The 64,912-nt window shown below is 32.1% G+C and overlaps 3 protein-coding genes across 4 annotated transcripts; all 3 read right to left on the bottom strand.

The window, feature by feature from the left end:
- Positions 1–10,878: 10,878 nt before the first annotated feature.
- Positions 10,879–16,883, bottom strand: LOC107632015 (putative ABC transporter C family member 15). 2 transcript variants are annotated; one of them, XM_016335637.3, is made up of 11 exons: positions 16,723–16,883; positions 15,718–16,572; positions 14,199–15,628; positions 14,005–14,091; positions 13,322–13,915; positions 13,066–13,230; positions 12,673–12,967; positions 11,873–12,393; positions 11,732–11,795; positions 11,339–11,578; positions 10,879–11,236 (listed from the first exon to the last, which is right to left on the bottom strand). In XM_016335637.3, exons 2-11 carry the CDS (start codon positions 16,550–16,552, stop codon positions 11,133–11,135), a joined length of 4,335 nt encoding a protein of 1,444 aa, XP_016191123.1. In that variant the 5' UTR covers positions 16,553–16,572; positions 16,723–16,883; the 3' UTR covers positions 10,879–11,132. The 2 variants fall into 2 exon arrangements, with proteins under 2 accessions (XP_016191123.1, XP_088366116.1); XM_088509990.1 differs by lacking the exon at positions 16,723–16,883 and having other exon boundaries at positions 15,718–16,624.
- A 15,709-nt stretch (positions 16,884–32,592) lies between these two features.
- Positions 32,593–36,507, bottom strand: LOC107632016 (trihelix transcription factor GT-4). Its single transcript, XM_088509234.1, has 5 exons — positions 35,362–36,507; positions 34,523–34,561; positions 33,698–33,829; positions 33,326–33,550; positions 32,593–33,118 (listed from the first exon to the last, which is right to left on the bottom strand). The coding sequence occupies exons 1-5, from the start codon at positions 35,948–35,950 to the stop codon at positions 32,916–32,918; spliced, it is 1,188 nt and encodes a 395-aa protein (XP_088365360.1). The 5' UTR covers positions 35,951–36,507; the 3' UTR covers positions 32,593–32,915.
- A 13,007-nt stretch (positions 36,508–49,514) lies between these two features.
- Positions 49,515–53,320, bottom strand: LOC107632017 (Ribonuclease inhibitor). The gene is made up of 2 exons (XM_088508806.1): positions 51,537–53,320; positions 49,515–50,703 (listed from the first exon to the last, which is right to left on the bottom strand). The coding sequence occupies exons 1-2, from the start codon at positions 52,443–52,445 to the stop codon at positions 50,173–50,175; spliced, it is 1,440 nt and encodes a 479-aa protein (XP_088364932.1). The 5' UTR covers positions 52,446–53,320; the 3' UTR covers positions 49,515–50,172.
- Between the last annotated feature and the right edge of the window lie 11,592 nt (positions 53,321–64,912).

Here is a 64,912-nt window from a genome sequence, read left to right as displayed (position 1 = left end):
ATAAAACATTCAAAATTAAAAATAATAAAATATTTAAACTTAAAAGAATTTGAAAATAAGACTAAATTAGGACATAGAATTTATAATTTATGATTTATGATTTTAAATCTAAGTTTAAGATTTAGGATATAGAATTTAGAGTAATCAATAATAATAACAGGTGACTGACGATAATGAAAAAAATCACGGTGTTGAAAAATAGAAAAAAAAAGTGTGATTTTTATTGTTGTTTTATTGGTTCTTTTGATACCCAGATGAGCATCTCTTCTCTTTACCTTATCCTCTTTATGCGTAAGAAAACACATTATGCAATAGAAAATAACTACTTTTGTGTCTGTATGGTTTATAATATGATTGTATTTCATTGAGTTATTCTTATATTACGAGGGAAGCTTCAAGGATTGGTGTTGTTTTTTCAGATTTGTTGGAGGGTGTTAGTTTTTTCATTTTGAATCATTGTTATTATTGTTATTATGTTTAAATAGATATTCAATAAACTTTCTCGTAATTGTTGGTGGTCCCTAATTAAATGGGATCGACAAATTTAAAACAAAAAAATAAAACAAAATAAAGAAAGAAGTGGTTAAAGCTATGAAGGAAGGGAGAGAGAACGAGAGCAAGACTCTCTCATTTTGAAACAAAAAGAAAAAGGGAATAGAAAATGAGCGCCGTAGTCAAAGAGAAGAAGAAAATTTGGGGGAAAATAGCAAGCCATTTTTTATCCGATTGAACTGATAAATTTGTTTTATTTTTTATAAAATTTTAGTGTTATTCTTGGTGTAGAGATCATGAATATTAGGATATAACTTGCTAGTTGTATTCCCTTCTCTTTTGTCTGATTTGAGATACCTATTTTATGGAGGGATTATGTTGATTCCATCAGTTTTGATAATGTATTTTGTTGAGATGCCATAATACTACTAGGAAGACTGTTTGTGTACCCATTATTTTGATAGTGGAAGATTTTTCTGGACTAGGTCACATGGGTTTTTTTCCGATTTTGGGGGTTTTTTCATGTTAAAATTCTACTGTCTGATTATTTAATATCTACTATTATATTTGTTGCTTGGAGTATCTTTGGAATTGCCTATTTAATTGCACAGATTATTGAAAAATTATTTTGGTGCTTCTGCTATTAGACAGATTCTTATTTGAACTTTAGTTGAGTTTTTCCAACAAAGTGGTATCTAGAGCTTTGGTTGTTTATCTTTGTGCTGATTAAATGGAGGAAAATACTCATTGACCAAATATGGTCAAATTGAATTCCCAAAAATACTAGATTTGGAAGACTCTCATAGAAGATATGTTGTATAGCAATGACTTGTATGATCCTGTGGAGGGGGATAAATCCAAAGGAACCAAATTCGATGCTGAATGAAAGAAGTTGAATCGGAAGGCAGTTGCTTTGATTAGGCAATAGCTTGATTTTAGTGTGTATCCACATGTTGATACCGAAACGAATGCCGATAATATGTGGAAGAAATTGAAGGAGTTATATGAGAGGAAGAATGTGCAAAACAAAGTATTCTTGATTAGGATGCTTATCAATATGAAGTATATTGAAGATAAATCAATACCGGAGCACTTGAGCATTTTTCAGGAGACGGTGAACCAACTGACAAATAATGAAATCACTTTGAATGATGAGTTGTAAGCCTTGTTGTTGTTGAGCTCTATGCCTGATAGTTGGAAAGTTCTGGTTGTGGCACTAACTAACTCAGCTCCAAAAGAAAAGTTGACGTTAGCGATGGTTAAAGAGAGCATGTTGAATGAAGAAGTCAGAAGAAGAGAGTAAAGTTTGACTAATGCCTCCTCCCAGTCAGAAGCACTTGTTTCAAAGTCACGAGGGAGAAGTCAAAGTAGAAAACCTCACAGTTTCGACAAGTCAGAGAGTCGAAGCAAGTCAAGAGAAAAGTACAAGCAAGAAATGAGTTCATTTGTCACCATTGTGGCAAGTCGGGGGCATATCAAGAAATATTGTAGGTTCTTGAAAAGAGAACAATCAAGTAAAAGAAACGAAGACAAAGGTAAAGATAGTGATAAAGAAACTGCTGCTATTGTTTATGATGTTCTTATCACATATGATGAAAATTATGTGAATCTTGTCTATGATGATTCCACTTGGATTATGGACTCTGGTGCCTCATGTCATGTTACTCCGAAGCGTGAATTTTTCACTTCCTATACTACTGAAAATTTTGGCAAGATCAAATTGGGAGATAAAGGAGTGTGTGATATCATTGGTATGGGTGATATGTGACTTAAAACCAACATGGGATGCAAGTTATAGTTGAAGAATGTTAGGCATTCGCCAGATATGCGGTTCAATCTTATTTTAGTAAAGGCATTGGATCAAGAGGGGTATTGCACTTTCTTTGGTAGTGGAAAATGCAAGATTACCAAAGAGGCTCTCATTGTTACTAAAGAAGACAATAGTCTCACTACTCTCTACCGATTGCAAGCAAAAGTTGTGCAAAGAAAAGGTGAATGTAGCTGATGATTCCTCTTCTGACTTGTGGCATATACGTCTTGGTCACTTGAGCGGGAAAGGGATAAACGTCTTAGCCAAGAAGCACTCACTTCCCGTGAAAAGTACAACTTTAAATACTTGTACTCATTGTTTTGTTAGAAAGCATGCTAGAGTATCATTTCATAGTTCTGGACCTCATAGGAGATCACATGTTCTAGATTTAGTTCACACTGATGTTTGCACTATGGATGCTAAGACACTAGGTGGTGCATCATACTTTGTTACTTTTATTAATGATTATTCTCAAAAAGTGTGGACTTTTATTTTTAAATCTAAAGACCAAGTGCTCGATATCTTCAAACACTTTCATGCAAGTGTTAAAAGAGAAATAGGAAGGAAATTGAAATATATTCGAGAAGATAATGGTGGTGAATACAGGGGCCCGTTTGAAGAGTATTGTAAAGAACATGGGATTAAAGTTGAGAAGACAGTTCCTAAGACTTCTCAACATAATGGAGTTGCAGAGAGAATGAATTGCACTATCAATGATAAAGTCAGGTGCATGCTCTCTCATGTAAAGTTGCTTAAATCCTTTAGGGGTGAAGCGATGAAGACTGCGGTAGATTTGATCAACCTTTCTCCTTCAGTTTCACTAAATGGTGATGTTCCAGAAAAAGTTTGGAGAGGAAAATATATCTCCTATAGTCACTTGCGAGTGTTTGGCTGTAGGGCTTTTGTTCACATTTCAAGAGATGAAAATTCCAAACTTGATGGAAAATCAAAGCAGTGTATCTTCATGGGTTATGGTCACGAAGACTTTGGTTACAGATTATAGGATCCGGTGAGCAAGAAAATAATTATAAGTCGAGATGTGATTTTTCTTGAAGACCAAACTATTAAAGACCTTGAGAAGACAGATAAGCCAACAATAACTGTTAGACGTTCTGTTGATGATGAACCAGGTCCTTCTACTAGACCTCCTATTGATGGGGGAGATGTACAAGTTGATAATGATGGTGATAATTTGCATGATGAACCTACACCTCAACCTGAGGTGCCAGATGCAGAAGTTCTACCATATACTGAAGTTCCACCTGAACCACCAGTTGTGCCTGAATTGAGAAGATCTACTAGAAAGCGTCATCCTTCTCAGAAATAGTCTCCTCATGAGGGGAATAAATCCTCTCAATTGTTAAAAAAATTGAGAGTGTAAAGTGTGATCTGTAACCCTTCATTGCTTTCTCTTTCATATTTATTCTTGGTCCCACTTATAAAATTAATGGTGAGAGATCACACTTTACTTCCTCAATTGTTAAAAAAATTGAGAGGATTCATTTTCCCTCATGAGTATGTGATGAACACTGAGACTGGGGAGCCAAAGAGCTACCAGGAAGCTATGTCTGATGAGCATAAGGAAAATTGGTTGAAGGCCATGCAAGAAGAAATGAAATCCTTGCATGAGAATCATACGTTTGAATTGGTGAAGTTGCCAAAGGGTAAGAGAGCATTCAAGAATAAATGGGTGTTCAAATTGAAAGCGGATGAAAATGTCTCATGGCCAAGGTATAAAAGCTCGATTGGTTGTAAAAGGCTTTGAGCAAAAGAAAGGTATTGATTTTGAGGATATTTTCTCTCCAGTTATGAAGATGTCCTCTATTCGACTTGTGCTTGGGTTGGCGGCTAGTTTGAATTTAGAGGTTGAGCAACTTGATATGAAGACAGCATTCTTTCATGGTTGGCTTGCCCTTTTCCCCCAAATTCTTCTCCTCTTCGGCGCTGAAGCTTTCTTGCGTGCTTCGTTTTTGCTTTCTTTCAAAAATTGAAAGAAGCCCTCCGTCTCTCTCTCTTGTGGCTTTATGCCACTTTCTTTTATTTTAATTTTTTTTGTTTTAAAAAGTTGTGGGTCCCACTTAAGGTTAGGGACCACCAACATGTTGCATCGCCTGGATGAAAAGTTGGCTAAGAGGCACATTAATCAGTCCCTCATTTTGAAGCTGTTGGAGCAAGATTCTAAAAACCGGACCGAACCAGCCAGTTGAACCGGTCCAACCGTGAACGGGCTCTAATACGGTTCGGTCCACTGCATATTTTTTCTTTTGTTAATCTCCTTATATGTTGTATTGAGTTGTGTTCTTTTTTACTGGCATAAAGTCACTCTTGTTATATGGTGGAAATGTCTAGAATGAGGTAATTGTTAAGAATGTAGTTTAGAGGATTTTTTTATTTTTATTGGTACTATTTACATCTAAATAATAGAGGAACTTTGTATTAATTACTATGAATAAATTATCTCTATTAGTATTTTTATTGAGCATGATTTAGAAATTATTAAATTTAAATATTTAAAATTGTATATTAAATTTTAGTAATTTTATTTAATATTTAATTAAACCGGTTGAACCCTAGTTGAACCCCGGTCGAATCAATGAACCAGTGAACCAGTCACTTCACCGGTTCATTGACCGGTCCGATTCTCGCAACCTTGTTGCTATTTTGAGAATCAGAGTGATCGGAGCTTTGCCATGATGGAAGTATTAATCAAGAAGCAGTTGCTGATAACAATGTATCTGTGAGTAATAATTCACCTGCCAAGAAGCTCTTTGTAATTTCAGTTATGTTTTTAACTTTGTAATTGTTGTTTTGTAATTTCTGGTTGTTGGTTGCTGGTTGCTGTTTTATAATTTCTGTAATTGCTAATGCTAATGTTCTTCTTTTGTAGTGTTTTGTAATTGCTGTTTTATAATTTAGTGTCACCCTTTTAGTCTGATTATTGGTTAATATTCTGTAATGTTTGTTGCTGAATGCTGATTGTTGAGTTCAGATATGGTGTTGTTGGTGGTTAATTTAGTCTCACCCTTTAAATGTTTGTTGCTGAATGCTGCTTTTTTAACATTCCATACATGTTGGATACACTCAAATATATAGCAGAGGCTATGCCTATTTGTGTATTATAGGGTTATATTATCATGTTGTATATGTGGCTTTCCATGGATGAGAAGACAAATAACTTTGTGTTTGATGTGAATTTGTAGGGCTACAAGGATGTGAAGGACATGGAGTGGGTCAAAAACAAGTTTCCAGTGAAATCATCATTAGGGAAAGAAGATCTCTAAAGGTAGTTGATAATAGGAACATGTTCTTCATCTTTGAGTTGTACAATTGAAATATATAGTTCTTGTTAATTGTTTGTATCCAAAGTGTTTGGCACACACAATACTCGTTAATTACTCGGGGAAGCCATCTGAATCAGGGTTATAATTTTGAGTTTGGATTTTGATAAGATCATATGTATTTGGTTGATGATATTTTATATAGTGTTTTAAATTTTGAAGATATTTTAAGATTTATATTAGACTATAATTATATTTTAGAATGTGTATTTATAATTTATTTATTATTCTATTCTAAAACAGTTTTTCCGGTTGAACCATCGGTTGAACCGGTTAGACCAATAAACTAGTGAACCAGTGACTAAAACGGTTTGATGACCGGTCCGGTTTTCTGAACCTTGATTATTACTCTTTACTCTGTTTTTAGGTCTCACCTGTTGCCCTCTTCCCCAAACGCCACAAGATAGCGCCCCGCTGCCACCATCATCACCCCGATCCCTCTATGCTGTTGTGGAAACGAGTCCATTTCCACAATGCTTCCGGACTGCTCACAAGGTTCCTCCCTCGCCGATTCATACGGTTTATCGGGAGGCTCAAAAACCCAGCCGATTCATACGGTTTACCGGTTCGTCCGGTTTTTCCACTGGTTTTTTGCAGGCCGATTTTTGACATCAACCGGACTGGCTAAATGACCGATTTCCGGTTAATCCGGTCAAACCGGTCGGTCCAGTCCGGTTTTCAGAACCATGAATAGCAATAGCAATAGCAATAGCAACAAGCAACAACATCAGATCCCGCAATCAATCATCCAAAAACTAAATCAAATTAATCGCACAGTAAATTAATTGCAAGAACCCTCCGTATGGAAAATCAAATTCGATCAAATACCACACAAATTAAAACAACCAACAAATAAGTGCACCCAAGCAGCTTGCAAAACAACGCACAAAAATCGAAGTACTATATGAAATGAGAGAGTACGGAACTCACAGGAGACGCAGTAGACAAGCCAGCCAAGCGCCAAAACATCTTGAATTCTCAGAGGAGGAGGAAGAAAGAATCGGATCTGGCAGGGCGCAGAAACCCTAGCGCCTCGGGTTCCCAAATCGAATCAGGAACAGGGAAAACCCTAAAATCGGGAACAGGGGCGACAAGATGACGGTGCGCAGGACGAAGACGATGGAGGATGGACACCGAGCGAGGAAGAAGAGAGCGAAGTGCGAACAGGGGGTTGAGAAGAAAAACAATTGAGAAGAAGAAAAACAATGTACCACAGTCCACGGAGCCACCACGGGAAGCTATATGAAGTGGGGATGAGTAGAAGAAGACAACGTCGGACACCGATCTCGAAGAAGAAGCTGCGATTGGTGAGACTGTGAGAGTGAACAGGGGGAGACTTGGAGCACGACCACAACGCAGCGAACGATGGCAGTTTCTCACTCCCTACAGCGGTGGCCCTTGAGCACAATGGACGGCGGCGGCGCTGAGTCTCTTCTTACGGCGGTGGCGGAGGCTATAACCTAGGGTTGAGAGTTGAGAGACAAGAGAGTCTGAGGAATTGAAAAAATCAGAAATGGCTTGAGGAGGAGGATGATTTTTTGATCCCTGGGCAGAGAACCTTAAACGACGACGTTTCATTAGAACCGGCCGAATTCCGATTCGGTCTGACCGACCGATTTTTGACCGGTTCAACGGTTCAAAAACTGTTTTAAAGAGAACGGTTTTTGACAATAGACCGAACCGTATTAGAATCCAGTTCACGGTTTGACCAGTTCATCCGACCGGTCCGGTCCGATTTTCAGAACCTTGTGTTGGAGTTGTTTGACTCCGAAGATCCCAGAGAAAGGGAGTACTTAAAGATGACTTTGCATCGCATCTATGGCAAGTTCATGGTTCATCGCCCTTTCATTAGGAAAGCCATCAATAATGTCTTCTTCAGTTTGATTTTTGAGACGGAGAAACATAATGGGATTGCTGAGCTCCTTGAAATACTGGGCAGCATCATTAATGGTTTCGCTTTGCCATTGAAAGAAGAGCATAAACTGTTCCTAGTTCGTGCATTGATTCCGTTGCACAAACCAAAATTCTTAGCAATGTACCATCAGTAATTATCTTACTGCATTACTCAATTTGTAGAGAAAGATTTGTAAGAAAGGAAGGTGTTCTTTCCGTGATACTAACAGAGAAATATAAAAAAATGTTAAACCAAACTTGTAAAACCATGTTTAATAATATGCATTGATATCATGAGATTAAAAGTTAAACATACAAAAAAAATATTGTTAAAATTTTTTTTATAAAACTAAAATTATTGAAGGATATCTTAGTAAAAAATCATGTAATCATTAAAAGATATTTCAAAAGATATATATTTTGATAAAAACACAATTTACTCACTAGAAAAATAATTTGTTAAAGGATATTTTGGTAAATAAAAATTAATTATAAAAAATTAAATTTTTAGTAAAGAGTATTTTTGTACAAAAATAATTTATTTTTTTAATTTTTACTAAAGGATATTTTTATACAAAAATAATTTATTTTGTTTTAAAAATGAATAAAATTGATGATAATTAACACAAAAAGTTGGAGTAAAATTTTTTCTTATATTTACTTACTAGATTCTGCTAGGGAGACAATGGACTATTCCTCATACTATCTAAAATAACCATCCGAGTATTAGGGATAATAAACATCTTCCTAAAAAGTTAAATTAATTTTGGAGTTTACCAAGGATTGAACTCTTAACCTTTTGGATCTAACATTCTAATACCATATCATGATACCACTCATCCCAAAAGCTTCAACTGATGGGAAAATGTAGCACTAATAATTATATCTCTAATACTCCTTAAACCTCCATTATACACATTATATAAATATTCCATTCGCTCCTCATACTTTCCCTTACTCCAATTTATGTGTTGTGGTTGTGATAGTTTCCGTCACCGAAAGAAAATTCACAAGCAATTTTAATAGCAATAATTATATATCTGAAGTTCTCAAGAGATCATTTGTTACTAAAAAAATATAAAATAAAATAAAAAGCGTGGATGATTCGATAGGAGAAGTAATAACAACATCAACAACAACTTACATAATAAGACCATCTTCCAATATCTTCTGTTCATCGTAAGACCACTTTTCATGAAACGGGTTACTACCATCCATGGCATTAGAGCAGGAGCTCCCTGAAAACATGATCAATTGATCATGTTGCCCAACAAATTCAGAGTTGCTCATCATTGGAACATTTCCAGAAGTACTACCATTCACACTATAATTAACACAAATAGGATTTAACCTTTCTGCAATCATCCAAATCACTGGATTCTCAAATGTTATAATAATAATCTCGGTAACAAAATAAAAAAGTTTTATATATATCCTTGAAAAAATAATATTGATTTAAATTCAATATCACGAATTCTTTAAATAATGTGACTCGGTTCAATTTTAGTGACAAAATATAATAATGCATACATAATTATATGATGCAATTAGCTTGCATTGATTTAGAAAATATTTTATTCAGTAATATTTTATTTTAATTTTTGAAATAAAGGATAGATTGCCCTATACTTTGAACATACATGCTAAACACTGATTTTATTTTATAAATAAATAAAATAATTATTTGATAAAATATATTTTTTAAATTTTTTTTATTATTATGCATATCTTGTTGTCATTACTAATGAGATAAGACCATGTCTGCAATCTGATTGGATTGATTTAAGAGATAAAATCAATATAATTTATTATAATTTGGATAATATTAATTTGTTTTTTATTTTTTCAATATAATCCAATTTCTTCAAAAAATTGTGATTTTTATTATATCAGTGTAAAGTTATTTGTCAATCAAATTTATTCAAATTATCGTTATTTAGATTGAAAAATAACAATACAAAAAAAATTTGTCTTTTGCGACGTTTGAAAAGTGTGCTAAAAAGCTGAAAAAACGTGACAATAGAAACTAGCCACATTTTTTGAGCTACTGCCACGATTTTCAAAGGATCATATGTTCAATCGTGGCCAATTCTCTATGGCCACGGTTTTTGAGATCAATTGCCGCGCTTACTTTTTAGCCATTATTTTTTGGTGGAAAATGTGACTATTGTTAGAGATTTATTGCCACGCTTTTAAAGCATGACAAATTATAATAAATTAACGTTTATAATAAATTATCCTATTTGTATCCTTAACGTTTACAAAAGTGATTCAATGTTATCCTACTATCAATTATACTAACAAATCAGATTATATTTTTCAATTATTCTCACTTGGATGTATTCATTCTCAATTAGGTCTCACTTGGATGTGTTCGATTTTAATATTATACCCACTATTTGTGTTTAGATTCAATTATATCCCTAAAAAAGTGAATTATGTAAATGTTGTAGGAATTAGTTTCAACATTTGATGAGCTATTTTTCGGAGTAGATCATCGATTCTATTCCAGACATTTATATTTTAACTTCAAGAAGAGATTTTTAAAACTCAAACTAAAGCGCTCATGATGTGTAATTGATAGCAGGATAACATTGAATCACTTTTACAAACGTTAGGGATACAAATAGGATTTACCCCAAATGTTGGGGACAAAAACGATACTTTACTCTTATATAAATTACAGAACCTCATAATAATATACTTTCGGACGTATCCATATTCCTTAGGTTATGTATATATGGCTATTTTTGTTGTTTAGATCTACATCCCTCTTAGAAACAAGACAAATATGTTGAATTAAGCTTAGCATAAGCACGGTTAAATTTTGCTTTTGGGTTTGATTCAGGGTAAGCAAATAGAAGAGAGTGCTTGAGAATTATGAAGAGGGAGAGGCATATGCTGAACATTGTGTCAGGTTAAATTGTGGATTTAACTTTATTTTCTTCTCTTACTCTTATATTTCCATGGTTAAAAGCTGAAATTGAAATGGCATAGTAGTTAATTCCAAGAATGAGATAAGTTTAGGACCAGGTAAATTTCGTAGCTATGAGTAAATTTTTTTTTTTGCAAATTCTCTCAATTTACATTAACTAATGGTGGTGTATAGTAATTTTACACTAAAAAAATATTAGAAGCATCTTTCATTATTGTAGGGATGAAGTATTCAAGGCTTGGGATCTGAATTATGTGAAGGATGAAGCTATTTATCAGTATCACTTGGTTAAATCCTGAAAAATTAAGATGCCGGTGGAGGTACAAGAATAAATATCCAGTGATAGGTTTTCTCTGCAAACAGGAGCATTCCCATTTTAAGAACAATCACGAATAGAAGAGACACTGCAATAAGTAACAACTGTGTAAAATGCACCTGTCTCGTTGAATTAGTGAACAAGGTATCGGATTAGGATTATGAACATAATAAAAAAGACACTAGGTAGAAACTATTGTCTAAGCTTGTGGAATCTGGAATCTGTATTTGTATTAACCTTCATAAAGTTGACAAAGTAATCAACCAACATTTCTTGAGCTCCTTGTCAATTGCTGTTTAAGCTTTCAAATATGTACAAGTGTCTGGTTTCTGTGTCCTTTTTTGGCAACTACTTGGGGGATGATCTCCTCAAAAATTCTGAAACCAACTTTGAGAAAGATGAAGTATTGTTCTGCAGCAACTGATCTGGTTCATCATACTCTGCAATTGTCCCTGTAAACATCATCAATGTTATGAGATATATGCTTTCCTAGGTTTGATTATCATTGATATTATGATCTAATATATTGAGTTGCATAATGAATGTTCATGTACCTTCATCAAGGACCAAAACCAAGTCATTATCAATAACTGTAGGGATTCTATGTGCTACAGTAATCACTGTGCATTCACTAGTTTCTTCTCTAATAGTCTTTTGAATTAAATTGTCAGTTGCAGTGTCAATAGATGCTGTTGCCTCATCTAGAACCAAAATCCTTCTCTTTTTCAATAGCAGCCTAGCAAGACAAACGAGTTGCCTTTGTCCAACGCTCCAATTTTCTCCATTCTCAGCCACTAACATTGAACAAATTCAACCAATGTCAAATAGGTAGAACTAAACATAATAAGCACAAAAATACTTTTAAGGCTTGTCATAGTTATACTCCTGAATGGTGTAATGTATTCTTTTTGTTTTCTTAAAAAAAAAAAAAAAAAAGAGTATTTTACCTGGTGCATCAAGAAGTCTTGGATCCTGCCTTACAATTTCAGCAAGATGGCACTTCTTGAGAACCTGAAGAGCAAAGTTTTCTTTATCAGTTCCATATAAATATCGAATATTTTCTAGCAAAAGAGTTCTATAATGCTAACCTCCCAGAGTTCTTTATCCGCATGTTGTTCTAGAGGATCCAAGTTAGTCCTAACAGTACCTAGAAACAAGGTTGGGTCTTGAGGAATTATACCAAGCTTAGATCTTAAATCCTGCAGACCAATCTTGGAAATATGTACTCCATCTATTAGTATCTTTCCTTCCAAAGGCTCCACCACTCGAAAAAGGGCTTGCACCAGAGTTGATTTTCCACTCCCTGTCCTCCCTACTACTCCGATCTTCTTTCGCCCCGGGAATGTGCAAGTGACACCTTTGAGAACCATAGGACCAGCCGGATCATACCGAATATGAATATTCTGAAGCTCAATTTTCCCTTCCATAGGCCACTCTGGTTCAGGCCTACAATCTTGGATTATCAGTGGTGCTTCACTTGGTATGCTAGAGAATTGCAATATTCTCTCAACAGATATCATCTTGTTCTCAACATTGCAAAGGTTCCATATGACCCAAGCCTGAAGTACATTCAAGTTCAAACCATAAGTAGCTACCAGACCTGCCAAGCCTGCAAACCAGAGGAAGCAATCAATTGTTTAGGGCATAAATGCAGTGAAATCAACTTCATTGATTGTTACTTCTTTTGTGATTTGTCAAGTATTGTATATCATCCAAAATATCAAATCTAGAAAGATCAAATACAGATTAGGGACTAATCTAGAAAATTAATTTTCTTTTCTTAAGTTAGTTATGAACTAGTAACTCTCAAAGAAGACTGGTTCTCACATTCATGTATGATGTTTGTAATTGCTAACGTTAAAGATTAAATGGGAAAGGAGGAACTTACTGGGATCAATGGCAGACCTTGGCAGAGTAACCAAGATGATGAGAACAAAGTAGAAGACTAGATTGAAGAGAAAATTGATCCGGACTGACAACCATTCCATGGTGGCATAATTATGAAAGGCTACTCTAGAGTATTCATCAACAAGATCCTTGATTTTGGTCATGAATATTTGTTCTTGATTGAAACAACGAATCGTGGCGGCCCCAGCAATAGATTCTGAGAAATGATGCAAGATTGGGGCTTTTCTGATCCCTACCATCCTGGCTAATTCCCTGGCAGTAGTAATGTAATAAGCCTGCAAAGAACATTACTTGCTTTATTACTATTATTATTATTATTATTATTATTATTATTTACATATAAGATTGAGAACCCATTATGAAATGAACTTACCTGATACCATATGGAGATAGCAAACACCACAAGAAACACAAGGATGACTTGCCACGCGACCTGCGACATTAGCATGATAATACTCAACAACTGAATTAGTGCAAACACTAGCCCTGCTAATCTGTATGGTATGTCTGTGTCAATTGTACTTTGATCTGTTGATGACTGTAACATCAAAATTCAGAAGGAAAAATGGTTAAAACATGAATAGAAATTATAACAATAATTACATATAAAGAATAGTAGATGAACTGACCCTACTGAGGATTCTGCTTGAAGGTGTGGTATCAAAAAATGAAACAGGTGCTCTGAAAACAGATGTAATCATTCCATGAAAAAGACGCTGAGCTGTCTCAACAGCCACCACTGCCATCAAAACAGTCCTTCCAAGTATAAAGATAGAGCTTCCACCAGAAAGAAGAACAAATGTTCCCATAAGCATCCTTTTGGTTACCCTCCCAGTTTGTTCTGCAGCCCAAGAAATCCAATAATTGCTTCCCATTTGCATCACTTGAAACAGAATCTGGCAGAGAAGAATGACCGGAACAAGTGATCCTCTATATGCAGATGTGACAAAGGTTGAGTAAACACTCCATTTCACTCGACCGGTCTCCGCTTCTTCTTCTTTGTTTCTCTTCCAATTGCTTATGCTTTCTTGAAGATTCTCTTCAGCAACTTCAATTTGATTCTTTTGAAGGGGCCTGCAGCTAATTGAGTTCTCTTCATGCCATGGATTTATTTGGTTTATTGTTTCTTCATGAGCAGCCATTTGTCGAACAAATTCACAGTTGGGACATGCTATGAGTTCTTTATACCTTCCTGACTCCACTATTTTTCCATCTTTCATTACCTAAAGGAGTAATGGAATTAAATAATGGTGACAAGGCAAACACTTATTAGTAGTTTCACTACTGAAAGACAAGTTTTGTATAAGCTTACCAGAATTAAATCTGCAGCTTCCAAAAATTCTAGTTGATGAGTAGCATAAACAACTGTCTTCTCAGACAAAAGTTGCATAAGGCATTTCTGTACAGCATGTCCAGTTCTTAGTGAAGAACTTTGAAAGAAATGAAGCTGAAATAACAGATAATTAAAAAAGAAAAACAAGAAGCTCAATAATAATTAACACTAACTTTAAATAAATGAGTTCCGGTATGAGCATCAACTGCACTGAAAGGATCATCAAGGAAGTAAATATCTGAATCATTGTAAACAGCTCTTGCGAGTTGAATCCGTTGTTTCTGGCCTCCACTTAAGTTTATGCCCCTCTCCTCCACAAGATTCAAATCTCCATCACCCCACATGTTGATATCTTGATGCAAAGCACAGCCATCCAAAACACTTTCATAGAAGTCCTTGTTCATTTCCTTTCCAAACAGGATATTTTCTCTTATTGTTCCTGATTGAATCCAGGGACTCTGTGGCACATAACTTCTTGTTCCATAGACTTTGATCAATGTCCCGGAAACCAATGGAATCTCACCAAGCATACAACAAAGTAAGCTTGATTTTCCAGACCCCACTGAACCACAAACTGCTACCTTCTGACCTTTCTTTATCTTCAAGTTTTCTGTGATTTGAATTGTTGGTTTCTTGTTGGTTCCATCACTTGTTTCCCATGCATATTCACTTGGCTTGATTTCAATAACAATTGATGAATCTTTCGAAGTGTGCTTGTTCATAAACTGGTTCTGGTCCTCTTCATTGATCAACTCTTGGATTCGATCAAGAGAGACTTTTGTTTGAGCTATCATAGAAATCAGCTCTGGAAGATTGTAGATTGGTTCCTGCAGAATCCGAAAAGTTGCCAAGGCTGAGAGGACAGTAGCCGCAGTCAGTTCTGTGTTCACCAGTATGCATATGCCGAAAGTAACAACAGAAACCAAAGTTGGAGAAGTCCAGAAAAGAGTGGCTACTGCTGAGCAAGTGTAGAGGTACTTCTGCAGCCAACTCTTCTCAGTGTCTCTCAATTGGAGAAGTTTCTGTAAGAATGTTGATTCCCATGAATGCAATTTCAGTATCCTCATGTTCTTCATTATCTCTGAAGTCATCTTGATTCTTGTATCCTTAGCTTCCATGATCTTGGAGTGTAATTTTTCTTGCATATTGGCCAAAGGTGTGTTACACACCATAACCAAAATGGTGACAGCAAGTGCAGAAATTGAAGGCAAGAATCCCAAGTTTATGTACAATATCACTAAGGCCAAAATAACCTGAACGGGAAGCAACCAAACTCCATGAATGTACCAGCAGAAATCCCCAATTCTTTCAACATCCATATTCACCAAGTTTATGATTTTTCCATGGGTTGGCCCTGCACACTTGATCATTAAGGACTTGCTGTAAATTAGAGTCATAAGAGCCGCGCGCACTCGAATTCCAATTCTCTGAGCACCAAAGTACCATTGTCTTTGGCTCAGTGACTCCAATGTCTTTGAGAGGAAGAATATGAATGCAAGAATGAGGCCACATTGGATGCTTGAATTGGAATTATCATCCACCAAGAAATTGACAAAGTATGTAATCAACAATGGACCCATATAAGATGCAATTGTATTAACCCCTTCAAATATAAAACAAAAACAAATCAGTAATCACCATAAATAATATATGTAAAAAAGTACATAGCATCCAAAGAGTAATAAAATATACCGGCAAAAACTGCATTTAAAGCCAAGGACTTCCACACAGAACTGGTTATAGCTTTAGTCAAGGAAGCCCCTTCAAGTTTCTGTTTGCGAAGCGATTCTTCCAATAAGGAAGAAGCATTTTCTGCAGTTTCAGAATGAGGAACATCAGGAATGTGAGCAAGCTCAAGCTTCTGAACTCGACCCTTTCTAAAAATGGGATTCAGCCATCGAAATGTGAGTTGGCTCCAAATGCCTGCATTTGTGAAGTTCTCTCCATCTTCATCATCATCTTCTTCTTCTCCAGGGTGAACCAAGAGCTGTTCCATGTCAGTGTTGTGTTGTTCTTCTCTTGCACATAAATTCAAACACAAAAGCAACAACAACATAGGCAAGGAAACCACACCAACTATGTTATCATCCTCAGACAAGAAATTCCAGAAGTCCAAGTATTCAAAGTTGTTCTTCATTAGTCCAATAGAAACTGAGATTGCTTCTATGATACTGGCCCAGACCCACCAGAGAACCAGAACAAAAGGGAATCTTTTGTTGTCTCTTGTTGTCTTCTTCATTGAATAGAATGAAACCAAGCTTGCCATAACCCATGTTAGAGCAAATGTAACAGAACTATATCTCACTATTTTATTAGTCCTATATTCATGAACTGCAAAAGCTATAGTTAAAAGGGTAAGAATAAAATTGAATAGGAGAGTGATAATGGAGAAGAACTTTGGTCCTTGTTGGAGAAACACAGCACGTCGAAGCTTGCTTTGTCTCAAAGTGTGAAGAAGCAGCCATATCAGAATTGCATAGAAGAATGCCACATTGGCTGTTACAAGCAGAGTATCCACAATGGCCATGGTTGAAGTTGAAGGAAACACTGGAAAGTTCAGAGAAGACAGCAGAAGAGTAAACATCAAAGAAAAGTTTCATCAATCAATCAATTCCACTTGGAAATGGCATTATTTTTGGTTTGGAAAAGATAAATAAGAATAAAGTTGAGGACTGTATATGGATATTGCAATCAAACCTGAAATTAAGTTGAAGTGTTGACAAACTTTTTTGGAAATATGAAGAATTTACAAGTGGGTGCTAAAGAGCGGCGAATGCTTTTGAATGGAGCATAGAGCATAGGCATTGGAACTAGAGAATGAAAAGTCAGAGGCATATAAATGAGAAATTACTTGCTGTTATTGGAGCATCACGTGTTTGGTATTTGCTGTTATCATAATTTTTTCTTAAATATATTATTAAGGACAATAAAATTTGAACCCAATTGTATATTGCACACTAATTAATTTGAATATGGAAACTAAGAACGTGATAGACTCGCGTATGGGGAGGAGGGATGCTTCACCTCGTTGTGGGATTAGAGGAAGCAGAACTCGGACCTGCGAGTTGTGAATTACCCAGAACAAAAAAAATGGAGGGTCTGAATTCCATGTTTCAGATTTCAAATTCCATCAGCTGCAAATCGGACCATCCGATTTGTGAAGCAAAATTTTATGACCAAAGAACTCACATGGTCCGATTTGTGTACTCTGAATTTTTTCAATTTTTAAACACAAATCGGAGGGTCCGATTTGTGTACTCCCACTATTTTAAAAAACACTAACAATTACCATGTTAAAGTATATCACTCATTTTACTTCCATATCAAACTTTTTTTAGCCGTATATTGCATAGTCTAATATAAAGAATCTCCGTCGTAGAAATCGCTATCAAGCAACCTCAAAAATCCGCTGAGATTCTTGTGTACTACTACCTAGGTACATGGTTGTTGATGGTACTTAAATATCATATCATATACTTCTGTATTTATCACTTTAAATAAAACTATTAACATTTATTTCGCAATCAGTTTCAGGAATTAATTTATTCGATTTGATATACATGTAAAGTTTTTTCATTGCAATAATTTTAATGTCAGTATTATGGTTGGCAGATTTGCCTTCTTGATTTTAATATATTTTGGTATGATCATTTTTTCATAATTATTCAATCATCACCTATTAACAAGTCATCATTATATATGATCATAATATATAGTGTTGTCACTAAATTTTCAGTACAAAATTAAAAAGAAACTTAATCTCATCAACTATTATTTCCTTTTCTAAATAATGGTTCTATACCTTTGTTGTACTTTTTTATTCTTCCATCTTTTTATAGACATGTGGTTAATTTTCTACGGATAAAACAAAAATGTAATCATGCATTTCTTGATCATTCTAAAAATAAGATATATATGAATGCGTATGTCTTTAGTTAGCGATGAAAAAAGTTTAGAATAAAAAGAGAAAATACTTCTTACTTCCTCATCAATCTTATGTCAAGTTCATGCATAAAGCATGATGGCTATGTGGAAGATTCTGGAAACGAGGAACCAAAACAAATTTTTCATTGAAAACCATTACATTCTGCTTAACCAATATATTTCTTACTAACAATTTGAGTAATCCAAGGTGACCAATAAAAAAACTTTAGACCAATAAAGAATACTCGATTTTATACATAAAAAATATTGGTTAAATAAAAGTTATAATATAAAAGTTGATTCTTACAATATATAATCAGTGGATTTAGTACATTAAAAATTTATAATTAGTATTATTCTATTAAAATTTTTAACTTATAATATTATTATCTAACGTTCTTAAGATAGTTCTAAAAAGTTGATTATATATTAAGCTAAGAACAGAACTGCTGATGATTCATGCATATAAATGCTTTTTAGATTTTACTTATCCACCATATCCCAGCATTAATTTAGTGCATTAGCACTGATCCAAACTAAAGCAACTTTCCATAAGGATATTTTGGTTTTTTTTTTATTATTATTTTTCCTATTTCAACATGCACATGCTTTATTTTGTGACTTATCTCTTCACTGTTTAATGAATTTAGGAAACACTTTCCATATATATGTGTTGTCTATATATAAGTTCCAATAATAATGAAACAGTACTTGTTGAGCAAGTGGAGCTGCATTACTAAACCCACCTTAGTTCCAATAATATGCATGTCACGTGTATGCCAATAGTAGGACCAATAAAGTTTAATTTACAAACAAAAAGGTTATATAATTAACGAAAAATGTTAGGGGCTAGCAATTTTTGTGATTTGTAGTCATCAAGTAGCCATTAAGATAGTTTTAATGGTGTGAGATTGGTGTAAGATTTCATCCAATGGCTCACTTTTCTTTGCCGGTTACATACTGACCAGAATTTAACAAAGTTGCTGGTCCTAGACTTTTCCATAATTAACTTGATGAAAAAACAAAAAAGATATATAATTTGATTCTGATACAGGATACCCATCTCAACTTTCCTCACATGATAAAGCTACTTGGTTTAATTTGTTTTTGGGTCCTATCTCCTTTGATCAATTCTAGATCTGACCCATGCATATTAGAGGCTCATATATATTCAATTTTTGGCTTTGTATGTAGATGGAATTGTTTAATTTACACGTTTGAGGGGAATGTCATTTCCGTCACATGTAATGCAATGCATGTAGCCATGTACCAAGCTTTATGATTTTGGTGGATCCAACTTTAATTTGGCAACAACGTTACCACTTTATTTTGTAACATCAATAAGTGTCCCCCATGTATATCCTCGGCCACCTTTTTGTGTGAGTTGTTATTGTAGACAACTAAACAAGTGTTTTTAAGAAATTTGAATTTGAACTAGTAGATAGTTTTTTTTATTTGTTTAATAATACACTATATTTTGTATCATTTGACATATACATAGTAAATATATAGACTTTTTTTTTTTCTAATCTTATCTTAATTTCTAAGATTATTCAAGTGCTACATATTTAGTAACTTGATTACAATCATCATCACATAATGAGCAATAATCATATTAAATTCATAGGTTGTATATTAAAATCAATCATCACTGTTTTTGACTGAGCAAATACCGCTTATTATGTTGCTCATTAAAAGTTTGAAGATTAAATTAAATCAATAGTCAAATTTTAAAAGCCATTTTAATTATTAACTCGATAAAATTTAAGAAAAAAAAGAGAGAATTGATTTATTATTGAATATAATAAAGTTAATGATAAGAAATAGAATTGAAACTTATAAATAAAAACGCTACAAAATGGAACGGATTAAACATTAATAATATGTTTAAAATTTTTCGAAAATATTGAAAATAAAGGGTGATGCTACTTGGCTATATATACAGATACAAGTTAATTAAATAATAGTTAATATAATATAAAAAAATAAAGGGAAATAAAAGTTAATGGCAGAGTGTTACGTTTTTCATATTGGGAGACGATTTTCTTTATTTTTTAAATATACTTATATGATTTTTTGTGAGATAATTTAATATATATATATATATATATATATATATATATATATATATATATATATATATATATATATATATATGAGATTAAGTTTTGCACTCTTTTATAGTTTCATAGAAGAAAATAAAAACAGTTATTGATTAAAACAATTATTTTTTATTTTTAATTTATAAAATAGTTTAAGTTGTAGAATTAATGAAGTATTGCGGAAAAAAATGAAAAATAATTAAAAAAAATCTAATTCACCTTTTTAATTATCTTCGTAACTTTTAAAAAACAAAAATTTGAATTTTTATTTTTTTATATCTTTTAAAAATAATATGTATATTTAAACTTTTATTTGTTTAAATATTAAAAAAGTAAATTAGAATTCTTAATCATTACTCCAAACAAAAAAACCGTTATAAAAAATGTCAAAATTTTTTTCAATGACATGCATTATTTTTACAAGTAAATGATTAAATTTATTTTTAAAAGATCATTCATTTTTTAAATTGGTCATCAAAATTTTGTTATTAGAATAATATTAGGTGATCATAAAATTTATTATTTTTTATTAATATTTGATTAAATATTTTAAATTTTAAATATTAAATTATTAATTTTAAATCATAATAATATAAAAATAAAATATTGATTAAATTGACTAATATTGATAAAAAAAAATATTGAATTTCTATTATTTCTCACTTGGAAAATATATGCAAGCAAATGCAATTTCTCAAGAAAGATTACTGAAAGGTTGATGCTGCAAAAAACAAGGTCAGGCGAAAACAATTTAGATTAGAAATAAGTTGAGAGGGTTGTACTAAAATCAGCATAGTTATGTAATGTGGGGATTGGAAGAGAATGATACAAAGAAAGGAGATGGTCCCAGAAGTGTGTGGAATGCATGTTGGTGGTGTGTGAATGACACGTAATGCGTTTACGTTTGTCACCATCGTCAGTTGAGCATGTGTTCGTTGGATCATCACCTGTGTCTCGCTCACGGCTACTATTGTGGGCCCCACTTCAGTTTTAATTAAAGGCGGCAATCTCGATTAAGGCCTAAGGGACCTCTTCAGGGGAATCCAATATTCCAATTATATTCTTAAAAGGTTGATAATCATTTAAATAGATTTAATACCAACAAAAACCACTATATATCACTAAAAGAGCATAATTATATCTATTATTGTTTCTTTTTCTCGATCTTCTCAGATCTTCTCACCCTCGTTTTTTTTTTTTCTTTTCCTTTTCATTCTCCTTCTCTTCCTCTTTTTCTTTCTCACGCTCGTTTATGTACGAAACTTATTCTTCTTCATTTTCTTTTTCGCATTCCTCCTTCTCTTCCTTCTTCTTTTTTGCGTTCTTTTTTTTTTACGTATTTTCTCCTTATCGTCATTCTTTTGTTGTCATTGCTATATGTATTTTTTTTTTACCTTCTCTCCCCGGTGAAGAAGCAGTAGAAGGTGAGGAGGAAGAATTTTGAATTGTACATAACAAAAATGAACCGAAATTATATTCAGAAATTAATTGAAATTATATTTAAAATGAACCGAAAATTAAATTCAGAATGTAAACTCGTTTCAAAACAAGCACAGATTAAATGCACCTTATTTAATCCAAAATTAATCGAAATTACTTGATAATTGTGACACACAAAATTCGAAAACAAACACACAAACAAAATTGAATCATAAACAAAAACACATCCAAATCCATCAAGTGATTTTACAGTATTATGTGTTTCTTCTTCTTTATTTAATTAGATGAACAAGACAAAAAAAATAAGAACATGATGAGAAGTTTTGGGGAATTTTTTTTATTTCTTCTTTTTTGTTTAATTTTTCTTCTTTTTTTCTTGGTTTTATTTCTCTCAATATAGTGAAATAAGAAGAACCATAACAAAATAATTCACTCAGAGATGAACCAAAATTATATTAAAAAATGAACTGAAATTATATTTAGAATGAACTGAAAATACTAATTTCAGTTCATTCTAAATATAATTTTAGTTCATTTTTAATATATTTTCGGTTCATTTCTGTTCTGTACAATTCAAAACTCTTCCTCATCACCTTCTACTGTTTCTTCACCAGGGAGAGAAGAATGACGATAAGAAGAAAATACGTAAAGAAGAAGAAACGCGAAAAAGAAGGAGGAGAATGAGGAGGAGAAGGAGGAGAAATACGAAGAAGAAGGCGAAAAAGAAGAAAAAGAAGACACTCTATGCGTAAACGAGCGTAAAAAGTGCGTGCCTCTAAATTACTTGCATAAACTTAGATGCTAAAATTATTTAAACGTGGAGAATAATTCTATTCTTTAATCTTTGAGGCTTATGTTTATTCTTTAATTTTGGATAATCGTGATGTCAAGAAAAAAAAATAAAAATATATTTTATTTTATATTTATTATTATTATTATTATTATTATTATTATTATTATTAAATATGATAAGTTTTGATTATTTTTTATTAATTTTTTGTTATTAAATATTTTTAATAATAAAAGGTTATATTTGGCAAAATAATATCTCTCTTTTTTACGAATTTAAATTCTTTAAAATAAAAAATTAGTAAAACAGTAAAATAAAGGATTAATTATTATTAATTTTATAATTTTTATAAAATATGAATTTTATTATTTTAATTTAAAAGTAAATAATTTTTTATTTTATTAACTTTTTTATTTTAAAAAATTTTGATCACTTTCTCACTATTTTTTGCTATTGGCCTTTTTACCTATTTGTCACTGTTTCTAGAATTAATTAAATAAATTGCCACTTTTTTCTTTTGGAAATTAATTTAAGAATGGAAGTAATGATGGAAATATGCAAGTATATTGTGATTTAGGATGTATTTTACAGATATGAATCTGTTGAAGCCTGTAACCTGCAAAATGCAGGTTACATTTTGCATCACCAAAAAGCTGAGACTCCTGTAAAACATAGGCTACATTTTGCGTGAATCCAATATTTTTTATAATTTCAACCTCATCTAACACTGTTTTTTGTTTTTTGATAGAAGTAACTGTAAAAAAAAAATCACAATTATGACATATATGGAGGTTTTTTTACTAAAAACGTAACATGCATTTTGCATCCTTCAAAACAAATCCTAACACCCAAAAAATATAAGTTGCGTTTTGTTGTTTAAAAAAAAATAAAACGTGAAAACAATAAAACGGAGGCTACGTTTTATTATTTTGATGAATAAAAAAATAAAAAATGATTAAAAATGGTAAAACGCAGATTACGATTTATACTGACACCATAGCACTAAAATTTTTGTTCATCCGTCCATTTCATTGCATTACACCATTATTGTTTTCATATAGAGAAAAATGAACCTTTTTCTTCACTCGTCTTGATTCAATTATTTCTCAAAATAAATATTTCTAAACAAAGAATATAGAAGCAAGAGCACGAACAAGTACGACAGATATATAAACATTAAGGGCAATAAAGCATGAACCCATAATGTGGGCACCATGACTGGGATAGAGATATTTGACTGTGTGATAATATGTTTATGTAAAAGTACATAGCATATAGAGTTACATTACATAATAACAAATACACATAATGAATAGTGATGAGGAGGAATTTTAAGCATATAGTTGGTAGTTGGTAGCCTTGTAAATCTTAAAAAGTTAAATTTAATGGTATTATATATTTTTTTTAAATGTTTGAAAATATTTTAGAAGATTTTAAAATACTTAAAATATTTTAAAAAGTCATAGAGTATTCTAAAAAAATATAGATGTATATAAAAATATAAAAAATAATATGAAATCATCTAAAAATATTTAAAAAGATGTGATAGAATAGATATTTATAGTAAAAATTTTAGATAATCAATTTAGACCATTGATTGAATTTAATTTTAATCATTTATTGAGAAAATAAATGACTATAAATAAGAGGTAGGGTTAGAATTTGTATGTATGAGTAAATTGACTTGGTCTTAAGATTGAATAAGTTTAAGTATTGCAATAGCATTAGAGTGTGTCTAAAATTATAACAATTGGATCATCATAAAATTTTTTCGACCACCGGACAAATTTTTAAAAAAAATATATATATTACATCTAAATTTAAAATTTTAAAATATTAAATTAATAAATTTTTACTCTCTTATTATTTTTTTTTATATAAACTAATTCTTTTATATTACTCTGCTTAAAATTGGAACATCAGACGTGAATGGAGCCATGGAGAGTTGAAGGACCACATACATACATAATTCTCTATGAGCTTTCTATGTCCCGTGACTATATATTTATCAATTATTATCTACAACGGATTCGGGAGAGGACAGATACGAAATACTTAATCCACTAATTTTAAAATCTTATAAAATACAAGAATATGTATGTATATAAAATATAAAATATTTAAATATTTTATTAATATTAAAATATAAATTATTTTTAAATTAATTTTAATATTTTATTTTAATTATATAAAATATTAAAAATATTTTTTATTTTAATAAATAATAATATATATTTTTTAAATTTATTTAAAATTATATATTAAAAATAAAATTAAACACATTAATATATAATAATATTTAGATATGTTTAAATGTATCTGAATTTTTTTATTAAAATCGAATTAAACACAACCATTCAACAAAATATCTGTAATGCAACCTTAATTAATTGCCTCTCAATCATGTACGTCCAACATTTTAGGAAACTAGCATTCGACATCGTCTTTCAATTTCCATTTTCAGGAAAAACTGCTCAACCTAAAGTCAAAAAAGTCATACTCTACAAATATGCAAAATTTACCCTCCAAAAAAAAATCTCGCATAAGAAAATGTATTAAAAATATAATATTTATGTAAATTTTTTTATTCGTTTAAATTTTTGTCATAAATAATCTATGACATTGGTTTTATTAATTTAACGTGTACAATGTGGAGTGTGGAGGGAAGATGTGTCCAAATCATTTACCCTCACTGAATTATTAAACTTCAAAATTTTTTTTAAATATATCAATATATTGATATTTTAATATTTTTAATCATTAATTTTAATTATAAAAAATATATAATATATATAATTAAGATTCACAATTAAAATTTATTAAAACAACAATGTTAGGAAATCAAGAGAGTACCAGTAAAAAATCAGCCAAATATCTATAGGTAAATCTAAAACCTCTACGTGAATGGTACTTATGTTAGGTATTAGAATGTTTTTTTTACTAAGTATCAAAATGTTTCTTTTTCGTATTAAATAAATGTTCTTTTATATATTTTATAAATTTTTTTATATACTAAGAATCAATCGGAATTGTTAGAAGTTCCGTAATCTTCGCCTCTATTTCTCTAACATATCATTCAGAATTTTAATTTGGGGTGAAAAACAATTAATATCAAATATTATAAATTAAAAACAAATAAAATTAATTAAATATAATTATAAATTAATTAAATTATTTATTTTTAAGCTGATCACCTCTCGATTTCATATTTTTTTTATTAAAATATTAATATATCAATATACTTAAAAACTTTCATAAACTTTACTAATAACGAATGCGGAACCAAAAAGAAAAGGCTTACTAGTTCATCAACGTGCGTAAGGAAATATTACTAATTACTCTTGTCCTATTCGTTTAATTATAGGTAGAGTGATATGAAGAAAAAAGGATTGGGAAATTCAATTAATATCTCCGTATCTTAGGTTGCGTTTGTTTTGAGGTATTGAGATAGAGATTGAGAGACTGAGATTCAGTATCGTATTTGTTAGTTTAGAGATTGATACTAAAATTTTTGTCTCTATCTCTAAAATTTCAGTATTTCAGTACCTCCAAAAAGTAGGGACACAAGAGACTGAAATTTTTAGAGATAGAGACTGAAACTTTAATAATATTTTATACCTAAAATACTTTTATTTCAATTAATTAATTCTAATTTTACCCTTTGTGCAAATTAAATTAGAGTTTTATTCTTGTTTCAATTCCTGTCTCCCATTTTGCACCAAACAAAATACTGAGTTTTATTTCAATTCTTGTCTCTTAGTCTTTGTCTCTTAGTCTCAGTCTTTTCGTCTCTGTCTCTCCACCAAACGCTACCTTACTTAGGCAGGGACTCTGCTGGATAGAGTATAGATAGTGAACAGTGTACAAACAAATAAAGAAAGGGGCACTCCTTGTCCTCTTTTGTCTTTGAACATATCCTTTTCCCGTGACTATTATCAACATTATTCAAATTTATTTTCTTTCTATTTAGGACCATGATGATAATGATATTTCATATCAATATATCTATCCTATTCCTAGTCTTACTATCTAAGCTCTTGAACAAATCTATTTATCTATTATAATAGATAAAAAAAAAATCAGAGTAGTGTTACACCAAATAAATAACACATACGTTTTTAGATTTCATATAAAATTATCATATTATTCATGTAATAACATAAACGAATATCTATCTTCAAATATATTTATATTACTATAAAAAAATAATATTTATATAATCAATTTAGTATTAATCTCATAATTTTATACACTAAATAAGTTATCTTTTAAAAAAAATATAATACAAAAAATATTTATTCATATCAATTATTTAAATTCTAATATTGCATATCCTATTCAAAGAATAAATTTTATTTTATAAAAATTAATATATCTATCTATTTATTTATAATGTATAAAAAAATTAAATAATAATACAATAAATTATTAACATATTAGATAACTTCTAATATTATAACGTAAATATTTTAATAAAATTATTATTTTATAATTTTTTATCATCATATTATTTTTTATTCTTCTTATATAGTATGTACCTTTATTTTTTAATCTCTTTTAATAACTTTTTATTTCTATATAGGTTATTATGTGCTTTTAATAACAACGTTATTTTTATTCTGTGTTTATTAATTATATATTATTTTTTTCATTTATATATCATTTTTTAAAATAATTTATATTTTTAATATTATTTAATTATAATAATAATGTTAAAAATATATGATGTCATAATATATGAAAAAATATATGTTATTTTCATCCATTGAAATGTTATATTCATATTTCATTACATCTTTTTTTTTTTGGTGACTATATTTCATTACATCTAATACCTTTATTCTTGCACATAGTATGTAAATTTATTAAACGTATATATTAGGTGACGAACTCTTTTAAATATTAGAATGTATAATATCCTTACAATTTTATTTAGATTTAATATTAATTTTTAAGGATTTTTATTAAATAATTTTTATATATACAAATTAATTCATTTTAGTTTCTCACAACGCATGGGTTTAAATTTAGTATTTTATAAAAATTGATACCAATATTATTTTATATTCAAATAATGCCATGCTTATATTTTTGTCATGTAAGCATATTATAATAGATGTCATTCTATTATAAAATGAAGCATATATCTTTTCTTTCAACTTTAATATTAATTCTGGTAACTATTTTCACAATAATTAATAAGGTTGTCTATACTATTAAAATCTTTTTTTAACAATGTTAATGTCCTCTCAATTATTTTATTCATATTTTGTAACAGTTTTTACAATAATTAACAAGGTGACTTCTATAACTAAATTTTTCCTTTAATAATGTTAATTGTCTTTTAAATTATTTAATTTATATTTTTTAAAACATATAATTTACATGCATTATACACATTAGAGGCAATATTTAAAGTCATAATAATGACGACAAATATTAAAGAATATTAGAATCTCCCAAAGGTGTGGTGGTAAAAAAGATGAGTTATAAAATCAACAATATAGAGCATTGCATATTATAAGATACTTAAAATGCGAGAATAAAAAAATGTTATATTAAAATTAATAGCAAAGATATTTAAAAAATTAATTCACATTTAAAAAATTATTAGAAGTAGTAATTACTAGCTTAAAAAGTTAATTTTTTTAATTGATTTAAGTAGTCATTCAATATTATCTTATTTTATTTTAATATGTATATTTTAATTATATCCAATAAAAATATAATTTATTTGTAATTATCAAAATAGTTGATAATATAAATATATAAAACTTTAATTTTTAAAATAAAAATTAAAAAAAAATATAATTATGCTACGTGCATATACAAAAAATAGTTATTCACATAAAATACATATTAAAATATAAAATACACATTAAAAATAAAACAATATAAATATTTTTATGCAAATATATTGTGGATGATTTTATATATATATATATAACATTTTTAGTAAACATAATCTTAGGCATTATATAAATAATTGCAACTTACAAGTCTTAAAATTTTTATAGATTTACAATGCATATTTTCATATGCTTAAATTTATTATTTAAAAAAATTATTTATATTTATAATTTTTTTAAATAAAGAACTTAACGCAATAAAATGAAGAAAAAAAAACAAAGAAAACTAAATAAAATGTAAAAAGTTAACCCTGAAGCAAAATATTTCTTTGAAGCAAAATATTCTAAATGACAGTAAAAAAATTAATCAACAGTCAATTTTGTTCTTTTTTTTTTTCCTTTTAGGTCTTTCAGTCTAAATCTCAAAGTGTTGTTTAAAATTATTTAAAACTGTCCACAATTTATCTGAAACAAACAACCAAATACACCATACTTGTCAAATATACTCACAAGCAAGGAACAGATAAAATATATTTTTAATCTTTTTTTTATATAATACACAAATAATATCATTTTAACTAATAACACCTAGCTGATACAATTTTTTTTTAGCGTTAATCCGTCCGACCAAGATAAACTAAGCAAATACTTCAATCCTTAGTGGGATAATGCCTTTTCATATAATGCTTGTGAAACTATAACTAGTTATATCCTCAAAAATATTTCAAAAATAATGCCTTTTCATAACTTACACAAAAGAGTTAGTATAACAAACGCCTCTTTTTATCAAATTTTCGTATAACTCAATCTTCTCTCTTAAATATGTTAATGTGACGGACGATAAGGTTCTATGGAGTTGGTTAAGTAGCCCCATCTTCTGCTAGAATAACTCTCTTCTCTATTCGAAATTTCATATCTACTGTAATTTATTCCAAAACTCACCATTTTCTATTAAAAAAAAACTCTTTAATTTGAAATAAAAAAATCTTAAAAAAGTATTTTTTAAAATATTATTTTATAACCAAATGTCCTGTCAAAAACAAATTATTGTTCTATCTCCTATCTCCATAATATCTATAGTTATATATTTAAAATTATTTTATAATATTTTTTAATTACTGTTATCATTTATTTGAGTTTGAACTTTGAACAATTTTTAATTTTTATTTTATTATGAATAACCATCCGGGATAATAAACATCTCATGTTATGAAACCACTTATTCCAAAAGTTTAAGTTGATTTTGGGGTTTACCAAGGATCAAACTCTTGACCTTTCGAATTTAGAGCTCTAATACCATGTCATGCAACCACTCATCCCAAAAGCTTGAGCTGATAAAAAAATGTAACATTAATGGTTATATCTCTAATATTTCTTAAACTTCTATTGTACAAATATTTCATTGGCTCCCCGTACTTTTCCAAAATAAAAACAAGAGCTACATAGTCTATACAAAATTTATGTCCAATCTTTTGCTTTCAAACTATACACCCATCGAATATTATTGTAAGAAACTAAAAATATAACACCAAACCGAAAGGGTAATCAATCAAAGCAAGGGTAGATGTCATGCATACTATTAAACTGTTGGTTCAGTTTGACACTTTGACCAGATGATAATTTGTGAGTTAGGACAAATGCTACAATTATTTTGTATTCCTTGCTACATTTTAGTGAAACTATGATTTTTTATGTTAAAAAAAGCTTATACGACAATGAGTTGGAGTCTTACATTTAAAAAATCATCCCAAAAAAATGTTACAGTTACAGTATGTATCCCATGCAGGTCACATAAATATTTCAAATAATATATAAACTGTCCTCCCACTCCGACAGTTGTCTACTGGCCATTTTAAACAAACAGCTAAAGAATTATTTATGTATGTTTTCAGTACAGTGCAACATTATGTCTATTTTGAGAAAAGTTAGGTGATGAAATTTTTACTTTATAGAAAGAATAGTAGTCAATTTTTATTTTTTATTAAAAATATTATCTTCCTAGTATTTTCATTCAGAGAAAAGTATTTGCGTACACTTTTTAATTTAGATGTGAAAGGGAGAATGATGTAGAACGTAGTTATGGAGTGTATAGGTGCTTTACATAATTGTGGTGTCACGAGTAAAAATTGGACCGTCCGATTTGTGTATCTCAAATTTTTTTAATTTTTTAAACATAAATCGGAGGGTCGGTTACCTTCACCAAAATTTAAATTTTCTCTCCCATATTAATCTGACTGTCCGATTAGTAGACTTAATTTTTTTTATAAAGAAATCGGATGGTTTGATTTCTTCATCCCTTGTTTCAGAAAAAACTGTCCCACATCCATGTCTAACATCCATATTCTCTACAACAACACACAACACACATATGCTTCTCATATCCAAAAAAATGAGCCTATTTGTGAATACCAAGTTATCTTTCTATATTATATATAAAAAAATAATAACATAATTCTCTTTTTAACAATTTCATTCTTCAGATGATTTTTTACTTTGTATGTATGCATAAATTTATAAAAAAAAATGATATTATCAAAATAGGAGTGATTATCTGTTTTTTTAATATATTATTTAATTTGATATTGTTTATATTTATCTTTAAATTATATCTGATAATTGATATATATCTATAGATGTAGCAAAGCTTTTAATTTGTAATCAATATAAAATATATATTAAAAATTAGGTGCTATTCTAACCTTTTTTTTATATTTTCATTTTTTATTTTGTCTATATATATATATGACTATTTATTTATCTTAACTTCTTTCTTTTTTATCACACTTGACTTATGTTATCCTCACTTTTTTCCGTCCAAACCCTCTATCTGTTCCATCATCATGAACTACTATTTGTAATTGAGCTAGTTGCACATTTGGATAGTTATTAGCACATGATGATGTTGTGTACTAATTAATTCTAAAATGAATGTTGGATTATGAAGCTTTCATGCATGTGATGGAACGAAGGGATGATGAGTATTAATATTTTAGAGGGAGATTTAATTTGGTGGTGTAGAGTAGACAATAGAGGCTAAGGGATCAAAATTCAAAATGCTGCTACTTCAACTCTTTCTTTATTCAACCGCTAACCAAGGTTACTTATATGAATCCGAAATATCCGATCCCTATAATGTCTTATTGTAAACTTTGTCTATAAATAAATCATCTTGATATATAAAATGTCTATCTATACACTATTTTTCGATAACTCTGACTCTATACTGTAACGTCTTATTGTAAAGTTTGTCTATAAATAAGCCACGATGATATAAAATGTCTCTATATACAGTTTATTTTCGATAACTCTGACTATAATATAGTTATTGTAAACTCTGACAGTTGCCACACAAAAATCAAGGTGTGTCACACTTCTCGTTTTTTAAAAGGAAAACACACATACACCTCAAAACCAAAAGGGTGGTGTTGTTATCTTTGTTTTTCTCTTCTCCCGGAATAAAAAACAATAATAATAGGAAAGCAATTTTTATTACTAAAAATTGTATAACCTATTTTTATTTCTTTGAGATAACTATAAAAAAAATCGTAGATACAACTGAGAGAATCATATGATAATGTAGTGAATCCTTGTGTGAGGTTTTTTTATTAGAACTATTCATGGATAGGATTATATTTATAAATTATTTATATATTTATTTATATTTGAACTGTAATTTGTGAATATAATCTAATTCACAAAATAATTGAATCGGATTTATATTTTATTTTATTTAATAATTATTATTCATATATGTTATATATTTTTTATTTAAAAAAAATAGTTTAATAATTTTTTATGAATAAATTATTTAAAAAAATGAAAAAATAGTCTTACTAGAATGAAAAAAGAATTTTATTGTCTTTTTTTAATAAAAAAAACTTTTTTTAATACATTTTTATTTTGTGAATATATCCAATAACCGAAGTACCGAACATAAAAAGTACGGATATTTGATCTTAATCCAATGCATTTAATGCGAATTAAATCAAAATTTCGGTCATATTCGATCCGCAATCACTCTTAGTCATTTTTTTTTGGTCGAAAGTCTTGTGTGATGTTTGAATGGGCAAAAACTTATAATCAAACAAACAAAAATTTTCACCCAACTTACACCCAAATTAAGGAATGAATGTGATTGCAGCAGAGCTTGAACCAAGAGGCAGAATTAAATGCCTCACAAAGAGTTGCACCTAGTTTGAATTCTGTGTTAAGCTCAGAAAATGGAACATAAAACCCATAAGAGATAAGACTAATAGTGTGTATTGTGTAAGACCAAAGATGTACGCACTCGAAGAATATTGTTTAGCAACAAGGCTAAGAAGAAACTCCTCAATATCTTAGGCACCTTGTTTTTTCTGAGAGCCTTGGGCGATTTTTCTCTAATAATATAATAACATCAGCAACCAAAACAATCATCACATCTGCAAAATTAACTACCTTTCTAAAGTCGATTACACCGGTCTACGGCAAACTGGAAGAAATTCTTAACCAGCAGGATTCTCATTAATATGTTTCCACTATCAAATTCATATTTACAGACAGAGTGGAGGCGAGTGAGCAAAGTGCCTCCATCATTTTCCTATCATCAAAACATGGGCAGTTTTATAAACACCAAAAATCAAAATATGATCAATGTTAGTAACCCCACATAAGTCAAAAGATTTATAAACAGTCCTCTCTCCACATAGCTTAACAAATATTTTTTTCTTTGAAACAATGGAAACACGTTTGTCAGAACCAATTGGGTAGGCAATGACCTTGTCCAAACCAACGGGGCATCTGCAATCAAGTCACACCCCTGTATATGGCACCGGGTCGAAGATCATCCATGTTATCAATATTCCTATAGCCGTCAAATTCTCTTAGAGATGTCCAACCCCGGCGAGTCAAAAAATCACGATAATCATCTTCTGTATAGAAGATCTTCTCTTCAGTATGCACAGGGATATGGTCAGACTCGTCATAAAGACACACTTTAATGGCCATTCCTGCAACCAATATGTTTTGGTTACAACCACCATACATATCCGGGTTATAAAACGAAGGGGAAAAAGTACTTATTTTATCAGCATCCGGTGCTTTCTGTGATAGTTTCCCAGAAACATCCAAATGATCTCACAAACACAATACACAAACTTCAAAATTTTGAACCAATGGCTTCAGATGGCTGCAAAAAACAAAAGAGATTAAATTACCTTCATCAAGGTGAAGAGTATAATTTCCTAAAGGCATGTCACGGTCAAGACTTCTGATTATCTGGTCCTCATCCTCCAACCAAAATGCACGTTTAGTTCTCAGTCGGAAAGCAGCTCTTATGGCCTCCTTGATGGCTTCTGAAGCACCGTCAATACCTATTCTTCTCGTATAATCACCCCATTTGACAGATATAACCCTTCCACAACATGACTGGCCCTCTTCACCTACCAAGGTACAAGCAGGTAGAAATAAGGATATAATTACTTTTCCAAAACAAGGGGGAAAAGGTTTACGAAAGTTATATATTATCTCATTTCCTTGGTAATCAAGCTCACATCATTGAACCACAAAACTTCACATAACTTGCTTACCATTTCCAGGAGTTTCTCTCCAATTCCAGGGAGGAACGCCACTAGCTGCGACAGCCTCAGCTGTTGTAATGGCAAGGGGATGCCCATCATGATCCAAACGTCTCTCAAGATTGAGTGTTGGTCTTCCAGTAGCTGAATGACAGGTTATTGAGTATTAAGATGACTACAGATATAATAAAGTGGTAACAACTATTATTGAACGAATGAAGATGGAGAACATTCAGATGAGCACCCCATTTCTTAAATGGTGACTGCTAAATGCAGTCAATTTTTTGTACCCCACCGAAATGCTAATGAATTAGATAAAAAATAGTTTGGCCATAAAAGCAACAATGCACATGCAAAAAATAATTTAGAAAAACTGATGAGTGATATGTGATATGTGATATGAATACTTCAGTTGACTCTATGATCATATAACTACCTTCTTACAAATTAACCTATACAGAAAGATATTCCTTCCTACGCTTCATAGTTTGAATTTTGATTTAGCAACAAGCCCCAAAGTAAAACTGCATTACTTATCCCACTATTCCTATAATAAAAATATAAACTAGAAATGCAAACACCAGATGCTAAAAGTTTGTCAGGGGTAACAGGCACTGCATGCCACTACATCACCATATTTATTTAATCCAGTTTAGAATTCTATGTACATGCTTCAAGACACAAAGATATGGCATATGCTAGCTACTCACCGGTAATTAAATATAACTAAAAAGACAGGATTATTCATGGATTCATAACCAAACATTCATCAGCCACCAAATACGAAGTGGCAAATTGAACAAAATATAAGCAAGAAATAAACATAATATAACATACCTTCAACTGGACCAAAAGAGATGCTGGTATCCTCAATACCTACATGGAGACATAACCAGTCAAATAAACTGTTTTTAAAATACACAAGGCTGGAGTTGTAGGCATGACAGACATTCAAAAGGCATGATCCACAAATGGCTACTTTGGACATTTACGAAGGCTTCACCAATCTAATAGTTATCAAGGATTTGTGAGGTAACCCACTTGTGAACCCTTAAATTGTTGGGATCTACAGTGTCGTACCATTTCCCTGCTAAAAATCATAGGCACAGAATACACCTCCTATATTCAACCTAAGAATGGACCAAGGTTCATCATGCAAGGGTACATAGTATATCACCCAAGATGTGAATGTGAATTGCAAGGCAACTTGTTGCGATGTATCAACTATGTGAATGTGAATGTCCACATTCCCACTGCAATAACATTTAGCACTACTTTCATAAAATCCACCTGCAACGCATTTAATGATTCAACACATATAACTAATCTAGTTAAATGAACCTGACAGCAAAAAGTCACTTGCAAGTGCACATTATGAAGATCAAAAGTTTCCATCAGAGAACCAATGATACAGTGAGGAAGAAACATAAAAGCATAAGAAGGAAAAAGGGCACTGGATAATTGGATATGTTCAGTAGTTAGCTGAGTATCTAACCAAAACTAAAAGAAAATAGATTGAATTCCAACAGACTCAGGCTACCCAAAACGCTTTGACTTATAAATTGTAATGATCATTTTTGCATTATGCCCCCTTGTTCAGCTAGTAGAACAATGCAAGCAAAAGTCTTTTTCCTCAAAACCACACCCAAACCCATGAATTAGCAAAAAGATCATACCTTTATCAGTGAATTGCATGAAAGATTCAACTTTGTGATTAGATGATGGAGGCGGTGGAGGAGTGGGGCTCTTATACTGCACGCACTTGCTCCTATCCCTCAAAATCTCCTCAATCTCCTTGTAATACGACATCTTCGCGGAGCCACTCCCTCCGCCGCCGCCGCCACCTCCTCCTGCGCCATCATTGTGCTTGGCCTTCTTGAACTCCTTCAAGAGGTTCCTCCACTTGTCGGTGCACATGGTCGGCGAGCGATCGAAACCCTTATCCCTCATCTTCGAAGAAATCTGCTCCCACAAGTGCTTGTTGGACTTAGAAGTGTTGAAAAGGGCGTCCATTTCTCGCCGGAGCGCGATCAGGGTTCGAGTCTCTTCGTGGACCCACGTCTCCGCGCGCTTCTTTGGCGCCTTGATCTCAACCTCAGGGTCTTCGCCGCCGCTGCTGTCACCCAGGATCATCTGCTGCTGCTGGTGGGACGGCGGAGGAGGTAGGTCCGCCGCGCCGTTGGAGACGACCTCGATGATCATGTCACGCGTGCTGCTTTCTTCCTTATAGAAATCTATGGGTCGGGGTTTTTCCGACAAGTACATGTTGCTCTTTTATGGGGAGTGAGTTCAATGGTGTTCGAATTCAAAGGTGGTGGTGGTTGGTGTTGGTTGGTAGTGCATTCGGTTGGAATTGAAATTTGAATTGAAAAAAAAAACGAAAAAGAAAAATCAGTGCTTGAATTATGTGAAGTTTAGGAAAAGGAAAAAGGGATTTGTAGAAGGGAAAGGGAAGGATTGGGGGAGAGAGAGCGTCAAACGTAAGCTTTGTTTTTGTTGTTTTGTTTATTTCGGTGTGACAGACATGTACTTGTTTCTTTTTTTTTTTTTTTTTCCTTTCTTTTTTTCACTCTCACTTCACTTGCTTCTTGAAAATTAAGTGTAATAATATTTACACTAATTTAGACATAGCTTTGGATCCTCTTACTTTAAAAAATGACATCACAGATGACTCTGATTGATTTCTTCTTTGTTCATAGTTCTTACTTAATATACTATTGAAAGATTGAGTGTGTCTATATTCGTGGATGATCTTTTCTTTCTTTAAATACATGTATACAGGATAGGATGAAGAATTTTAATGGGTTGACAATGAAATGCCCAGATGAAAAATGAAATCTATTATATTTATTATATATATCTAATTTTACAACCAAAATATGTCACATGTCATTTTTTAATTGTAATTAGAATCAAATCTTTCTCTTTAAAATTAAAGAATTTTTCTATTTTTCTTACTAATTTTACAATCAAAATTTGTCACATGTTACTCATTTATTGGCCATTGCAATTGAAATCAAATCTTTTTCTCTAAAATTAAAGAGTTATCTCCCCCTCTCTCTTCCTTTTTCTATGTCTCTCATTCCTTCAACCACTCTATTTATTTTATATATCATTATCAATATCAATGACTAATTATTAATTTGACAATCAAAATGTGCAATATGCATTCTTTAATTATATTAAAATTAAAATTGAAACAAACTATCACTCTCATTCTTCATCTTTATCTTTCTCTCTCTTTTCTCTCATTTTCTATTTTTTCTATCTTTCTGTTCTACAGAAAACAAAATTAACAAAATAATATAATTTAAATAAAAATATTATTATTATTATTATATACATAGTTTTTTAGTTTTTAATTTAATTTTTAATTTTCACCGTTTATCTTTCTAATCTATATTTGTATTTCTCTTCTTTAATTTCAAATATTTATTACATATAATTTTGAGAGAATACTAATGTTATAATTAAAAGTTAGAATCAAGATTCAATTGTTTAAAAAAATTAATTTTGAGTTAATTTTATAACTATCAGTATATATAATTTTTTTATGCTAATATCTAATTATATTTTTATATACATAGAGAGAAAAAATATTATTTTTAAATAACAAGTATAAAAATTAATTATTTCTATTTGTACAACAGACTTAACACCTAATTAAGGGCTTGTTTGGATGAGCTTTTGAGAAAAGATCTTTTTTCGAGTTATCTTTTTTTAAAAGATCTTATAGAGAAGTAAAAGTAATTTTATGTTTGGATATCTCATGTAAAAAGGTCTTTTTATCTATCAATTATGTTTGGGTATAACAATATAAAAGTACTTTTTTGTTCATTTATTACACGAAAAATATCTTTTTTTAAGGAAAAAAGATCTTTTAAAAAAAGATGTAAATTACAGCTTCTCAAAAAAGATCTTTTTTTTATTTTACTAGTGCTTTTACTTTTACTACTAGAAATTTGCCAAACACGTTAAAAAATAAAAAAAGATCTTTTTTCATTGAAAAAAGATCTTTTTTTAACAAAATAATGGCGCCCAAACATGCACTAAATGTAAAAGTATACACGTTAAATTATTTTAAATTTTAAATAATGAATATTAAAATTAATTATTAATAAAAAAATTAGAATTTTTCATATAAAAATAATAACTAAAAATCTTATTATTTAAATTTTTTATCTATATGTACCTTGGTCTTCTTAGCCAGAGGATTTTGTTAACCTACAATTTTTGTTTGTAAAAGTAGTTTGATTTTATAAATCTTTTATGTCATGCATAATTTATACTGTCAGAACAAAATGGACCGAAATTTTAAAAAATTTATATTCTCATAATATTATTACGGGTAAAAATACTAGTTGTTTAAAAAATTATAAGCAAATGATTCACTTCAATCAATTATATAAATATTCAATAAAAAAATTCAATCACTATAGAATTTATTATTTTGTACAAATACTTTTAGTCATTAATCTAATTTTTAATTTAATAATTTAATAATATATTTTTAATTTATACTAGTGTATATTTTTGTATTTTGTACAGAATAATACATAAAATTATATAAAAATTTTATTAAAAAATTAAATAAAATATATCTAATAATTATTATTATAAATATTTTAGAAAGTTATAATTAAAATCAAATTTTCAAAATTTTTAATATTAAAATATTAAAAATAATTAGTATTTGTCTTAATTAATTTAAGTTTGTTGAGTGATTATCTCACTCGTCTGCTTAGGAGTTAAAATTTCGCATTGTGTGTGTAGCAATCCATTGGCTAGCAGTAAACTCTTAATAAATGGAGCATTAATACATGGTTAGACTTGGCAGGAATACCCGAATATCCGAGTACCCGACCCGTCCATACTCGGTTGGGGAGGGTAATAACTTGACCCGAGTCGGGACAGATTTTGCTTAGGATAAGACATGGTCGGGTTTAGGGTGTACCCGCCCCGGATATATACATATAAACACTTTTTAGAAATTAGAATTGGCCTCACATCACAGATTCAATGATTCACAGTTTCAGTCCATACCCTATAGACATGCAAGAGAAACTAGTCATCCTCACCCAAAGTTTTCTTCTTCTCGACTTCTTCACAAAAAACCTCATAGCTCTCGTCATAGTTGTTGCTGATGAGTCCATCGCCGCCTATCCCTTCACAGCTCTCATCTTCCTTTACAGCTCATGTCGCCATCGCTACTTATCCCATTACTGTCGTTGTTGAGCCCGTCACCACCTTTCTCCTGCCGAGTCCATTTTCTCTAGGTAAATTCTCCCCTCCCCCCTCTCTTTATGAGTCTGTTAAATTCTTCTCTTCTTCTTCCACAGACTCATCACTTATTAGTCGTCGTCGCTATGAACCCAGACGATGTCGTTGCAGTTTCATCTGAGTCTGTCAACGAATAAAATAAATTTTTTATTCAAGTTCGACTAGTTGAAAATAAGCATGCATGAGATCATTTTTGCATATAATTTCTGAATTTTTTCATCCAAATTTAATCTATGTGGTTGAGTATTTTAGTATGGCAATCATCGTGATTTTGCTGCGACACTAATGTGATAAAAGTTGCGGTAATTTTATAACTAATATATGAGACAGACCAGATTATTAAAGTAATTAGGGAAATAACGTTCAGATGTGCGCATAAAATTTATAAGATGTGATTATCTCAGAAAAATATATATGTATAGCCCAAGTGAAAGATTGTTAGGAAATTATTATTTCTTAATATATTTATGAGCAATACATATATTAATTATAATCGCAAATTAAGTAATTTCACATTAAATAATGACTTATATAACAGTGATCTTATTTATTGTCATAAATGTTGAATTAAATAAGTAATTATTACTTTTGATTTGGATAAATGAGATTAAAATTATATATACTATTTTATTTGAGTTTTAGGGTTTAATGAGTGTCACACTCAAATATAAATAATAACTTCAGGATTTTGGTCTCCAACAAATCAAACTCGTCTCCGTAGCTCTTTTTCCACAATGGAGTTGTGATTAAGCCCTATCAGGAATACAGAAGATTTTGGTTGACGAAAATCAAAGAACCACAAGAGCCAAACTCTCTGATCTCAATCGTGCTCTCGAAGGAAGGATGCTTCCGCGCTCTCAGTTATATCTTTTAATAATTTAACATGGATGAGATATCCTAAAATTTTCAGATAAAATAGAATTTTTATTCAATCAAATGATAATAAATAATTTTATTGAATTAAATTATATTAATATGATCATTGGATGATAAAGAATGCTAGAAAAATAAATAAATAATATTTTAAGAATATAAAAATATTAAATTACCATTTCAATTTACTTTTTTAATCAACAACAATAAATATCTTGAATTAATAAAATTTTTTCAGAAATTTATATAACTAAAATTATTTCATTTCTTCAAAAATCTTTTTAACATACAATAGTTCAACGAAAGGTTGACTATTGAGAATTGAATATAATATTTTTAAATCATATTTTCAATAAAAAGATGTACTTAGTTCTATCCATCTTAAATAATTATATATTCACTATTACTTATTTATCTAAATAATTCTAACATTAATAGAATATTATTTTTAGATGCAAAAAATTAAATATATTTATTCTATTTCAAAAATCAATATTCATATTTAACTTACGATTTCAACAAATATGAAAAAAATATTATATTTTTTAATTAAAAAAGTAAAATATCTATAAATATATTTTTGTGCTTTAGCTTTAAATTTTTTAAAAAAATTTGGCAAGTTAATGAAATCATATTATATTTCTATAATATATATAAGAATGTATATTACACATAAATAAAAAATGTTAGGTGTAATAAGAACAAACACATAAACTAAAGAAAAATTTAGAAAAATAAGAACCAACAAAATATTGAAGGAAAGAAATACAAATAGAAGAGAAACAAAATTATTAGACGAAAGAGAAATAATTTAATAAATTTTATGTGTATATAAAAGAGGAATAAAAAGAAGATATACAGTATCTTGTTTAATTTAGCAAGATTTATAGTAATAAACACATAGAATAAGAGAATAAAAATAATAATAAAAAGAAACTAAATATTTGAATTAATATCAAAATAAAAAATAATAAAATAATAATATATCATAATCTTAATCTTTTAATATAATTAATTACTAATAATATAATTAGTCTACTTTAATCTTAATCTAATCTTTTAATATAATTAATTCTAATTAAGTAATCAAATAAATTGAATATAAATATGTCTAATCTAATCGTATAAAGAAATAGTAGATTTTCTATAATTAAACATATATATATATATATATATATATATATATATATATATATATATATATATATATATTAGGGATAAAATGTCACTTTAAAATGAGATTATTATTATGAATGACAGATAAATATTAAAATTGTATTAATGCATTAGTTTTAATACATTATTAGAATAAAAAATTACAAGAATTAAAATAACTAAAATTTATTAATTTTAATTAGTTAAATTAGCATAAAATAAGAATGAGATTGATTAATCAGATTAAATAAATTAAAAAATATTAGTGAGCAAAGAAAATATCACAATAATTATATTACTAATTTAAAAAAATCAATTCAATTCATTCAAATTTTTATTTAAAATAGACAATTAAAGATCACCAATGAATAAAAATAAATGGGATAAAATAAAGAATAATGTTGGTAGTATAAATAATTAAATTAAATTATTATATACAATTTTTACTTTTTACTTTATTATAATTTAAGTTAACATTAACGGTAAAAATTTTATTTTAAATAGCCCAAATTTGTATTTTACAACATAATTAAAGCATAATTTATTCTTTTTTATTTTGTGATTAATCAATATTTTTTAAATTTTTTATTAAGTCTTCTGTATTTTATTATTGATAAATTTTTTCTATAAAACACAAATTTATGATAAATTATTAAAATCATAATTAATTAAAAAAATCAAGAAAAAAGTATAAAAAAATCAAATAAAAAATAAAAAATAGAGTAAAAATCAATTTTGAAACTAAAAATTTGTCAATTGTGCTATAAACTCTAAAAATTTGTATCTTATTATATAATCAATTTTATTATTCATTTCAACTTCATTATCCCTTTGTATCCAAAAAGGTATATAATATCACACTTATTTCAAAAAAGATGAAACTCTTCAAATACACGGTATAATATATAATTTAAGAACAATAAGATAAAAAAATATCTAGAATTTTATAATAGTATTTGAAATTTTCAATGACGATAATACAAAGAGTTTAAATGTACCAAATAAATTCAATAGTTACCCTCTGCACATATTATTTAAATTTGAATTTTAAAATTTAATTTGTATCTTTTTTTCTAATAATATAAATTATTTTTGAAAAAAAATAGGAAAAAATTTATTAGACCAAAAAAATATTCTATCAAATAATTATTATAAGGAGATTTATAATTAGAGAAGTAAATAATAAAAGTATTAATAATAATAAAAAAAGAAATGAAGCTCATACTAAAGGGTGTTAGAAAAGAAATAATAAAGTTCGTATTAATAATAATAATGCTGAGGAATGATGTTGCTGTTTTAGACTTCTAGCCTCCGCCTTTGGCCATCGTTTTTTTTCTTTTCTTTGCTTTTTTATTTAAATTATCAAATTATAAAAAAATAAAGAACAATTCAATAAAATGAAAACAGTAAGATCAATAGTAACTATACAAATCAAAATACATAGGAAAAAAACAAGATATTATATGATAGAATTAACACGAGTATATTTCATCATCAAATAAACAAAGTTAACGCAAAACAAAATTACACATAAAGAGAAAAAAGAATTAAAATATCTAAAATAATAAAAAAATTATTTTTACAATTTTATTGTGTCATGTTTATATACTTTAACTGTTTGCTTACTCATTTTAGTCGTTTATTCTCTTTGTAATGTTAGTTTCCTAACCAAGGTTTTTCTTACTTTATTCACAGCCTCACTTGTGAATAACAACATAACATAATACTCTTTGACCATTCTTTTTTCTTAATAAAAATCGTTTCTTTTTGTCTAAAATTTTTCATATACTTTTTCAAATAATAACGATGCTCCTTTATTTTCTACACCAAATAATATCCCAATTAGACTTTATGTTCACATCATCACGGTTTTCATTTGTTTTTCCTGTGCATCGCACCAGTACTTTGCTACTTACAGATAAAAAATGGTAGAAATTTAGGTGTAGTCAACTTCACATGAAGTTGATAACTGAGAGCCGTCAATGAAAATTTAGTCAAATCATTCAAATTATTTAACGACTCTTAACTATCAACTTCACGTCAAGTTAATTGCACCCAAGTGAATTTCTGACTCAAAAAGTCTCTAGTGAGAAAAGTAAACTAATTGTAAGTTAATATTTATTATTTACTAGTCAAACTTGACTTAGGGTGATTAATTACCTTCATAAAGTCATTTTCGACTTTATTAATGGCATTTTTCTATTTAATTTTTTATTTTTTTATCATTGGGCCAACCTCACTATTTCTTATTGGGCTGTGGTTCGAAATTTTGCGAAATAAATTTTAAAATAGTCAAAAAAGTCTGTTTACTGAAAACCGGGTTCTTATAGCAAATGTCTTTGTCTATGGTAGCAAGGAAAAGTCGCATGTCAAAGGAAAAAGAACTCAGTGAACCCAGATAAATAAGAAGGTTTAGCAGCAGAGACTATGAGCAGAAGGATAAGAGAGCAGCGGAGGGTATCCCAACAATCAGTAGGGTCGAGATTGTAGTTGAAGATTTGAAGTTTATCTTAAAAGTCAGACTAGATGGGAAAGAAGATTTCAGAAGTCCAAAGAAGTAGGAGTATGCCAGAGATGGAGGAACCACGATAGGGAAGAACAAGGATCTTCAAGAACGTGTCAATGTGTCACCATAGCAATAAACAGAGATTGGAGAAGTGGCTGTCGAAAAAGTAAAACGACGATAGAATCTACTGCACGTCATGCACCTGAAAGCAGGAAAAGATTCTTCTTTCTTCTTCATCTTCTTCTTCCTCCAAATGCATTCTTTCTAGTGTTGGTTATTTATTCTAAACTGGGATTAATACTATTGGGCTTCAAGTTTCAACATTTGTATTCTTTTCTTTTGCTAATTGCTTCATGTATTCATTTTTTGTTGTTGTTTTTGTTTTTCTATTAGGGTTTTGGAGATATATAAACAAGTTGTAGCTTAAAGTGTTGCCATAAATGATGCTGTAATTCACAAGTAAAAACTTCAATTTTTCTCCTTTTAGATATTATGTGACTAATAATTTGTTATACTTGATGAAATTACAAAATTTAGATCAGATACAGCTATAGATGCAAATGCAATAATGGTTCTTGAGGTCACAAAAATAATGTACATAGTTGTTGGCAAAGATGTCACGTCCTGTTCCAATTTATTCTGTTTTTTTTTTTTTTTCCTGATCCGCATGTTAACGAATTTGGATTCGAAAACAATTTACAACATAAAAAAACTATCTTTTATGAGTAGCAAGTGGAACATTAACGGTACCACTTGAACTATTTATAGTTGTCAAGTCGAATAGAAATAGGCCTTCTTTGATTACGTATTTTTTTGTGTTACTTTTAGTATTAAGGTTCCACATGGAATAAGGACTACTTTAACTATTTGCTTACTCATTTTAGTAGTTTATTCTCTTTGTAATGTTAGTTTCCTAACCAAGGTTTTTCTTACTTTATTCACAGCCTCACTTGTGAATAACAACATAACATAATACTCTTTGACCATTCTTTTTTCTTAATAAAAATCGTTTCTTTTTATCTAAAATTTTTCATATACTTTTTCAAATAATAACGATGCTCCTTTATTTTCTACACCAAATAATATCCCAATTAGACTTTATGTTCACATCATCACGGTTTTCATTTGTTTTTCCTGTGCATCGCACCAGTACTTTCCTACTTACAGATAAAAAATGGTAGAAATTTAGGTGTAGTCAACTTCACATGAAGTTGATAACTGAGAGCCGTCAATGAAAATTTAGTCAAATCATTCAAATTATTTAACGACTCTTAACTATCAACTTCACGTCAAGTTAATTGCACCCAAGTGAATTTCTGACTCAAAAAGTCTCTAGTGAGAAAAGTAAACTAATTGTAAATTAATATTTATTATTTACTAGTCAAACTTGACTTAGGGTGATTAATTACCTTCATCAAGTCATTTTCGACTTTATTAATGGCATTTTTCTATTTAATTTTTTATTTTTTTATCATTGGGCCAACCTCACTATTTCTTATTGGGCTGTGGTTCGAAATTTTGCGAAATAAATTTTAAAATAGTCAAAAAAGTCTGTTTACTGAAAACCGGGTTCTTATAGCAAATGTCTTTGTCTATGGTAGCAAGGAAAAGTCGCATGTCAAAGGAAAAAGAACTCAGTGAACCCAGATAAATAAGAAGGTTTAGCAGCAGAGACTATGAGCAGAAGGATAAGAGAGCAGCGGAGGGTATCCCAACAATCAGTAGGGTCGAGATTGTAGTTGAAGATTTGAAGTTTATCTTAAAAGTCAGACTAGATGGGAAAGAAGATTTCAGAAGTCCAAAGAAGTAGGAGTATGCCAGAGATGGAGGAACCACGATAGGGAAGAACAAGGATCTTCAAGAACGTGTCAATGTGTCACCATAGCAATAAACAGAGATTGGAGAAGTGGCTGTCGAAAAAGTAAAACGACGATAGAATCTACTGCACGTCATGCACCTGAAAGCAGGAAAAGATTCTTCTTTCTTCTTCATCTTCTTCTTCCTCCAAATGCATTCTTTCTAGTGTTGGTTATTTATTCTAAACTGGGATTAATACTATTGGGCTTCAAGTTTCAACATTTGTATTCTTTTCTTTTGCTAATTGCTTCATGTATTCATTTTTTGTTGTTGTTTTTGTTTTTCTATTAGGGTTTTGGAGATATATAAACAAGTTGTAGCTTAAAGTGTTGCCATAAATGATGCTGTAATTCACAAGTAAAAACTTCAATTTTTCTCCTTTTAGATATTATGTGACTAATAATTTGTTATACTTGATGAAATTACAAAATTTAGATCAGATACAGCTATAGATGCAAATGCAATAATGGTTCTTGAGGTCACAAAAATAATGTACATAGTTGTTGGCAAAGATGTCACGTCCTGTTCCAATTTATTCTGTTTTTTTTTTTTTTTTCCTGATCCGCATGTTAACGAATTTGGATTCGAAAACAATTTACAACATAAAAAAACTATCTTTTATGAGTAGCAAGTGGAACATTAACGGTACCACTTGAACTATTTATAGTTGTCAAGTCGAATAGAAATAGGCCTTCTTTGATTACGTATTTTTTTGTGTTACTTTTAGTATTAAGGTTCCACATGGAATAAGGACTACTTTAACTGTTTGCTTAATCATTTTAGTAGTTTATTCTCTTTGTAATGTTAGTTTCCTAACCAAGGTTTTTCTTACTTTATTCACAGCCTCACTTGTGAATAACAACATAACATAATACTCTTTGACCATTCTTTTTTCTTAATAAAAATCGTTTCTTTTTATCTAAAATTTTTCATATACTTTTTCAAATAATAACGATGCTCCTTTATTTTCTACACCAAATAATATCCCAATTAGACTTTATGTTCACATCATCACGGTTTTCATTTGTTTTTCCTGTGCATCGCACCAGTACTTTGCTACTTACAGATAAAAAATGGTAGAAATTTAGGTGTAGTCAACTTCACATGAAGTTGATAACTGAGAGCCGTCAATGAAAATTTAGTCAAATCATTCAAATTATTTAACGACTCTTAACTATCAACTTCACGTCAAGTTAATTGCACCCAAGTGAATTTATGACTCAAAAAGTCTCTAATGAGAAAAGTAAACTAATTGTAAGTTAATATTTATTATTTACTAGTCAAACTTGACTTAGGGTGATTAATTACCTTCATAAAGTCATTTTCGACTTTATTAATGGCATTTTTCTATTTAATTTTTTATTTTTTTTATCATTGGGCCAACCTCACTATTTCTTATTGGGCTGTGGTTCGAAATTTTGCGAAATAAATTTTAAAATAGTCAAAAAAGTCTGTTTACTGAAAACCGGGTTCTTATAGCAAATGTCTTTGTCTATGGCAGCAAGGAAAAGTCGCATGTCAAAGGAAAAAGAACTCAGTGAGCCCAGATAAATAAGAAGGTTTAGCAGCAGAGACTATGAGCAGAAGGATAAGAGAGCAGCGGAGGGTATCCCAACAATCAGTAGGGTCGAGATTGTAGTTGAAGATTTGAAGTTTATCTTAAAAGTCAGACTAGATGGGAAAGAAGATTTCAGAAGTCCAAAGAAGTAGGAGTATGCCAGAGATGGAGGAACCACGATAGGGAAGAACAAGGATCTTCAAGAACGTGTCAATGTGTCACCATAGCAATAAACAGAGATTGGAGAAGTGGCTGTCGAAAAAGTAAAACGACGATAGAATCTACTGCACGTCATGCACCTGAAAGCAGGAAAAGATTCTTCTTTCTTCTTCATCTTCTTCTTCCTCCAAATGCATTCTTTCTAGTGTTGGTTACTTATTCTAATCTGGGATTAATACTATTGGGCTTCAAGTTTCAACATTTGTATTCTTTTCTTTTGCTAATTGCTTCATGTATTCATTTTTTGTTGTTGTTTTTGTTTTTCTATTAGGGTTTTGGAGATATATAAACAAGTTGTAGCTTAAAGTGTTGCCATAAATGATGCTGTAATTCACAAGTAAAAACTTCAATTTTTCTCCTTTTAGATATTATGTGACTAATAATTTGTTATACTTGATGAAATTACAAAATTTAGATCAGATACAGCTATAGATGCAAATGCAATAATGGTTCTTGAGGTCACAAAAATAATGTACATAGTTGTTGGCAAAGATGTCACGTCCTGTTCCAATTTATTCTGTTTTTTTTTTTTTCCCTGATCCGCATGTTAACGAATTTGGATTCGAAAACAATTTACAACATAAAAAAACTATCTTTTATGAGTAGCAAGTGGAACATTAACGGTACCACTTGAACTATTTATAGTTGCCAAGTCGAATAGAAATAGGCCTTCTTTGATTATGTATTTTTTTTGTGTTACTTTTAGTACTAAGGTTCCACATGGAATAAGGATTACTTTAACTGTTTGCTTACTCATTTTAGTCCGTTTATTCTCTTTGTAATGTTAGTTTCCTAACCAAGGTTTTTCTTACTTTATTCACAGCCTCACTTGTGAATAACAACATAACATAATACTCTTTGACCATTCTTTTTTCTTAATAAAAATCGTTTCTTTTTGTCTAAAATTTTTCATATACTTTTTCAAATAATAACGATGCTCCTTTATTTTCTACACCAAATAATATCCCAATTAGACTTTATGTTCACATCATCACGGTTTTCATTTGTTTTTCCTATGCATCGCACCAGTACTTTGCTACTTACAGATAAAAAATGGTAGAAATTTAGGTGTAGTCAACTTCACATAAATTGATAACTGAGAGTCGTCAATGAAAATTTAGTCAAATCATTCAAATTATTTAACGGCTCTTAACTATCAACTTTACGTGAAGTTAACTGCACCCAAATTTTCACCCAAAAAATTGTATATAAATTATAAGGTATGTGGGAGATTGGTTGTTATGCTTTGCGGTTCCTTGGTGTCACGTAATGAATTTGAATGACTTTGACCACACCTCAGGTTTTTCATTCATTTTATTGTGCCTTTGCCCACTTTCCACCACATGACGAAGAATAACTTGCAAGTTACAACCAACGATATGTAACATAGAATGGCATATTAGCCACATCCATTGCGACATTCCTCCAAACCAGGTAACAGTTTTCTTTGTAACATGGAATTACCTATTTTATGCACTCGAGTTTTAAAAAAATGGATCGTACTGAAATATACGTGTTTGATTATTTAAAAAAAAAAAAGCAAAAAGTAGTTGTCAAGTAAGAACCCAAAAACAATAACCTAATCGTTATTCTTTTAAAGAATTTTATCATGTCATTCAATGATCACTCAATCAACTTCATAATTCATATGTAATTCATATATTTATATGATTTTTTAAGTAATAAATTTGAAATTTTTTATTTTGACCAATGTGATAATATACTATTAATTGTGTATAAAACTCTTTTAATCTACATACACGAAAATTAAAATCAAATATAATTATTCGTTATTTATATATAAAATTATTCATTAATATAAACAGTCACATTATAAATATAATATAAATAAAATTTAATAATATTGTTTAATTCATATAACTAACCTCACCTAACAATTAAAATTAAAATTTGTAGTTGTATATAAAACTATAATACACTTTTTAACTTAAAAATTAAAAACATAAACTATCTACAAAAAATATCTTCATCAATATTTTAAAAAACAACCATTACTTTTCAAAATTAAAAACATAAGCATATATTTTTTTATTTACTAAATACAAAATAAAATTCTTATATTTTTCAAAAATACAAATACCAGTTTGAGATGAATAACACTTTCTACGTTTTCAACTGTTTATTAATGCTGGTTACTTCTACGGTTCTACCCCAAACTACCGGGAGAATACCAGAGGGGGACCCGGCCGCCCCGGGGGAGGGGGGGGGGGGTGGTTAACCATTGTCCATATTTTCATATTCAAACACTTGAATGGCAACAAGTCCTGAACAAAATACAACTTAAATGGCAATAAATCCTACACCTTCTGCAACGGGCAAGACGAAAATAAATATGCAAAAGAAAAGAAAAATGGCGAGAATTAAATCAAGTAGATAATAGCATTAAACTTTTAAGCTCAAGTCCATCATAACAGAATTTCAACAGATACAATCAAAGAAACAACATGAGCGTCGATTTAGAGACATTCTATATAATACCCCTTTCCTTATTTTTCTCTTCTTCAAGGACGACAAGAAAGGAAAAAAACATTGTACATATACAACACAATATGGTAAGAGTGAATTATTAGTAGATGAATACACCTAATGAGGACATAACCAGAAATCTGAGGATCGGATCAGCTAAAATGAGTCGTGCATCAAAGCAAATGTTACTCTGAAGGTCATCCGAACAGACAAGGTTGCATCATAGAACACATTCACAGTTCTCCGGATGCAAACTCCATACTGCCACGTCAACTACCCGTTGTAATTATGAAGCAGTTGATCGTCAACCAAGGTAATTGATTTGATTCGTCCAGCAGTTGCAGAAACACCCATGACCTCATTTCTTATTTCTTCTCTACAACAGGAAAATCCCCACACTTGAATCTGAGACCAAATAGTTAAGAGTGGCATACAACCCAACAGCACCCAACATTTCATATGACCTTATACTACTTTGTTCCTCATAAGAACCTGCAATAAGAGATACTCAGACAAACCTGCACAAGATACTATTCTGTAATGACACAAGACCTAACTGTGCTCATGGGGAACAACTGACTCAGTTGGGCCAACACTTCTATCTGGCCTTTCTGAACATTTGATTAGCAGCTTGGAACAAGAAGAGCAAAGTAGTTCCAGACAAAATGTTTCTTCATACTCGCTGTCATTGATGCAATGGCCACACTGACTACACCGGGCTATGCATAAAGTGCATGCCCTACACTCTGGGGCATGCCCCACTGCTTGACAGCCCTCTGCAGGACAATCATATACCAGCCTTAAATTCTGGCATCTTGGACAAACTTCAATATCTATGTCTCGGTCATCATCACAAGACAGGTATAAGTTGCCCCTGCGGTAAAAGTGAGGTTTGCGAGGATGCTGCAGCACCTGGCTATCAGTGCCCATCAAGAGCTTCAGTTCTTCAAAATGGTTTTGTGTAACACCATAAAGGCCACCTATGTGTAAATGTTTCACCCCTTGTGTTCCCATAGACTTGAAAGCTTTTAAAGTACTCACTATACCTTCAATACTGAGTCTTGTGCATCCAGGAACACTCAACTGCATAGTTTAAATGGAATATTACTAGGTTGCTTGACAAAAAGCTTTTGAAGAACATTAAATTTTTCCTGATCTCAGCTTTTAATGGTGCACACAGATCAAGATAATAATAAACAACCGTCATGGATTATCAACTAGAGCAATACAAAATAACTGATATATGGAACTTGCACAGTATTGCAAAATCTCAACCTATGTTAAGGTGCCATGATCTGTCAAATGTATAAGCATCATGTAACCTGAATGCATCTAGAATGCAAACAATTGCATGTAAAAAACTTGATAACTGAACAATTAATTTGCTTCAACTAAAACCTATAAATCTAATTTGTCTTATTACATGCCTTCCCCTCAAATAGGGGGATTTATTTCACACCAACCCCAAAAAAGTATAATACCTTTTCTCTACGAATATGAATGGATACATATAACAATAAAACTTTACCACTATTAATTCTATAAACCAGAGATGTAATATAGGACACAGGTATATAATAACGTTGAAGAAAGACCAAGTATTTCCCACCCTTATACACCTCCATTAAAATATCATTGCTGCAACCTAGACCGAGATCTCGAACAACCCTGACTTCAGTAATAGAAGACAAAAGATGGAAATTCAGGAAATAAAAACATCTAACATGATGCAGAATGTAAAACATACCAACTCAAAAGATGTTTGGACAAAACGCTTCACAAATTAACCATTCAATAAAATATTAATCAACAGCATCAGCATATCCAGATTAACTACACACATATATACGGGACATAATATCTAAAATGTACATTTAATTTGAAATCAACAATATACCATGTCGGAGCATGCTCACCTTAGTTAACTTGGGATTGGCTTCAAGAACACGCCTCAGACCATCATCAGTAATCCTAGTGCACTCCACTAGGCTCAAGCACTGAAGATTACCCTGAGCTCTATCAGATAGTTGCATAAGAACATCATCAGTAATCCTCTCATTTAAAGGTTGGTCTATGTGTATCCTTCTCCACAAAAGTGGATCGCCTCGAACTGTAGAACGCAGAGATTTGCATACTCTTTCAACAACAAGAAGATCAGACAATCCTAGATAGCCAAGACAAAAACTCATAGCTGGATGAGGAGAAAGTTCATCGGCACCAAAAAAGTTCCCATCATCCATGTGTGTGTCACCACCAGACCAGCTAGGAATGCCCACATCTTCATAATCAGATCCAAAACCCAACTTGTCATCCATACTACAATCAGATCCAGAAGCAAAATTGCAGGATGGAGCTCCAACTCTCAAAGAGCACTCACCGAATCCACTCGGCTCTAACGTGTGAAACCACATAGCATTGTTGCAAAGAAATTCCAACTCAGCATACATCTGGAAACGGTTGCCTTCCCGAAGCTCCTCCATCCGGTAACCACCATTATCAACCTCCAAATCCTGAAGCCACCCCTTGATAGCAGTAAATGTGGTGCTGATGTCCATTCCAAAGGGATCCGAGGGCAAAAGATCAAGAATGTCCTTGGAGACAGAATCTTGAGCGTTACCCATATCACACCTCTCTCTCCCATAATCAAAGCAATTATCAGCATCATGCCATGATGCATTCCCAAAACCATCACCACCACCTGCACCCTTACCCTTCTCCTGAATACCTTCCACCCGGTACCCATTCCCAATCCTCATGGGCGCAACCAAATTATCCTCAGACAGACCACCCGGAAAAATTGGTCGATGCGAGAAATTCAACGCCATCTCAGATACCTATATATCTATATACACACCCCCGTCAACCCAATCAATCAGCCTAACCCTAATTTTTTCCCTTTTTGGGGGGCTTCTACCTAAAACAACAATTTTTTGGGGAATTTTTTTTTATTCTCTTGATGAGAATGATACAGGGAGGAAAAAAAAAAAACAAAAAGTAGGAAAAAATGTAGGAGGAGGGGTAAAAGAAAAAGAAAAGGTCGTGGAATAGATCTAACAAGAAAACCCTCGATTTCGGATGGCAAACTAAAACAACGCACCAAAAACTTCACAGAGTTTCTTGCGAATAACCCAACAACAATAATAATGATAATATATAAGAACAGCTGGGAAATGGAATCAAAGCAGGAAAAATAGGATCAAATTTATGCACAGAACAGAGAGACAGAAGGAAAGGAGGCAAAAGCAAAAATAAACAAAATTTCTACTCTATTTTTTTTCTTTTTCTTTTTTTTTGTAGTAAACCCGATAGTCGTGATGATTCAGGATACAAGGGGCTCAGATAGGAGAACAGAATAAAAGAATAATACCGTGCGAGAAGGAAAAAAAAAAGAACAAAAAAAAGTCGAATGCAGATAGATTTTACCAGAGAAACCCTAATTTGAGTCGACGAATAGGGGAACAACCAACGGCGAAACGAAGGGTAAAAAGGAAGGTGCTTTGGAGAGAACGGAAGCAGGATGATAGGGATTCGGAGGAGAAAGGAAGAAGAAAAAGGGGTAAAATCGGAGGGAATTGCGTTCTGGTTGGGTTTTATTGTTTGTTTTCCCTCTGGGGTGGGGTGCCGATGCCGATCGAGTTCGCGCAAACAAAGAGAGAGAGAGACAGAAAGATAGAAGCCAAAATGGAAAAATATATTAACCGGAAAAGATTAATAATAAAATAATAAAATAAATCCACAATAAAGGAGAGTGAATAAAGATAATAATTAATTAAAAGTGTTTTGTTATTTTTGGGGGAGAGAAGGGTAGCGGTGAAATTGTCGAATAGGAAGAGAGGGGGAAGAGAGGAGCGTGGAGGGAGTGACACGTGGCAAATGTGATTGGTTTCGCATAACACAGTTTCTTGGGGGTTACCATGTGGCGCTACACTTCGTCAAATTCTGGCTATCCTATGTGTTAGTCTATCCTACCTTCGCGCCCTTCTTTTATCTCCCTACCTTTCGTTCTCATCTTTTTTTTTTTTAAACATAAGTTTAAAATAAAATTTAAAAATTAAATTAAATATTAACTACATAAATTTCGGCATCTCATCTCCTCTGAATGTAGTAGAGTTGGATTCAATAGAAATTTAGAATTGATTAATTGAACTAGAATTTAAAATTTTATTAGGTTTACTTAAATATTTAAGTTCAATTTTAAATTAATTTAAAATAAACCAGTTAAATCTAATTGCTTCCAAGTATAATTAGTATGTATATATAATTTTATATAAAAATTAATAAAATATAAAAAATACAAATATCTTATTTTATTATTGATTTTATTTTAAATATATATTTTAGTTATAAAAGATAGATAGATTACTTCTAATCAAAATGTGGGTCGAACTCAATCTAAAAATTACATGGGATAAAGATAATAAATTCTAAACACGTTTTTTACGCAAATTAATTTTGTTATAGTGAAATACAATCATGTGATATTGTGAAGATAGAGTGGAATATTTCCCGTGTAAGGAAACGAGAATTCAAACCTGCCAATTTCTTCTAAAATATAAAAGAACGTCATTTAACAACAAATCGGATCATATAACTTCTTTTATAGTCACCAAAAAATATATATAATTTCTTTTATAAAAATAAAAAAAATTAAAACTATACCTTTCGATTCTTTTCTCAATAATTAAAAAAAAAAAGTGAAATCGAACCTTCTGATATTTTATTTTAAAAAACAAAAAATTAAAAAAGATTAAATGGCATCCGATTTTTTTTTTAAAACAGTTTTATGTTTTTAAAAAATTACAAAAAATAACAATATTTTTTAATTTCACAAATGTTGAGTTAAAATTCTTTAGACTTTTTTTAAGGGATAGGAATGGTTCTGAGAATTACCTGAAATTTGGTTCGTTTTGTGCCTAAACGTGAGATTCAGACTCTTTTTAGGACAACAGCCGACTTCTACGAGGGTCGAGGTGCCACCGTCATTCTTAAGTTAGCATGGGTTTTAGCAAGTTTATATTTGATTAGATCTTAAGTATACCTAAGAGGAGGGGTGTCAAGGTATTTATATTTGTTAAGCCAATAACTACTGTTGGAGCAGTTCTACTTTTATTAGTGGATAACTATCTCCTTTTATTTAGGGTTGTTGAGATCTCCCTTCTAAAAGCAAATGAGAAATAATAGGAATTGATTATGACTTGGGTATGGAAGGATCGCGCTCTGCCTGACTTTCATAAGGTCAGGCAGGTCTAGTTATATTGGGCTTTCCTCATTTTGCACTTGACTTATGGATTGGACCAGGATATGAACAGTGTCCTTTGCGTGAAACTGAGCTTTATGTAGGTCGGTTTCAAGCAAAAAGAAGTTTGATAAGTGTTTTCGGGCTGGTTCATCACGTCGGTTCATTTACCTTTTGGTAGGTCAGAAACCCGACGTGATTTTTTGAATGCCAGCCGTTACGTCTTTTCGTATTCCTTGCCACATGTTCTACAGTTACTTTAATAATTGTGTACATCATAAATGAGGAGGTGATTTTACCATTTTGTCCCTTGGGTCTTATAAATACCTAACCCTTCCTCTCTTTCTTCTTTTTCATTTCTTCTTCTTCTCAGACAGTTTTATTGCTTCCTTTTTGTTTCAAAACTTCTTTTTTCGAATCCCATTTTTCAATTTCTTCGCCTTGAAGTACTTGTTCGTGTTTGCTCTGAGAAGTTTGGATCGTCCGTATTTTTGCTGCTTGCAGGCGTATCTTTTCTTCTCTGTTCAGGTTAGTCTCTATTTTTCTTGCTTTCTTGCATTTTCTTGTTTTTGGCTTTGAAACAGTAGTGGCTTTTTCTTTATGTATCATGTTTCCCAAATTCTTTTTAAAGAATTTTTGTTCTGTTCTTTGCGCATTACCATTGCTTTTTCTTGTGTTGGATTTTGCTCTGCAACTATGATGCTCCTAAATGGAGCTATTTTTTGTTTCTTGGAAACAATGCCATTTCCATTTTTGCAAATGTGTTTTCTTCAATATGTGTTGGTTGTTGTTGCAGTTTTCTGATTTTGCTTTCTGTTTTGTTATGGGTCCGACCTCTTTTGGTTTTTACTGGCTTGTAGTAATGCTTTTCCTTTTATTGTAATGTAGGTTTAGCTTCTTTATGTCTCGTTCAATTGTCCTGAGAATGTCGTCCAAAGCCCCTGAGGATTTATTAAATCGGGTAGATATTTTTGTCCTTTTCGCCGTTCCTGTAGTTGACAATGAGTACGCAGAGACTTTTCGTAGACACCATAGACTTTGTGAATCCAAGATAATGAGGAGAGGTATAAAATAGTGGTTCCTGACCCTGAAGACCTAATTTGCTTTCCCCGACTTGATAACTCAGAAACTCATTTCATGTTCATGTATTACTGCTTTTTTACTCGACTTGGGGTTACCTTTCCTTTTTCCGACTTCAAAATCAAGATCCTTACAATTTGTAAAGTTGCTCCTTCCCAGTTTCATCCGAATTCATGGGGCTTCATGAAAGTTTATCAGTTCATGAGCCGAAAACTTGAATTTCCCCTTTCCTCGAAGATATTCTTTTACTTGTTCCAGCTTACCAAACTTTTTAACTCCAATAAGTAGCAGTGGGTCTTTTTCTGAGCTATTCAAGGTCGAAAATTTTTTTCTATTTCTGATGAATCCTTTCACGCCTTTAGGAACTTTTATTTTAAGGTCCAAGATCTGAGGGTGCTTTTTTTATGAGAATAATAACCCTTTGTTTAGCTTATACTGGGTACAAGCCTCTCCTGTTGCTAAGTATACTTTGGTAGATTTGGACGAGGTGGAGGAGGCTGTAGTTGAGTTTTTGCGAGAAGCTTGGGGACGGGCTCCAAATCTCGATACGAATAAGTTCCTTCTCGAAAAATCGAGTTATGTCCATACCAAATTAGGTGGTTTAAATTTCCCTTATTAAATTGATTCTGCTTATCCCGAGTTGTTTTCGTCTGAATTTTCTCCGATTTTCTTTTTGTAGAAAAAATGACTAGTGGTTCAAATTCTTACTAGAGGGTTCAGCAGGCTAAGAAGAACGTTAAAGCCCAAACTATTCAATTACAGGACTCGGGCAAGTCGGACACTCCTTCTCCTTCCAAGTCGGACTCTGGTACCTCTTCGTTAGGTAAGTCGGTATCCGATCTTCCTCCTCCTCCTCCTCTTGGCTTTCAGTCTACACCTCGGGTTCCCTCATTTCATGAGCCAAAGCCTAAAAAGAAAAAGACCTCGGATTCTACAAGTGTTTATGATCTGGGTTTCGACGGGCTGGATTTTTGTGATAGATACGTCCTTCCTCATAGCTTCATAGCTATGGATAATGCTTCTATCAAAAATAACCTTCAAGTCGTCATCCAAGGTGGTATTCAGATGGCTAGGGTTTGCTCTACTTTATTGAAGGAGCTGGATAAAACCCCTCTTGGTGCTACCCGACAATCTTTGGACGAGTTACAGCCCGAGGTAACATCCTTGAGGGAGTTTAAGAAAGAGCTAGAGGGAGAAAATGAGATTCTTGAGTCCAACCTCTCTAAAGTTCGGGAAAGGGTTAAGAAGATTGAGGCTGCTTATGCTATGTCTAAAGGCCTAAAGATGAAAGCTGAACAGAGCTATACCCGAGTTTATGGAGATAATCTGTACTTAAAGGATGAGGTGAACCGGCTAAAGGACTAATATGCTGAGTTGGAGGAGTCAGTTTTAAGTTATTACTTCCGAGGTGGACTTTTCTGCACTTAACCCTGACATGGTTGTCGTTGACGGGGAGATTGTCCGACCTCCACAAGAAGGGACATCCCAAAGTCTGACTTGAAGACCTCGAGTGGACCGTCTGGGGAGACTTCCCAACCTTTAGAAGACGTTCCTCTTGTTCATCCCGAAGAGAAGCCTCCGACTTCTTCACCTCAACCTGAGGACGATGCCAGTGTAGCCTCTGAGTCCCAAAACCCTTTGCTTGGTGATGATTAATGGCCCAACTTGTGGGTCTTGAACAATATTCATTTCTGTAATAGCTGTAGTATTTTGAATACTTGAAGTTTGATATGTTTAAGAACACTTTGTTGTTTTTTTGGCTTGTTGACCTCTTTTCGAGGATTTTAAATAATAACTCTTAGCTTTGCATAGATGTTTTTTCTCGAATACCACTTATCATGGTTTTTTTTTTTTGTAAAGTTTCCTAAGTTTTTAACCATTATGTCGAATAAGTTTAAAAAACTTTTGCTTACTTCTCTTTTATTGAACGATCTCGTGTCCGATTTCTAAAGGTCGGTCACCTTTGTAAGTCTTTGTTGAAGTTTGTCCTCTTTAAGGTTTTACCTTTTGTTTTATTTCAAATTTTGTAAGGTAAAACACTTTTTCTGACAATTCTTTTTTCCATTATAAGAACTTGGTATCCGATCTTTTAGAGGTTGGTCCTTTTGATATTTAAGTTATTTTTGCGATACGTTTTGGGATCCCCTTTTGCCCGACTTATAGGTCGTTTATCTCGATTATGATCACGATCAGCGTATATAACTTCTTTACACAGACTTGAACCTCGTCGCTTTATCCTGCCGACCATATAGGTCGGGTAATGATTTTTGCATTTTTTCGAGCATAAGTCGATGCATCACGTAGAAATGGAATTTTAAGAAGGAATTATCATTAATAAAAAATGATTTACAAGATGCTTTTGTCACTAAGGGTTTTTAACTTTCTCACCCCCTAGTCCTCGTTATAATGCCTCGTTAAAATCCCATTCAGGAAAAGTCCTTTTTGGAAAAAAAAAACCATGAAGTTGGGAACAAGAGTACATCAGGAAACGAGGTGCATTACTAACTATAATATCTCTTCATATTGCATGCATGCCACGACCTAGGGAGCTCGGTCCCTTGTAAGTCGGACACTTTGTAATAACCTTTTCCCAAGACTTCTGTGATCTTGAAAGGTCCTTTCCAATTGGCTGCAAGCTTTTCTTCACCCGACCTTTGTATTCCAATGTCATTTCTTATCAGGACAACGTCGTTTGTGGCAAATTTTCTTTTGATAACCTTTTTGTTGTACCTTGTAGACATCCTTTGTTTTAAAGTCGCTTCTCTTATTCGAGCTTGTTCTCGGATTTCTAGAAGGAGATCAAGCTCTTCTTTCTGGGCTTGGATGTTTTCTATTTCATTGTAGAATCTTACCTTTGGACTTTGTTCATTCACTTCAATTGAAATCATGGCTTCTACTCCATAAGCAAGTTGGAATGGAGATTCCCTCGTTATAGAATGGAGAGTGGTCCGATATGCCCATAAAACTTGTGAGAGTTCTTTAGGCCCATGCTCCTTTAGCTTCTTGTAGTCTTTTCTTTAGTACAGCCAATATGACTTTGTTTGCCGCTTCTACTTGCCCATTTGCTTGAGAATGCTCTACTGATGTGAATTGATACTTAATTTTCAGACTTGCCACCAAGCTTCGGAAGGTTGAGTCGGTGAACTGAGTACTATTATCGGTGGTAATGGAGCGGGGTACCCCAAACCGGGTGATAATGTTTTTGTATAAAAATTTTTAATTTCATTGAGCTGTAATTGTAGCTAGTGGCTCTGCTTCAATCCATTTAGTGAAGTAGTTAACTCCCACTATGAGGTGTTTTACCTGCCTGGGTACTTGAGGGAAAGGTCCAAGGAGGTCTAAACTCTATTTTGCAAAAGGTCATGGAGAGGTTACACTTAAAAGCTCTTCGGGAGGAGCTACATAAAAGTTAGCATGCATTTGACAAGGGAGACACTTTTTTACGAAGTCGGTAGCATCTCTTTGCAAGGTCGGCCAAAAATACCCGGCTTGGATCACTTTTTTAGCAAGTGACTGAGCTCCGAGATGATTCTCGCAAATGTCACTGTGAATTTCTTCTAAGACTTCTTTAGTTCGGGAGGTCAGGATGCATTTTAATAAGGGTGTGGATATCCCTCTTCTATAAATGATATTATGCACCAAGGTGTAGTTTTGTGCCTCCTTTATGAGTCTACTGGCTTCCATTTGTTCCTTAGGTTGGATATCGAATTTTAGGTATTCGATAATTAGAGTCATTCAACCTAGGTTTAAGTTAGAGAATGTTAATGTATCCAACCTTCCTTTTTCTGAGCTTGTGTCTTCCCTTGTTACTGATGGTTCCTAGAGGGTCTCTTAGATCAGGGTTTTGTTATTGCCCCTTGGCTTAGTGCTCTCCAATTTCGAGAGGACGTCAGCTCGGCTGTTAAGTTCACGAGATATGTGTCAGACTTCTGTTTCTGGAAATTGTCCAAGTTGTTCTAATGTCTTCTCTAAACACCTCTTCATGTTGGGATCTTTTGCCTAATAATCTCCATTAATTTGAGAAGTTACTATTTGGGAATCACTAAACACTGTGACCTTTGTGGCATTGACTTCTTTGGCGAATTTTAAGCCAGCAATCACGGCTTCGTACTCGGCTTGATTGTTAGAGACTGTGAACTCGAATTTTAGGGAGAGCTATATTTGAGTCCCTTCTTCATTTTTCAAGATGATTCCTGCCCTCACTTCCTGCTTTGTTGGAGGATCCATCACATATAAGTTCCAACTCAAGGGGCTTCCATTGTTTCCTCCTGTGTATTTGGAAGTCGGCAAGATATTGGGACTTAATTGTTATCCAAGTTTCATATTTTAAGTCAAACTTGGACAACTCTATTGCTGATTGCAGCATCCGCCCTACTATGTCCATCTTTTGAAGGATATGCTTCATAGGTTGGTTAGTTCGGACCTTGATGGTGTGGGCATGAAAGTAAGGTCGAAGTCTTCTAGAGGCCAGAATTAAGACGTAAGCGAACCTCTCAATCTTTTGATAGTTTATTTTTGCCGCTTGTAAGACTTTACTAGTGAAGTAGATTGGTTGTTGTCCGACTTCATCTTCTCGTATGAGAACGGAGGCTATGGCTTTATCGACAAATGTTAGGTATAGTACGAGCTCTTATCCTTCTTTACGTCGGGTAAGGATGGGTGGCTGGCTTAGAAAACTTTTGAAGTCTTGAAAGGCCTTTTCGCATTCCTAAGTCCATTCAAATTGACATCATTTCTTAAATAAGGAGAACAGATGTAAGGATTTCAATGCCGACCCTGCCAAGAATCTGAATAATGCCACCAGCCTACCATTTAATTGTTGGACTTCTTTTAAGCAAGTCGGGTTGCTTTACACTTTTTCGGGTTAGCTTCGATGCCTCTTTGTGTGAGCATGAAGCCTAAGAATTTCCCGGCTTCTACCGCAAAGGTGCATTTTATGTGATTTAGTCTCATCATGTATTCTCTTATTGTGTCGAATACTTGTGAGAGGTCAGGAAGGAGATTAACTTCTTCCCTGGTCTTAACGAGCATGTCGTCCATGTATACTTCCATCAGCTTTCCAAGGTAGGATGAGAACACTTTATTCATTAGCCTTTGGTAAGTAACTCCAATATTTTTTAACCCAAATGGAATTACTACATAACAATAGTTAGCCCTTGGAGTTATAATTTATAAATGATGTTTTCTCCTGGTTCGACTTGTATATCAGAATTTGGTTGTATTCCGAATAAGCATCCATAAAGGAAAGGTACCTGTATCCCGGAGATGAATCTACCAGCGTATCAATGCTAGGGAGTGGTATGGATCTTTTGGGAAGGCTTTATTGAGGTCAGTGTAGTCGACACACATTCTCCATTTCCCATTTTGTTTCTTCACTAACACGACATTAGCCAACCATAATGGGTACTTTACTTCTCGGATAAACCCAGCTTCTAACAAGGTTTGGACCTGCTCTTCAACGACTTGTGTTCTCTCAAGTCTGAGCTTTTGCCATCTTTGTTGCGTAGGTCGAGATCCAGGGTAAATGGCAAGTTTGTGATTCATGAGGTCGGGATCTATCATTGGCATGTCGGAAGGCTTCCAAGCAAAGAGATCAGATTTATTTTGGAGGAGTTTAACTAGATCAGCTTTTAACTCTTTATCTAAGTTGGCTTCGATATTTGTGGGTTTTTCAACATGGTCTCCAATCTGTACTTGCTCTATCCTTCCTTTGGGTTATGGTCTCAGCTTTTCTTTTATTCGGACACCTCCGAGCTCAATTATATTTACTTATTTTTCCTTTGTACTTTCTCGTAGGTTTAAACTTTCATTGTAGCACTTCCTTGCTAATTTATTATCTCTCCTTATTGTGGCTATTCCCTCAAAAGTTGGGAATTTCAAACAAAGATGTGGGGTGGATACAATGGCTCCAAGTCGGTTTAAAGTTGTTTGACCTATTAAAGCATTATATACTGAAGCTACATCGACCACTATATAATTAATGCTCAAGGTTCGAGATCTCGTTCCTTTTCCGAAGGTAGTGTATAATGAAATGAAGCGAAGAGATCGGATGGGAGTGTCTCCCAACCCGAAGAGTGTGTCGAGATACGCTTTCAGTCCTTTTTCTTCGAGACCCAATTTGTCGAAGGTGGGTTTGAATAAGATGTCGGCTGAGCTTTCCTGGTCCACCAAAGTCCTATGGAGGTAGGCATTGCCAAGTATCATTGTGATTACAACGGGTTCATCCCGACGTTATACCTTGAGCGTCTTCTTTTGGGAAGGAGATGGTGGGTGTTCAGAGGGTTACCTGAAACTGAAGGTCGATCTCGGATGAGATCTGCTGTGGTGGCCGGAGCTGTCGTGTTCGACCTGGTGGAACTAGTGGCCGGAGCTGTCGTGTCCGACCTGGTAGAACTGGTGGAGCTGGATATGCTACTGATCCTTCGTCACCGGAGGCTGGTGGTACCTGCCAGAGACTCCGATGCTTAAGTTAGCATGGGCTTTAAGCAGGTTTTTAGTAGAAATAGAGTATGAGTTATACCTGGGTGCTCCAGTGTATTTATAGTAGTGTGGAGTGACCTTTCTGGAGATAAGATAGTTATCTTATCTTATCTTTGAGTGAAGTCATCTTATCTTTAAGGGGAACTTCCTTTATCTTTCTAGGCTTTAACTACCTTTAGATTTGGGCTGTGTTCCTTCGTTTGGGCCTTCTTTGGGCTTCTCTGGTGATTTGGCCGAGCTCTTTAAGAAGAGGTCGGTAATGGGCCAACCTTCCAAGAGGTCGGTCATGGGCCAACCTTCTAAGAGGTCGGCCAACCCGGTCCATTATAGCTCAAACCGATGCATGAACAATGGGTAAATCGGGAATTTCATTTTCATCTCTGACTTGATAGACTTTCTTTAGATGTCTTTTTCGAGATGACTTGGTTATTCCGCCTCCCGCGAATCCTCTGGCTATCATGTGGATATGCCTGTCCAAAGTTGGGTTTGATCGATCTTGTCCACTTGCCTCTTCATTTTCTCGCTTTCTTTTTCCATGATCGTCAGACCTTTCTAGTAAGTATTTTTCTAACTGACCAGTTTTTCAATTACATTTTTCAGGTCATAACAATCATTTGTAGAGTGCTGATATAGCTTATGATACTCACGGTATTCTATTCGACTACCACCTTTTTTGTTTTTAATTAGGCGAGGAGGTAGTGGTTTCTCAGTGTGGCAGATTTCTCTATATACATCAACAAGAGAGACTCTTAAGGGAGTGTAGTTGTGGTACCTCCGAGGTTTTTTCGAGTTGTAGTCGTCTTTTTTCTTTGTCTCTTTCTCCTTTTTCCGAGCTTGGTAGGGATTGTTTGGTCTAGGAGCAGGCTCTCGTAATCGGGCATTCTCTTCCATATTGATGTATTTTTCAGCTGGCTCCTGTACTTCATTCAAAGGCGTCGGGTGCCGCTTTGAGATAGATTGGGAGAAGGGTTATTCCTTGAGACCATTGACTAGTCCTATTATCACTGTTTTAGTAGGTAAATTTTGGATCTCTAAACAAGTTTTGTTGAACCTCTCCATGTAGTCCCGAAAAGTTTTGCCCTGACTTATTGCTTAACTCTTAAGAGGCTTGGTGCATGCTTCACCTTATCCTTTTGGATGGAGAAGCAAGTAAGGAATTTTCTTGCGAGATCATCAAAACATGTGACCGACCTGGGTGATAGATTATTGAACCACTTCGTTGCCGACTTAGTGAAAGTTGTTGGAAAAGCTTTGCAACGAGTTGAATCTGAAGTGTCGGCTAGATACATCTAATTTTTGAAGTTGTTTAAATGGTGTCTCGGATCAGTTGTTCTACTATAGAGGCTAATGTCTGGGCTTTTAAAGTTTTTAGGGACTTTAGCTCGCATGATCTTTTCGATGAAGGGATCTTCTCCGTAGAAAGGGGTTTCTTCTTGGTCTGTGCGGCAATTCAATTTCTAAGGTTGGTCTCGAGCTTTAAGAGCTTTTCTTCTAGCTCTCTTCGTCGCTTAACTTCTATTCTCAGATCTTTCTCAGTTTCTCTTTGCCTTTCTATCTCCTGTTCGAGTTGTTCTAGCCGACCTTGGTGTCCATGAACTAATCCCATAAGCTCGACTGGATGGATTTGATCATCTTTTGGATGGTGTATTTCTGAGTTCACTCTTCTATGAAGGGGATTTCCTGATGTTTCCTCTCCGGGATTTTCAGCGGTCCTGTTGTGAGGGGGAGGTATCATGTTGGCTCTGTTGTCATTGTTTTTGTCAAGGTGTTCTGGCTCTTATTCAGAGGCCGTGCCTCCGTCTCGATTGTCTTCCATCTTGGGGTGTAGACTTTCAGGTCCCCGACAACGGCGCTAATGTTCCGATGGTTACTTGAAACTGAGTTGTTTTTGGGTTTGGATGTGAGGTCCATACTCCTTTTAGGACAGCGTCTGACTTTCACGAACGTCAAGGTGCCGCCGTCCGAGTTCCTCGTGAGGAGGTGATGGTTAGTACCTGTAAAGGACTCCGATACTTAAATTAGCATGGGTTTTAGCAAATTTATAGTAGATTGGATTTTAAGTATACCTGAGAGGTGTCAGAATATTTATATTTGTTGAGCCAATAACTACCGTTGGAGTAGTTTCACTTTTATTGATGAATAACTATTTTTTTTTTTTTGGATTGTTGATATGTTTCTTCTAAAAACAAGTGAGAAAGATAATAAAAATTGATTATAACCTGGGTATAAATGATTTGCGCTTTGTTCGACTTCTATAAAATCAAATAGGTCTAATTATGTTGAGTTTTCCTCATTTTAGACTTGACTTATAAATTGAGACAGAATATGAACAGAAATTGTGCATAACTTTTTTGGCATGTAATTATATAACGAATTTAAATTTGATTCTTTAATGATAAATGTAGTTGAATATGGATTTTATGACTTTAGTTTTTATGTGGCTGCTAACGGGCAACTATAGTTGTTAGATAGAATACTTGACTCTCACATTTACTG

This window comes from Arachis ipaensis, chromosome B3 (assembly GCF_059453495.1).
Source record: "Arachis ipaensis isolate K30076 ecotype BB chromosome B3, ASM5945349v1, whole genome shotgun sequence".
NCBI classification, from domain to species: domain Eukaryota; kingdom Viridiplantae; phylum Streptophyta; class Magnoliopsida; order Fabales; family Fabaceae; genus Arachis; species Arachis ipaensis.
The sequence above is the reverse complement of the archived record's forward strand: the minus strand, read 5'-3'. Positions and strand labels throughout refer to the sequence as shown.

What these genes read in the sequence shown, in the direction of transcription:
- LOC107632015 (XM_088509990.1), bottom strand. Translation starts at nt 16,609, where the DNA reads ATGTTTACTCTTCTGCTGTCTTCTCTGAACTTTCCAGTGTTTCCTTCA. An exon ending in AAGCTGCAGATTTAATTCTG is followed by an intron (nt 13,916 to 14,004) that starts GTAAGCTTATAC and finishes TTACTCCTTTAG; the next exon opens with GTAATGAAAGATGGAAAAAT. An exon ending in CGGATAAAGAACTCTGGGAG is followed by an intron (nt 11,796 to 11,872) that starts GTTAGCATTATA and finishes TTTGCTCTTCAG; the next exon opens with GTTCTCAAGAAGTGCCATCT.
- LOC107632016 (XM_088509234.1), bottom strand. Translation starts at nt 35,950, where the DNA reads ATGTACTTGTCGGAAAAACCCCGACCCATAGATTTCTATAAGGAAGAA. An exon ending in CATGCAATTCACTGATAAAG is followed by an intron (nt 34,562 to 35,361) that starts GTATGATCTTTT and finishes GTCTCCATGTAG; the next exon opens with GTATTGAGGATACCAGCATC. An exon ending in CTCTTTTGGTCCAGTTGAAG is followed by an intron (nt 33,830 to 34,522) that starts GTATGTTATATT and finishes CCTGTCATTCAG; the next exon opens with CTACTGGAAGACCAACACTC.
- LOC107632017 (XM_088508806.1), bottom strand. Translation starts at nt 52,445, where the DNA reads ATGGCGTTGAATTTCTCGCATCGACCAATTTTTCCGGGTGGTCTGTCT. An exon ending in CCAATCCCAAGTTAACTAAG is followed by an intron (nt 50,704 to 51,536) that starts GTGAGCATGCTC and finishes TAAACTATGCAG; the next exon opens with TTGAGTGTTCCTGGATGCAC.